We start from the raw sequence: 72,089 nt of genomic DNA, 5'->3' as shown, positions 1-72,089 counted from the left end.
TCGATCGCCTAAAATTTATCCCGGCTATTAAATAAAACCTAAGGAACCATAGCCTCCGCCCCGCTATGACCGTTCCTCCTTGTTTTGCTTTATACGGCCAAAAAACTAGAATTTTGCCCGATTGTCATATTTTTGTGTGCTATAGCCCACGCCTTCCAAGTGGGTCCAGGCCCCCGGACCCCGATCGCCTAAAATTTTTTAGGGCCATCAAATACGACCTAAGGAACCATAGTCACCGCCCCACCATAACCGTTCCTCATTTTTTTGTTTTTTACGGCTAAAAAACTAGAATTTCGTGCAATTGCCATATTTTCTTGAGCTATAGCCCATGCCTTCCGAGTGGGTCCGGACCCTGATCGCCAAAAATTTATCTCGGCCATGAAATACGACCTAAGGAACCATAGTCACCGACCCGCCATGACCGTTCCTCGTTGTTTTGATTTTTACGACAAAAAAACTAAAATTCTGCCCAATTCTCATATTTTCGTGTGCTCTAGCCCACGCCTTTCGATTGGGCCCGGGTTCCCCGAAACCGGATTGCCTAAAATTTATCCAGGCCATCAATACGACCTAAGGACCATAGTCACCGCTCCTCAATGGCCATTCCTCGTTGTTTTGCGTTTTATGGCCAAAAAACTTGAATTCTGCCCGATTCCCATATATTCGTATGCTATAACCCACGCCTTCCGAGTGGGTCCGGCCCCCCGGACCCCGATCACCTAATATTTTTTCGGGCTATCAAATACGACCTAAGGAATCATAGTCACCTCCCTGCTATGTCTATTCCTCATTTTTTGCGTTTTACGGCCAAAAAACTAGAATTCAGCCAGATTCCTATATATTCGTGTGCTATAGCCCACTCCTTCTGTGTGGGTCCATGCCGCCCCGACCCCGATCGCCTAAAATTTATTTGGGCCATCAAATACTACCTAAGGAACCATAGTCACTGCCTCGCCATGACCATTCCTCTTTGTTTTGCTTTTTAAGACCAAAAAACTAGAATTCCGCCCGATTCCCCTATTTTCGTGTGCTCTAGCCCACGCCTTTCGAGTGGGCCCGGGTCCCTCAAAACCGGATTGCCTAAAATATTTAGAGGCCTTCAAATATGACATAAGGAACCATAGTCACCGCCCCGCCATGGCCATTTCTCGTTGTTTTGCGTTTTACGGCCAAAAAACTAGAATTTTGCCCGATTCCCATATTTTCGTGTGCTATAGCCCACGCCTTCCGAGTGGGTCCAGGCCCCCGGACCCCGATCGCCCAAAATTATTCCAGGCCATCAAATACGACCTAAGGAAGCATAGACACCGCCCCGCCATGACAGTTCCTCGCGTTTTTGCGTTTTACGGCAAAAAAACTAGAATTTCGCGCGATTACCATATTTTTGTGAGCTATTGCCCATGCCTTCCAAGTGAGTCCGGACCCCGATCGCCTAAAATTTATTTGGGCCATCAAATACAACATAAGGAACCATAGTCACCGCCCCGCCATCACCGTTCCTCGTTGTTTTGCTTTTTGCGACCAAAAAACTAGAATTCCGCACGATACCCATATTTTTGTGTGCTCTAGCCCACGCCTTCCGAGTGGGCCCAGGTCCCCTGAAATCGGATTGCCTAAAATTTTTCCAAGCCATCAAATACGACCTATGGAACCATATTCACCGCCCCGCCATGGCCGGTTCTCATTGTTTTGCATTTTACGGCCAAAAAACTCGAATTCCGCCTGATTCCCAAATATTCATATGCTATAAGCACGCCTTCTGAGAGGGTTCGGGCCCCCTGGACCCTGAACGCCTAAAATTTTTCCGTGCTATCAAATACGACCTAAGGAACCATAGCCACCGCCCCGCCATGTCCGTTCCTCGTTGTTTTGCTTTATATGGCCAAAAAACTAGAATTTTGCCCGATTGCCATATTTTCGTGTGCCATAACCCACGCCTTCCAAGTGGGTTTGGTCCCGCGAACCCTGATCGCCTAAAATATTCTCAGGTCATCAAATACGACCTAAGGAACCATAGTCAGCACCCCGCCATGACCATTCCTCATTTTTTTTGCTTTTTACGGCCAAAAAACAAGAATTTTGCGCGATTGGCATATTTTCGTGTGCTCTATCCCACGTCTTCCGATTGGGCCCGGACCCCCGAAACCAGATTGCCTAAAATTTATCCAGGCCATCAAATACGACCTAAGGAACCATAGTCACCCCCCCCGCCATGGCCGTTCCTCATTGTTTTTCTTTCAACGACCAAAAAACTAGAATTCCGCTCGATTGCCATATTTTTGTGAGCTATAGCCCATGCCTTCCGGGTGGGTCCGGACCCCCTGGACCCCGATCGCATAAAATTTATCTGGGCCATCAAATACGATCTAAGGAACCATAGTCAGCGCCCCGCCATGACTATTCCTCGTTTGTTTTGATTTTTTCGGCAAAAAAATAAAAATTTTGCGCGATTGCCATATTTTCGCGTGCTCTAGCCCACGCCTTCCGATTGGGCCCGGGTACCCCGAAATCGGATTGCCTAAAATTTATCCAGGCCATCAAATACGACCTAAGGAACCATAGTCACCCCGCCATGGCCGTTCCTCATTGTTTTGCTTTTAACAACCAAAAAACTAGAATTTCGCCCGATTCCCATATTTTCGTGTGCTCTAGCCCTTGTCTTCCGATTGGGCCCGGGTCCCACAAAACCGAATCAGCTAAAATTATTCGGGGACATCAAATACGACCTAAGGAACCATAGTCACCTCCCCTCCATGGCCGTTCCTCGTTCTTTTGCGTTTTAGGCCAAAAAACTAGAATTCCGCCCGATTACCATATATTCGTGTGCTATAGCCCACGCCTTCTGAGTGGGTCCGGGCCACCCGAACCCCGATCGCCTAAATTTTTTTTGGGCTATCAAATACGACCTAAGGAACCATAGCCACCACCCCGTCATGGCCGTTCCTCATTGTTTTGCTTTATACGGCCAAAAAAATAGAATATTGCCCGATTGTCACATTTTCATGTCCTATAGCCCACGCCTTCCAAGTGGGTCCAGTCCCCCGAACCCTGATTGCCTAAAATTTTTCCGGGCCATCAAATACGACCTAAGGAACCATAGTCACCGCCCTCCATGACCATTCCTCGTGTTTTTGCTTTTTACGGCCAAAAAACTAGAATTTCACGCGGTTGCCATATTTTTGTGAGCAATTGCACATGCCTTCCGAGTGAGTCCGGACACCGATCGCCTAAAATTTATTTGGGCCATCAAATACAACGTAAGGAACCATAGTCACCGCCCCGCCATGACCGTTCCTCGTTGTTTTGCTTTTTGCGACCAAAAACTAGAATTCCGCACGATACCCATATTTTTGTGTGCTCTAGCCCACGCCTTCCGAGTGGGCCCAGGTCCCCTGAAACCGAATTGCCTAAAATTTTTTCAAGCCATCAAATACGACCTATGGAACCATATTCACCGCCCCGCCATGGCCGGTCCTCGTTGTTTTGTGTTTTACGGCCAAAAAACTCGAAATCCGCCTGATTCCCAAATATTCGTATGCTATAGGCACGCCTTTTGAGTGGGTCCGGGCCCCCTGGACCCTGAATGCCTAAAATTTTTCCGTGCTATCAAATACGACCTAAGGAACCATAGCCACCACCCCGCCATGTCCGTTCCTCGTTGTTTTGCTTTATACGGCCAAAAAACTAGAATTTTGCCCGATTGCCATATTTTCGTGTGCCATAGCCCACGCCTTCCAAGTGGGTTCGGTCCCCCGGACCCCGATTGCCTAAAATTTTTTCGGGCCATCAAATACGACCTAAGGAACCATAGTCAGCACCCCGCCATGACCATTCCTCATTGTTTTGCTTTTAACGACCAAAAAACTAGAATTCCGCCCGATTCCCATATTTTTGTGTGCTCTAGCCCACGCCTTCCGATTGGGCCCGGGTCCCCCAAAACCGGATTGCCTAAAATTTATCCAGGCCATCAAATACAACCTAAGGAACCATAGTCACCCACCCACCATGGTCGTTCCTCGTTGTTTTGCGTTTTATGGTAAAAAAACTAGAATTCCGCCCGATTACCATATATTCATGTGCTACAGCCCACGCCTTCCGAGTAGGTCCGACCCCCCGGACCCGATCGCCTAATATTTTTTTGGGCTCTCAAATACGACCTAAGGAACCATAGTCACCACCCCGCCATGGCCGTTCCTCGATGTTTTGCATTTTACGGCCAAAAAACACGAATTTACCCTGATTCCTATATATTCGTGTGCTATAGCCCACACCTTTCGAGTCGGTCCAGGTCCGCCGGACCCCGATCGACTAAAATTTATTTGGGCCATCAAATATGACCTAAGAAACCATAGTCACCACCTCGCCATGACCGTTCCTCGTTGTTTTGCTTTTTGCGACAAAAAAACTAGAATTCCGCCCGATTCCCATATTTTCGTGTGCTCTAGCCCACGCCTTCCGAGTGGGCCCGGGTCCCCCGAAACCGAATTGCCTAAAATTTTTCCGGGCCATCAAATATGACCTAAGGAACCATAGTCACCGCTCTGCCATAGCCGTTCCTCGTTGTTTTACATTTATCGGCCAAAAAACTAGAATTCCGCCTGATTCCTATATATTCATGTGCTATAGCCCATGCCTTCCGAGTGGGTACGGGCCCCGAGGGCCCCGATCGACTAACATTTTTCCGAGCCATCAAATACGACCTAATGAACCATAGTCACCGCCCCGCCATGTTCGTTCCTTGTTTTTTGCATTTTACGGCCAAAAAATAAGAATTTCGCCCGATTCCCATATATTCGTGTGCTATAGCCCGCGCCTTCTGAGTGGGTCCGGGCTCCCCCGACCCCGATCGCCTAAAATTTTTCCGGGCAATCAAATATGACCTAAGGAACCATAGCTACCACCTTGCCATTACCGTTCCCCATTGTTTTGCTTTATACGGCCAAAAAACTAGAATTTTTCCCGATTGCCATACTTTCGTGTGCTAATAGCCCACGCCTTCCAAGTGGGTCCGAGCCCCCAGACCCCGATCGCCTAAAAAATTTTCGGGCCATCAAATATTACCTAAAGAACCATAGTCAATGCCCCGCCATGACCGTTCCTCGTTGTTTTGCGTTTTACATCAAAAAAACTAGAATTTCGCTAGATTCCCATATATTCGTCTGCTATAGCCCACGCCTTCTGAGTGGGTCCGAGCCCCCCGGACCCCGATCTCCTAAAATTGATTTGGGCCATCAAATAAGACCTAAGGAACCATAGTCACCGCCCCGCCATAACCGTTCCTCGTTGTTTTTCATTTTATGACTAAAAAACTAGAATTCCATCCGATTACCATTTTTTCGTGTGCTCTAGCCCACGCCTTTCGAGTGGGCCCTGGTCCCTCGAAACCGTATTGCTTAAAATATTTCCAAGCCATCAAATATGACATAAGGAACCATAGTCACCATCCCGCTAAGGCCATTCCTCGTTGTTTTGCGTTTTACGTCCAAAAAATTAGAATTCCGCCTGATTTCCATATATTCGTCTGCTATAGCCCACGCCTTCCGAGTGGGTCCGAGCCCCCCGGACCCCGATCCCCTAAAATTTTTCCGGGCTATCAAATACGACCGAAGGAACCATAGTCACCGCCCCACCACAACCGTTACTTGTTGTTTTGCGTTTTACGGCCAAAAAATTAGAATTCCGCCCGATTCCCATATATTCGTGTGCTATAGCCCACGCCTTCCGAGTGGGTCCGGGCCCCCGGACCTCGATCGCCTAAAATTTATCCGGGAAATTAAATACGACCTAAGGAACCATAGCCAGTGCCCCGCCATGACCGTTCCTCCTTGTTTTGCTTTATACGGCCAACAAACTAGAATTTTGCCCGATTGCCATATTTTCGTGTGCCGCCTTCCAAGAGGGTCCGGGCCCCCGGACCTCGATTGCCTAAAATTTTTCGGGCCATCAAATATGACATAATGAACCATAGTCACTGCCCCTCCATAACCGTTCCTCATTTCTTTGTATTTTACGGCTAAAAAACTTGAATTTTTCGCGATTGCCATATTTTCGTGAGCTATAGCCCATGCCTTTAGAGTGGGTCTGGACCCCGATCGCCAAACATTTATCTGGGCCATCAAATACGACCTAAGGAACCATAGTCACCGCCCCGCCATGACCGTTCCTCGTTGTTTTGCTTTTTACGACAAAAAAACTAGAATTCTGCCCGATTCCCATATTTTGTGTGCTCTAGCCAACGCCTCCCGATTGGGCCCGGGTCCCCTGGACCCTGATTGCCTAAAATTTTTCTGGGCTATCAAATACGACCTAAGGAACCATAGCCACCACCCCGCCATGACCGTTCCTCGTCGTTTTGCTTTATAAGGCCACAAAACTAGAATTTTGCCCGATTGCTACATTTTCGTGTGCTATAGCCCATGCCTTCCAAGTGGGTCCAGGCTTCCGGACCCCGATCGCTTAAAAAAATTTTAGGCCATGTAATATGAAGTAAGAAACCATAGTCACCACCCCGCCATGACCATTCCTCGTTTTTTTGCTTTTTACGGCCAAAAAACTAGAATTTCGCGCGATTGCCATATTTCTGTGTGCTCTAGCCCACGCCTTCCGATTAGGCCCGGGTCCCCCGAAACCGGATTGCCTAAAATTTATCTAGGCCATTAAATATGACCTAAGGAACCATAGTCAACCCCCGGCCATGACCGTTCCTCGTTGATTTGCCTTTTACGACCAAAAAACTAGAATTCCGCCCGATTCCCATATTTTCGTGTGCTCTATCCCACTCCTTCTGATTGGGCCCGGGTCCCCCGAAACCGAATTGCCTAAAATTTTTCCAGGCCATCAAATACGACCTAAGAAACAATAGTCACCACCCCTCCATGGCCGTTCCTCGTTGTTTTTCCTTTTATGGCCAAAAAACTAGAATTCTGCCCGATTCCCATATATTCGTGTGCTATAGCCCACGCCTTCCGAGTGGGTCCGGCCCCCCGGAGCCGATCGCCTAATGTTTTTCCGGGCTCTCAAATACGACCTAAGGAACCATAGTCACCGCCCCGCCATGGCCGTTCCTCGTTATTTTGCATTTTACGGGCAAAAAACAAGAATTCATCCCGATTCCTATATATTCGTGTGCTATAGCCCACTCCTTCCGAGTGGTGATCGACTAAAATTTATTTGGGCCATCAAATACAACCTAAGGAACCGTAGTCACCGCCTCTCCATGACCGTTCCTCGTTGTTTTTGCTTTTTACGAACAAAAAACTAAAATTCCGCCCGATTCCCATATTTTCGTGTTCTCTAGCCCACGCCTTCCGAGTGGGCCCGGTTCCCCCGAAACCGGATTACCTAAAAATTTTCCAGGCCATGAAATACGACCTAAGGAACCATAGTCACTGCCCCGCCATGGCCGTTCCTCGTTGTTTTGCGTTTTACGACCAAAAAACTAGAATTCCGCCCGATTACCATTAATTCGTGTGCTATAGCCCACGCCTTCTGAGTGGGTCTGGGGGATCGCCTAAAATTTTTCTGGGCTATCAAATACGACCTAAGTAACCATAGTCACCGCCCCTCCATGACCATTCCTCGTGTTTTGGCTTTTTACGGCCAAAAACTAGAATTTCGCGCGATTGCCATATTTTTGTGAGCTATAGCCCATGCCTTCCGTGTGGGTCCGGACCCCATGGACCCCGATCGCATAAAATTTATTTGGGCCATCAAATATGACCTAAGGAACCATAGTCACTGCCTCGCCATGACCGTTCCTCATTGTTTTGCTTTTTACGACCAAAAAACTAGAATTCTGCCCGATTCCCCTATTTTCGTGTGCTCTAGCCCACACCTTCCGAGTGGGCCTGGGTCCCCCGAAACCGAATTACATAAAATTTTTCCAGGCCATCAAATACGACCTAAGGAACAATAGTCACCACCCCGCCATGGCCGTTCCTCGTTGTTTTACATTTATCGGCCCGATTCCTATATATTCGTGTGCAATAGCCCACGCCTTCCGAGTAGGTACGGGCCCCACGGGCCGCGATCGCCTAACATTTTTCCGAGCCATCAAATACGACCTAAGGAACCATAGGCACCGCCCCGCCATGTCCGTTTCTTGTTTTTTGTATTTTACGGCCAAAAAACTTGAATACCGCCCGATTCCCAAATATTCGTGTGCTATATAGCCCGCACCTTATGAGTGGGTCCGGGCCCCCGGACCCCCGATCGCCTTAAATTTTTCCGGGCAATCAAATACGACCTAAGGAACCATAGCTACCACCTCGCCATGACCGTTCCTTGTTGTTTTGCTTTATACGACCAAAAAACTAGAATTTTGCCCGATTGCCAAATTTTCGTGTGCTAATAGCCCACGCCTTCCAAGTGGGTCCGGGCCCCCAGACCCCGATCGCCTAAAAATTTTTCGGGCTATCAAATATGACCTAAAGAACCATAGTCAATGCCCCTCCATGACCGTTCCTCGTTGTTTTGCATTTTACGTCCAAAAAACTAGAATTCCGCCAGATTCCCAAATATTCGTAAGATATAGCCCATGCCTTCCGAGTGGGTCCGGCCCCCCGGACCCTGATCGCCTAATATATTTTCAAGCTATCAAATACGACCTAAGGAATCATAATTTCCACCCCGCCACGGCCGTTCCTCGTTGTTTTGCATTTTACGGCCAAAAAACTAGAATTCACCTTGATTCCTCTATATTCGTGTGCTATAGCCCACTCCTTCCGAGTGGGTCCGCGGGCCCCCGGACCCCGATTGCCTAAAATTTATTTGGGCCATCAGATACGACCTAAGGAACCATAGTCACTGCCCCACCATGTCCTTTCCTCGTTGTTTTGCGTTTTACGGCCAAAAAACTTGAATTTTGCCCGATTCCCATATTTTCGTGTGCTATAGCTCACGCCTTCCGAGTGGGTCCGGGCCCCCGGACCCCTATCACCCAAAATTATTCCGGGCCATCAAATATAACCTAAGGAAGCATAGTCACCACCCCGCCATGACAGTTCCTCGCATTTTTACTTTTTACGGCCAAAAAACTAGAATTTCGCGCGATTGCCATATTTTCGTGAGCTATTGCCCATGCCTTCCGAGTGAGTCCAGACCCCAATCGCCTAAATTTTATTTGGGCCATCAAATATGACCTAAGGAACCATAGTCACCGCCCCGACATGACCGTTCCTCATTGTTTTGCTTTTTACGAGCAAAAAACTAGAATTCCGCCCGATACCCATATTTTTCGTGTGCTCTAACCCATGCCTTCCGAGTGGGCCCGGGTCCCCTGAAACCGGATTGCCTAAAATTTTTCTAGGCCATAAAATAGGGCCTATGGAACCATATTCACCGCCCCTCCATGGCCGTTCCTCGTTGTTTTGCGTTTTACGGCCAAAAAACTCGAATTCCGCCTGATTCCTAAATATTCGTGTGCTATAGGCACGCCTCTAAGTGGGTCCGGGCCCCCTGGACCCTGATCGCCTAAAACTTTTCCAGGCTATCAAATACGACTTAAGGAACCATAGCCACTGCCCCGCCATGTCCGTTCCTCGTTGTTTTGCTTTATACGGCCAAAAAACTAGAATTTTGCCCGATTGCCATATTTTCGTGTGCCATAGCCCACGCCTTCCAAGTGGGTTCAGTCCCCCGGACCCCGATCGCCTAAACTTTTTTCCGGGCAATCAAATACGACCTAAGGAACCATAGAAACCACCCTGCCATGACCGTTCCTCGTTGTTTTGCTTTATAAGGCCAAAAAATAGAATTTTGCCCGATTGCCTTATTTTAGTGTGCAAATAGCCCACGCCTTCCAAGTGGGTCCGGGCCCCCAGACCCCGATCGCCTAAAATTTTTTTGGGCCTTCAAATATGACCGAAAGAACCATAGTCACCGCCCCGCCATGACTGTTCCTCGTTGTTTTGCGTTTTACGTCCAAAAAACTAGAATTTTGCCCGATTCCCATATATTCGTGTGCTATAGCCCACTCCTTCCGAGTGGATCTGGGCCCCCCGGACCCTGATCGCCTAAAATTGATTTGGGCCATCAAATACGACCTAAGGAACAATAGTCACCGCCCTACCATAAGCGTTCCTCATTGTTTTTTATTTTACGACCAAAAAACTAGAATTCCGTTCGATTCCCATATTTTCGTGTGCTCTAGCTCACGCCTTTCGAGTGGGCCCGGGTCCCTCGAAACCGGATTGCCTAAAATATTTCCAAGCCATCAAATACGACATAAGGAACCATAGTCACTGCCCCGCTAAGGCCATTCCTCATTGTTTTGCGTTTTACGTCCAACAAATTAGAATTCTGCCCGATTCCCATATATTCGTGTTGTGTAGCCCACACCTTCCTAGTGGGTCCGAGCCCCCCGGACCCCGATCGCCTAAAATTTTTCCGGGCTATAAAATACGATCGAAGGAACCATAGTCACTGCCCCGCCATGACCGTTCCTCGTTGTTTTGTGTTTTACGGCAAAAAAACTAGAATTCTGCCCGATTCCCATATATTCGTGTGATATAACCCACGCCTTCCGAGTGGGTCCGGGCCCCCCGGACCTCGATCGCCTAAAATTTATACAGGCTATTAAATACGACCTAAGGAACCATAGCCACTGCCCCGCCATGACCGTTCCTCCTTATTTTGCTTTATATGGCCAAAAAACTAGAATTTTGCCCGATTGCCATATTTTTGTGTGCTATAGCCCACGCCTTCCAAGATTGTCCGGGACCCCGGACCCCGATCGCCTAAAATTTTTTCAGACCATCAAATACGACATAAGGAACCATAGTCACCGCCCCGCCATAACCGTTCCTCATTTTTTTTTGTTTTTTACGGCTAAAAAACTAGAATTTCGCGCGATTGCCATATTTTCGTGTGCTCTAGGCCACGCCTTCCGATTGGGCCTGGGTCCGCCGAAACCGGATTTCCTAAAATTTATCCAGGCCATCAAATACGACCTAAGGAACCATAGTCACCGCCCCGCCATGACCGTTCCTCGTTGTTTTGTTTTTTACGACAAAAAAACTAGAATTCTTCCCGATTCCCATATTTTCGTGTGCTCTAGGCCACGCCTTCCGATTGGGCCTGGGTCCCCCGAAACCGGATTTCCTAAAATTTATCCAGGCCATCATATACGACCTAAGGACCATAGTAACCGCTCCGCTATGGCCATTCCTCGTTGTTTTGCATTTTATGGCCAAATATCTAGAATTCCGCCCGATTCCCTTTTATTCGTATGCCATAGCCCACGCCTTCCGAGTGGGTCCGGCCCCCTGGACTCTGATTGCCTAATATTTTTCCGGGCTTTCAAATACGACCTAAGGAACCATAGTCACCGCCCCGCCACGGCCGTTCCTCGTTGTTTTGCGTTTTACGGCCAAAAAACTAAAATTCAGCCCGATTCCTATATATTCGTGTGCTCTAGCCCACTCCTTCCGAGTGGGTCCAGGCCCCCTGGACCCCGATCGCCTAAAATTATTTGGGCCATCAAATACGACCTAAGGAACCATAGTCACTACCTCTCCATGACCGTTCCTCCTTGTTTTGCTTTTTACGACCAAAAAACTTGAATTCCGTCCGGTTCCCATATTTTCGTGTAGAGCCCACGTCTTTCGAGTGGGCCCGGGTCCCTCGAAACCGGATTACCTAAAATATTTCCAGGCCTTCAAATACGACCTAAGGAACCATAGTCACCGCCCCGCCATGGCCGTTTTGCGTTTTACAACAAAAAAACTAGAATTCCGCCCGATTCCCATATATTCGTATGCTATAACCCACGCCTTCTGAGTGGGTCCGGGCCCCCCGGACCCCGATCGCCAAAATTTTTTCTAGGCCATCAAATACGACCTAAGGAACTATAGTCACTGCCCCACCATGACCGTTCTTCATTTTTTTTGCTTTTAACGGCCAAAAAACGAGAATTTCGCGCGATTGCCCTATTTTCGTGAGCAATAGCCAATGCCTTCCGGGTGGGTCCGGACCCCGATCCCATAAAATTTATCTAGGCCATCAAATACGACCTAAGGAACAATAGTCACCGCCCCACCATAACCGTTCCTCATTGTTTTTCTTTTTACGACCAAAAATCTAGAATTTCACCCAATTCCCATATTTTCGTGTGTTCTAGCCCACGGCTTCCGAGTGGGCCCGGGTCCTCCGTAAACGGATTGCCTAAAATTTATCTGGGCCATCAAATACGACCTAAGGACCATAGTCACCGCCCCACCATGCCGTTCCTCGTTGTTTGGCGTTTTATGGCCAAAAAACTAGAATTTCACCCGATTCCCATATATTAGTATGCTATAGCCCACGCCTTCCGAGTGGGTCCGGCCCCCCAGACCCCGATCGCCTAATATTTTTCCGGGCTATCAAATACGACCTAAGGAACCATAGTCACCGCCCCGCCATGGTCGTTCCTCGTTGTTTTGCGTTTTACGGCCAAAAAACTAGAATTCAGCCCGATTCCTATATATTCGTGTGCTATAGCCCACTCCTTCCGAGTGGGTCCAGGCCCCCGGACCCCGATCGCCTAAAATATATTTGGGCTATCAAATACGACCTAATGAACCATAGTCGCCACCCGACCATAACCATTCCTCGTTGTGTTTCGTTTTACGACCAAAAAACTAGAATTCCGCCCGATTCCCATATTTTCGTGTGCTCTAGCCCACGCCATCCGAGTGGGCCCGGCCCCCCCAGACCTCGATCGCCTAATATTTTTCTAGGCTATTAAATACGACCTAAGGAACCATAGTTACCACCCCGCCATGGCCGTTCCTCGTTATTTTGCGTTTTACGGCCAAAAAACTAGAATTCAGCCTGATTCCTATATATTCGTGTGCTATAGCCCACTCCTTCCGAGTGGGTCCAGGACCCCAGACCCCAATAGCAAAAAATTTATTTGGGCCAGCCAATACGACCTAAGGAACCATAGTCACCGCCCCGCCATGACCGTTCCTCGTTGTTTTGCTTTTTACGACCAAAAAACAAGAATTCCGCCCGATCCCATATTTTCGTGTGCAGCCCACGCCTTCCGAGTGGGCCCGGGTCCCCCGAAACCGGATTGCCTAAAATTTTTTCAGGCCATCAAATACGACCTAAGGAACCATAGTCACCGCCCCGCCATGGCCGTTCCTCTTTGTTTTGTGTTTCATGGCAAAAGAACTAGAATTCCACCCGATTCCCATATATTCGTGTGCTATAGCCCAGCCTTCCGAGTGGGTCCGGGCCCCCCAAGACCCCGATCGCCTAAAATGTTTCCGGGATATTAAATATGACCTAAGGAACCATAGCCACCGCCCCGCTATGACCGTTCCTCGTTGGTTTTGGTTTTTACGGCCAAAAAACTAGAATTTTGCCCGATTGCCATATTTTCGTGTGTTATAGCCCACGCCTTCCGAATGGGTCCGGGCACCCAGGACCCCGATCGCGTAAAAATATTTTGGGCCATCAATTACGACCTAAGGAATCATAGTCATCGCCCCGCCATAACCATTCCTCATTTTTTTTTGTTTTTTACGACCAAAAAACTAGAATTTCGCGCGATTGCCATATTTTCGTGAGCTATAGCCCATGCCTTCCGAGTGGGTCCGGACACCGATCGCCAAAAATTTATCTAGGCCATCAAATACGACCTAAGGAACCAAAGTCACCGCCCCGCCATGACCGTTCCTCATTGTTTTGCTTTTTACGACCAAAAAACTAGAATTCTGCCCGATCCCATATTTTCGTGTGCTCTAGCCCACGCCTTCCGAGTGGGCCAGGGTCCCCCAAAACTGGATTGTCTAAAATTTATCCAGGCCATCAAATACGACCTAAGGAACCATAGTCACCGACCCACCATGGCCATTCCTCTTTGTTTTGCGTTGTATGGCCAAAAAACTAGAATTCCACCCTATTCCCATATATTCATGTGCTATAGCCCATCCCTTCCGAGTGGGTCCGGCCCCCCCACTGATTGCCTAATATTTTTCTGGGCTATCAAATACGACCTAAGAAACCATAGTCACCGCCCCGCCATGGCCATTCCTCGATGTTTTGCGTTTTACGGCCAAAAAACTAGAATCCAACCTGATTCCTATATATTCGTGTGCTATCCACTCCTTCCGAGTGGGTCCAGGCCCCCCGGACCCCGATCACCAAAAATTTATTTGGTCCATCCAATATGACCTAAGGAACCATTGTCACTACCCCGCCATGACCGTTCCTTGTTGTTTTGCTTTTTACGACCAAAAAACTAGAATTCCGCCCGATCCCATATTTTCGTGTGCTCTAGCCCACGCCCTCCGAGTGGGCCAGGGTCCCCCGAAACCGGATTGCCTAAGATTTTTCCAGGCCATCAAATACGACCTAAGGAACCATAGTCACCACCCCACCATGGCCGTTCCTCGTTGTTTTGCGTTTTGCGACCAAAAAACTAGAATTTCGCCTGATTCCCATATATTCGTATGCTATAGCCCACGCCTTCTGAGTGGGTCCGGACCCCAGGACCCCGATCGCCTAAAATTTTTCTGGGCTATCAAATACGACCTAAGGAACCATAGCCACCGCCTCGCCATGAGCGTTCCTCGTTGTTTTGCCTTATACGGCCAAAAAACTAGAATTTTGCCCGATTGCCACATTTTCGTGTGCTATAGCCCACCTCCGGACCCTGGGACCCCGATCGCCTAAAAATTTTCTGGGCTATCAAGTACAACCTAAGGAACCATAGTCACTGCCCCGCCATGACCGTTCCTCGTTGTTTTGCATTTTACGGCCAAAAAACTAGAATTCCGCCCGATTACCATATATTCGTGTGCTATAGCCCACGCCTTCCGAGTGGGTTCGGGCCCCCCGGGCCTCGATCGCCTAAAATTAATCCAGACTATTAAATACGACCTAAGGAACCATATCCACCGCCCTGCCATGACCGTTCCTCCTTGTTTTGTTTTATACGACCAAAAAACTAGAATTTTGCCCGATTGCCATATTTTCGTGTGCTATAGGGCCACGCCTTCCAAGAGGGTCCGGGCCCCCGGACCCCGATTGCCTAAAATTTTTTTGGGCCATCAAATACGACATAAGGAACCATAGTCACCACCCCGCCATAACCGTTCCTAATTATTTTGTTTTTTACGGCTAAAAAACTAGAATTTCGCGCGATTGCCATATTTTCGTGTGCTATAGCCCATGCCTTCAGAGTGGGTCTGGACCCCGATCGCCAAAGAATTATATGGGCTATCAAATACGACCTAAGGAACCATAGTCACCGCCCCGTTATGACCGTTCCTCGTTGTTTTGCTTTTTACGACAAAAAAACTAGAATTCTGCCCGTTTCCCATATTTTCGTGTGCTCTAGCACACGCCTTCCGATTGGGCCTGGGTCCCCCGAAACCGAATTGCCTAAGGACCATAGTCACCGCCCCTCCATGGCCGTTCCTCGTTGTTTTGCATTTTATGGCCAAAAAACTAGAATTCCGCCCGATTGCCATTTATTCATATGCTATAGCCAACGCCTTCCGAGTGGGTCCGGCTTCCGGACCCTGATTGCCTAATATTTTTTCGGGCTATCAAATACGACCTAAGGAACCATAGTCACCGCCCCGCCATGGTCGTTCCTCGTTGTTTTGCGTTTTATGGCCAAAAAACTAGAATTCAGCCTGATTCCTATATATTCATGTGCTATATCCCACTCCTTCCGAGTAGGTCTAGGCTTCCCCGGACCCCGATCGCCTAAAATTTATTTGGTCCATCAAATACTACCTATGGAACCATAGTCACTTCCCCGCCATGATCGTTCCTCCTTGTTTTGCTTTTTACGAAAAAAAAACTTGAATTTCGCCCGATTCCCATATTTTTGTGTGCTCTAGCCCACGCCTTTCGAGTGGGCCCGGTTCCCTCGAAACCGGATTGCCTAAAATATTTCCAGGCCTTCAAATATGACCTAAGGAACCATAGTCACCGCCCCGCTATGGCCGTTCCTCGTTGTTTTCCTCTTTACGACAAAAAAACTAGATATCCGCCCGATTCCCATATATTCGTGTGCTATAGCCCACGCCTTCTGAGTGGGTCCGGGCCCCCCGGACCTCGATCGCCTAAAATTTATCTGGGCTATTAAATACGACCTAAGGAACCATAGCCAGCGCCCCGCCATGACCGTTCTTCCTTGTTTTGCTTTATACGGCACAAAAATAGAATTTTGCCCGATTACCATATTTTCGTATGCTATAGGCCACGCCTTCCAAGAGGGTCCGGGCCCCCGGACCCCGATCGCCTAAAATTTTTTCAGGCCATCAAATACGACACAAGGAACCATAGTCACCCTCCCCGCCATAACCGTTCCTCATTTTTTTGCTTTTTACGGCTAAAAAACTAGAATTTCGCGCGATTGCCATATTTTCGTGAGCTAAAGCCCACGCCTTCAGAGTGCATCTGGACCCCGATCGCCAAAAATTTATCTGGGCCATCAAATATGACCTAAGGAACCATAGTCACCGCCGCTCCATGACCGTTCCTCGTTGTTTTGCTTTTTACGACAAAAAAACTAGAATTCTGCCCGATTCCCATATTTTCGTGTGCTCTAGCCCACGCCTTCCGATTGGGCCCGGGTCCCCTGAAACCGGATTGCCTAAAATTTATCCAGGCCATCAAATACGACCTAATGACCATAGACACCTCCCCGCCCTGGCCGTTCCTCGTTGTTTTGCTTTTTATGGCCAAAAAACTAGAATTTCGCCCGATTCCCATTTATTCGTATGCTATAGCCCACGCCTTCCGAGTGGGTCCGGGCCCCGGACCCTGATTGCCTAATATTTTTCAAGGCTATCAAATACAACCTAAGGAACCATAGTCACCGCCCCGCCACGGTCGTTCCTTGTTGTTTTGCGTTTTATGGCCAAAAATCTAGAATTCAGCCCGATTCCTATATATTTGTGTGCTATAGCCCACTCCTTCCGAGTAGGTCCAGGCCCCCCCGGACCCCGATCGCCTAAAATTTATTTGGGCCATCAAATACGACCTAAGGAACAATAGTCACTGCCCTTCCATGACCGTTCCTCCTTGTTTTACTTTTTACGACCAAAAAACTTGAATTTCGCCTGATTCCCATATTTTTGTGTGCTCAAGTCCACGCCTTTCGAGTGGGCCCGGTTCCCTCGAAACCGGATTGCCTAAAATATTTCCAGGCCTTCAAATACGACCTAAGAAACCATAGTCACCGCCCCTACATGGCCGTTCCTCTTTGTTTTCCGTTTTACGACAAAAAAACTAGATATCCGCCCGATTCCCATATATTCGTGTTCTATAGCCAACGCCTTCTGAGTGGGTCCGAGCCCCCGGACCCCGATCGCATAAAATTTATCTAGGCCATCAAATAAGACCTAAGGAACCATAGTCACCGCCCCTCCACGACCGTTCCTCGTTGTTTTGCGTTTTACGGCCAAAAAACTAGAATTCCGCCTGATTCCTATATATTCGTGTGCTATAGCCAACGCCTTCCGAGTGGGTCCGGGCCCCCCGGACCTCGATCGCCTAAAATTTATCCGGGCTATTAAATACGACCTAAGGAACCTTACCCACCGCCCCGCCATCACCGTTCCTCCTTGTTTTGCTTTATACGGCACAAAAAATAGAATTTTGCCCGATTGCCATATTTTCGTGTGCTATAGGCCACGCCTTCCAAGAGGGTCCGGACCCCGATCGCCTAAAATTTTTTCGGGACATCAAATACGACACAAGGAACCATAGTCACCGCCCCGCCATAACCGTTCCTCTTTTTTTTTTACGGCTAAAAAACTAGAATTTCGCGCGATTGCCATATTTTCGTGAGCTATAGCCCATGCCTTTAGAGTGGGTCTGGATCCCGATGGCCAAAAATTTATCTGGGCCATCAAATACAACCTAAGGAACCATAGTCACCACCCCGCCATGACCGTTCCTCGTTGTTTTGCTTTTTACGACAAAAAAACTAGAATTCTGCCCGATTCCCATATATTCGTATGCTCTAGCCCACGCCTTCCGATTGGGCCCGGGTCCCCGAAATCGGATTGCCTAAAATTTATCCAGTCCATCAAATACGACCTAATGACCATAGTCACCGCCCCGCCATGGCCGTTCCTCGTTGTTGTGCTTTTTATGGCCAAAAAACTAGAATTCCGCCCGATTCCCATTTATTCGTATGCTATAGCCCACGCCTTCCGAGTGGGTCCGGGCCCCGGACCCTAATTGCCTAATATTTTTCAAGGCTATCAAATACGACCTAAGGAACCAAAGTCACCGCCCCGCCATGGTCGTTCCTCGTTGTTTTGCGTTTTATGGCCAAAAAACTAGAATTCAGCCCGATTCCTATATATTTGTGTGCTATAGCCCACTCCTTCCGAGTAGGTCCTTGTGGGACCGGGCCCCCCGGACCCCGATCGCCTAAAATTTATTTGGGCCATCAAATACGACCTAAGGAACCATAGTCACTGCCCCGCCATGACCGTTCCTCCTTGTTTTGCTTTTTACGACCAAAAAACTTGAATTTCGCCTGATTCCCATATTTTTGTGTGCTCAAGTCCACGCCTTTCGAGTGGGCCCGGTTCCCTCGAACCCGGATTGCCTAAAATATTTCCAGGCCTTCAAATACGACCTAAGGAACCATAGTCACCGCCCGGCCATGGCCGTTCCTCATTGTTTTGCGTTTTACGACAAAAAAACTAGATATCCGCCTGATTCCCATATATTCGTGTGCTATAGCCAACGCCTTCTGAGTGGGTCCGAGCCCCCCGGACCCCGATCTACTAAAATTTTATGGGCTATCAAATACAACCTAAGGAACCATAGTCACCGCCCCGCCATGACCGTTCTTCATTTTTTGCTTTTTACGGCCAAAAAACTAGAATTTCGCGCGATTGCCCTATTTTCGTGAGCAATAGCCCATGCCTTCTGGGTGGGTCCGGACCTTGATCGCATAAAATTTATCTAGGCCATCAAATAAGACCTAAGGAACCATAGTCACCGCCCCGCCATGACCCTTCCTCGTTGTTTTGCGTTTTACGGCCAAAAAACTAGAATTCCGCCCGATTCGCATATATTCGTGTGCTATAGCCCACGCCTTCCGAGTGGGTCCGGGCCCCCCGGACCTCGATCGCCTAAAATTTATCCGGGCTATTAAATACGACCTAAGGAACCATACCCACTGCCCCGCCATCACCGTTCCTCCTTGTTTTACTTTATACGGCACAAAAAATAGAATTTTGCCCGATTGCCATATTTTCGTGTGCTATAGGCCACGCCTTCCAAGAGAGTCCGGGCCCCCGGACCCCGATCGCCTAAAAAATTTTCGAGACATCAAATACGACACAAGGAACCATAGTCACCGCCCCGCCATAACCGTTCCTCTTTTTTTTTACGGCTAAAAAACTAGAATTTCGCGCGATTGCCATATTTTCGTGAGCTATAGCCCATGCCTTTAGAGTGGGTCTGGACCCCGATCGCCAAACATTTATCTGGGCCATCAAATACGACCTAAGGAACCATAGTCACCGCCCCGCCATGACCGTTCCTCGTTGTTTTGCTTTTTACGATAAAAAAAACTAGAATTCTGCCCGATTCCCATATTTTCGTGTGCTCTAGCCCACGCCTTCCGATTGGGCCCGGGTCCCCTGAAACCGGATTGCCTAAAATTTATCCAGGCCATCAAATACGACTTAATGACCATAGTCACCACCCCTCCATGGCCGTTCCTCGTTGTTTTGCATTTTATGGCCAAACAACTAGAATTCCGCCCGATTCCTATTTATTCGTATGTTATATAGCCCACGCCTTCCGAGTGGGTCCGGCCCCCAGACCCTGATTGCCTAATATTTTTCCGGACTATCAAGTACGACCTAAGGAACCATAGTCACCGCCCTGCCACGGTCGTTCCTCGTTGTTTCGCGTTTTATGGCCAAAAAACTAGAATTCAGCCCGATTCCTATATATTTGTGTGCTATAGCCCACTCCTTCCGAGTAGGTCCAGGCCCCCCCGCACCCCGATCGTCTAAAATTTATTTGGGCCATAAAATACGACCTAAGGAACCATAGTCACTGCCCCGCCATAACCGTTCCTCCTTGTTTTGCTTTTTACGACCAAAAAACTTGAATTTCGCCTGATTCCCATATTTTTGTGTGCTCTAGCCCACGCCTTTCGAGTGGGCCCGGTTCCCTCGAAACCGGATTGCCTAAAATATTTCTAGGCCTTCAAATACGACCTAAGGAACCATAGTCACCGCCCCGCCATGGCCGTTCCTCGTTGTTTTGTGTTTTACGACAAAAAAACTAGATATCCGCCCGATTCCCATATATTCGTGTGCTATAGCCCACGCCTTCTGAGTGGGTCCGAGCCCCCCGGACCCCGATCGCCTAAAATTTTTATGGGCCATCAAATACGACCTAAGGAACCATAGTTACCACCCCGCCATGACCGTTCTTCGTTTTTTTTGTTTTTTACGGCCAAAAAACTAGAATTTCACGCGATTGCCCTATTTTCGTGAGCAATAGCCCATGCCTTCTGGGTGGGTCTGGACCCCGATCGCATATAATTTATCTAGGCCATCAAATACGACCTAAGGAACCATAGTCACCCCCCACCATAACTGTTCCTCATTTTTTTTCTTTTTACGACCAAAAAATGAGAATTTCGCCCAATTCCCATATTTTCGTGTGCTCTAGCCCACGCCTTCCGAGTGAGCCCGGGTCCTACGCAACCGGATTGCCTAAAATTTATCTGGGCCATCAAATATGACCTAAGGAACCATAGTCACCGTCCTTCCATGACCTTTCCTCGTTGTTTTGCTCTTTACGACCAAAAAACTAGAATTCTGCCCGATTCCCATATTTTCGTGTGCTCTAGCCCACGCCTTCCGATTGGGCCCGGGTCCCCTTAAACCGGATTTCCTAAAATTTATCCAGGCCATCAAATACGACCTAAGGACCAAATTCACCGCCCCACCATGGCCGTTCCTTGTTGTTTTGCGTTTTATGGCCAAAAATAAGAATTTTGCCCGATTCCCATATATTCGTATGCTATATAGCCCACGCCTTCCGAGTGGGTCCGGCCCCCCGGACCCCGATCGCCTAATATTTTTCCGGGCGATCAAATACGACCTAAGAAACCATAGTCACTACCCCGCCACGGCCGTTCCTCGTTGTTTTGCATTTTACGACCAAAAAACTAGAATTCAACCCGATTCCTATAAATTCGTGTGCTATAGCCCACTCCTTCCGAGTGGGTCTAGGCCCCCCGGACCCCGATCGCCTAAAATATATTTGGGCCAACAAATACGACCTAAGGAACCGTAGTCACCGCCCCACCATAACCGTTCCTCGTTGTGTTTCTTTTTAAGACCAAAAAACTAGAATTCCGTCCGATTCCCATATTTTCGTGTGCTCTAGCCCACGCCTTCCGAGTGGGCCCGGGTCCCTCATAACCGGATTTTCTAAAAAATTTCCAGGCCATCAAATACAATCTAACAAACCATAGTCAGCGCCCCGCCATGGCCGTTCTTCGATGTTTTGCGTTTTACGTCCAAAAAACTAGAATTTCACCTGATTCCCATATATTCGAGTGCTATAGCCCACGCCTTCCGAGTGGGTCCGGGCCCCCGGACCCCGATCGCCTAAAATTTATCCGGGATATTAAATACGTCCTAAGGAACCATAGCCACTACCACGCCAGGACCGTTCCTATTTGTTTTGCTTTATACGGCCAAAAAACAAGAATTTTGCCCGATTGCCATATTTTCGTGTGCTATCACGCTTTCCAACTAGGTCCGGGCCCCCGGACCCTGATCGCCTAAAAATTTTTCGGGCCATCATATACGACCTAAGGAACCATAGTCACCGCCCCGCCATAATCGTTCCTCGTTTTTTTTGTTTTTTATGACCTAAAAACTAGAATTTCGCGCGATTGCCATATTTTCGTGAGCTATAGCCCATGCCTTTCGAGTGGGTCTGGACCCCAATCGCCAAAAATTTATCTAGGCCATAAAATACGACCTAGGGAACCATAGTCACTGCCCCGCCATGACCGTTCCACGTTGTTTTGCTTTTTACGACAAAAAATCTAAAATCCCGCCCGATTACCATATTATCTTGTGCTCTAGCCCATGCCTTCCGATTGGGTCTGGGTCCCCCTAAACTGGATTGCCTAAAATTTATCCAGGCCATCAAATACGACCTAAGGAACCATAGTTACCACCCCACCATGGCCGTTCCTCTATGTTTTGCGTTTTATCTCAAAAAAACTTGAATTCCGCCCGATTCCCATATATTCGTGTGTTGTAACCCACGCCTTCTGAGTGGGTCCGGCCCCCCGGACCTCGATCGCCTAATATTTTTCTAGGCTATTAAATACGACCTAAGGAACCATAGTCACCGCCCCGCCACGGCCATTCCTCGTTGTTTTGCATTTTACTGCCAAAAAACTAGAATTCAGTCCGATTCCTAAATATTCGTGTGCTATAGCCCACTCCTTCCGAGTGGGTCCAGGCCCCCCGGACCCCGATCACCAAAAATTTATTTGGGCCATCCAATACGGCCTAAGGAACCATAGTCACCGCCCCGCCATGACTGTTCTTCATTTTTACCACCAAAAAACTAGAATTCCGCCCGATTCCCATATTTTCGCTTGCTCTAGCCCACGCCTTCCGAGTGGGCCCGGGTCCCCCGAAACCGGATTGCCTAAAATTTTTCCAGGCCATCAAATACGACCTAAGGAACCATAGTCACCGCCCAGCCATGGCCGTTCCTCTTTGTTTTGCATTTTACTGCAAAAAAACTAGAATTCCACCCGATTCCCATATATTGGTGTGCTATAGCCCACGCCTTCCGAGTGGGTCCGGGGGCCCGGACCTCGATCGCCAAAAATTTTTCTGGGCCATCAATTACGACCTAAGGAACTATAGTCACCGCCCCGCCATGACCGTTCTTCATTTTTTTGCTTTTTACAGCCAAAAAACTAGAATATTGCCCGATTGCCATATTTTCGTGTGCTATAGCCCATGCCTTCCGGGTGGGTCCGGGCCCCCGGACCCCGATCGCATAAAATATATCTAGGCCATCAAATACGACCTAAGGAACCATAGTCACCGCCCCAGCATAACCGTTCCTTGTTATTTTTCTTTTTATGACCAATAAACTATAATTCCGCCCAATTCCCATATTTTCGTGTGCTCTAGCCCACGCCTTCCGAGTGGGCCCGAGTCCCCCGTAACCGGATTGCCTAAAATTTATATGGGCCATCAAATACGACCTAAGGAACCATAGTCACTGCCCCTCCATGACCGTTCCTCGTTGTTTTGCTCTTTACGACCAAAAAACTAGAATTCTACCCAATTCCCATATTTTCGTGTGCTCTAACCCACGCCTTCCGATTGGGCCCTCGTCCCCCGAAATCGGATTGCCTAAAATTTATCCAGGCCATCAAATACGACCTAAGGACCATTGTCACCGCCCCGCCATGGCCGTTCCTCGTTGTTTTGCGTTTTATGGCCAAAATCTAGAATTTCGCCTGATTCCCATATATTCGTATGCTATAGCCCACGCCTTCCGAGTGGGTCCGGCCCCTCAGACCCCGATCACCTAATATTTTTTCGGGCTATCAAATACGACCTAAGGAACCATAGTCACCGCCCCGCCACGGCCGTTCCTCGTTGTTTTGCATTTTACGGCCAAAAAATGAAAATTCAGCCTGATTCCTATATATTCGTGTGCTATAGCCCACTCTTTCCAATTGGGTCCAGGCCCCCCGGACCCCGATCGCCTAAAATTTATTTGGGCCATCAAATATGATCTAAGGAACCATAGTCACCACCCCACCATAATCGTTCCTCATTGTGTTTCTTTTTACGACCAAAAAACTAGAATTCTGCCCGATTCGCATATTTGCATGTGCTCTAGCCCATGCCTTCCGAGTGGGCCCGGGTCCCCCGAAACCGGATTGCCTAAAAATTTTCCAGGACATCAAATACGATCTAAGGAACCATATTCACCGCCCCGCCATTGTCGTTCCTCGATATTTTGCGTTTTACGTCCAAAAAACTAGAATTCCACCCGATTCACATATATTCGGGTGTTGTAGCCCACGCCTTCCAAGTGGGTCCGGGCCCCCGGACCCTGATCGCCTAAAATTTATTAGGGATATTAAATACGACCTAAGGAGCCATAGCCACCGCCACGCCACAACCGTTCCTCTTTGTTTTTCTTTATACGGCCAAAAAGCTAGAATTTAGCCCGATTCCTATATATTCGTGTGTTATAGCCCACTCCTTCCGAGTGGGTCCAGGCCCCCTCGGACCCCGATCGCCAAAAATTTATTTGGTCCATCCAATAAGACCTAAGGAACCATAGTCACCGCCCCGCCATGACCCTTCCTCGTTGTTTTGCTTTTTACGACCAATAAACTAGAATTCCGCCCGATCCCATATTTTTGTGTGCTCTAGCCCAGGCCTTTCGAGTGGGCCTGGGTCCCCCGAAATTGGATTGCTTAAAATTTTTCCAGGCCATCAAATACAACCTAAGGAACCATAGTCACCGCCCCGCCATGGCCATTGCTCGTTGTTTTGCGTTTTACGACCAAAAAACTAAAATTCCGCCCGATTCCCATATATATATTCGTGTGCTATAGCCCACGCCTTCTGAGTGGGTCCGGACCCCGATCGCCTAAAATTTTTCTGGGCTATCAAATACGACCTAAGGAACCATAGCCACCGCCTCGCCATGAGCGTTCCTTGTTGTTTTGCTTTATACGGCCAAAAAACTAGAATTTTGCCCGATTGCCATATTTTCGTGTGCAATAGCCCATGTCTTCCAAGTTTCGATCGCCTAAAATATTTTCGGGCCATCAAATACGAACTAAGGAACCATAATCACTGCCCCGTCATGACCGTTCCTCGTTTTTTTTTACGGCCAAGAATCTACAATTTCGCACGATTGCCATATTTTCGTGAGCTATAGCCCATGCCTTACGGGTGGGTCCGGACCCCGATTGCCAAACATTTATCTGGGCCATCAAATACGACCTAAGGAACCATAGTCACTGCCCTTCCATAACCGTTCCTTATTTTTTTGTTTTTTACGGCCAAAAAATTAGAATTTCGCGCGATTGCCACATTTTCGTGAGATATAGCCCATGCCTTCCGAGTGGGTCCGGACCTCGATCGCCAAACATTTATCTGGTCCATCAAATACGACCTAAGGAACCATAGTCACCGCCCCGCCATGACCGTTCCTCGTTGTTTTGCTTTTTACGACCAAAAAACTAGAATTCCGTCTGATTCCCATATTTTTGTGTGTTAGAGACAACGCCTTCCGATTGGGTCCGGGTCCCCCGAAACTAGATTGCCTAAAATTTATCCAGGCCATCAAATATGACTTAAGAAGCCATAGTCACCACCCCACCATGGTCGTTCCTCGTTGTTTTGCGTTTTATGGCCAAAAAACTAGAATTCCGCCCGATTCCCATATATTCGTGTGCTATAGCCCACGCCTTCCGAGTGGGTCCGGCCCCCCGGACCCCGATCGCCTAATATTTTTTTGGGCTATCAAATACGACCTAAGGAACCATAGTCACCGCCCCACCATGGCCGTTCCTCGTTGTTTTGCATTTTACGACCAAAAAACTAGAATACAGCCCGATTCCTATATATTCGTGTTCTATAGCCCACTCCTTCCGAGTGGGTCCAGGCCCCCCGGACCCCGACCGCCTAAAATTTATCTAGGCCATCAAATACGACCTAAGGAACCATAGTCACCACCCCACCATGACTGTTCATCGTTGTTTTGCTTTTTACGACCAAAAGACTAGAATTCCGCCTGATTCCCATATTTTCGTGTGCTAGAGCCAACGCCTTCCGATTGGGCCCGGGTCCCCCAAAACCGGATTGCCTAAAATTTATCCAGGCCATCAAATATGACCTAAGGAACCATAGTCACCACCTCTCCATGGCCGTTCCTCGTTGTTTTACGTTTTACGACCAAAAAACTAGAATTCCACCTGATTCCCATATTTTCGTGTGCTATAGCCCACGCCTTCTGAGTGGGTCCAGCCCCTCCGGACCCCGATTGCCTAAAATTTTTTTGGGCTATCGAATACGACCTATGGAACCACAGCCACCGCCACGCCATGACCGTTCCTCGTTGTTTTGCTTCATATGGCAAAAAAATAGAATTTCGCGCGATTACCATATTTTCATAAGCTATAGCCCATGCCTTACGAGTGGGTCTGGGACCTCCGGACCCCGATCACCAAATATTTATTTGGGCCATCAAATACGACCTAAGGAACCATTGTCACCGCCCCGCCATTGTCGTTCCTCGATGTTTTGCGTTTTACGTCCAAAAAACTAGAATTCCACCCGATTCACATATATTCGAGTGCTATAGCCCACGCCTTTCAAGTGGGTCCGGGCCCCCGGACCCTGATCGCCTAAAATTTATCCGGGATATTAAATACGACCTAAGGAGCCATAGCCACCGCCACGCCACAACCGTTCCTCTTTGTTTTTCTTTATACGGCCAAAAAGCTAGAATTTAGCCCGATTCCTATATATTCGTGTGTTATAGCCCACTCCTTCCGAGTGGGTCCAGGCCCCCCGGACCCCGATCGCCAATAATTTATTTGGGCCATCCAATAAGACATACGGAACCATAGTCACCGCCCCGCCATGACCCTTCCTCTTTGTTTTGCTTTTTATGACCAATAAACCAGAATTCCGCCCGATCCCATATTTTCGTGTGCTCTAGCCCAGGCCTTTCGAATGGTCCTGGGTCCCCCGAAATTAGATTGATTAAAATTTTTCCAGGCCATCAAATACGACCTAAGGAACCATAGTCACCGCCCCGCCATGGCCGTTCCTCGTTGTTTTGCGTTTTACGACCAAAAAACTAAAATTCCGCCCGATTCCCATATATTCGTGTGCTATAACCCACGCCTTCTGAGTGGGTCCGAACCCCCGGACCCCGATCGCCTAAAATTTTTCTGGGCTATCAAATACGACCTAAGAAACCATAGCCACTGCCTCGCCATGAGCGTTCCATGTTGTTTTGCTTTATACGGCCAACAAACTAGAATTTTGCCCGATTGCCATATTTTCGTGTGCAATAGCCCACGTCTTCCAAGTGTCAATCGCCTAAAATATTTTCGGGCCATCAAATACGACCTAAGGAACCATAGTCACTGCCCCGTCATAACCGTTCCTCATTTTTTTGTTTTTTACGGCCAAAAAATTAGAATTTCGCGCGATTGCCACATTTTCGTGAGATATAGCCCATGCCTTCCGAGTGGGTCCGGACCCCGATCGCCAAATATTTATCTGGGCCATCAAATATGACCTAAGGAACCATAGTCACCGCCCCTCCATGACCTTTCCTCGTTGTTTTGCTTTTTACGACCAAAAAACTAGAATTCCGTCCGATTCCCATATTTTTGTGTGCTAGAGACAACGCCTTCCGATTGGGTCCGGGTTCCCTGAAACTAGATTGCCTAAAATTTATCCAGGCCATAAAATACGGCCTAAGAAACCATAGTCACCGCCCCACCATGGTCGTTCCTCATTGTTTTGTGTTTTATGGCCAAAAAACTAGAATTTCGCCCGATTCCCATATATGTGTGTGCTATCACGTCTTCCGAGTGGGTCCGGCCCCCCCGGACCCCGATCACCTAATATTATTTTGGGCTATCAAATATGACCTAAGGAACCATAGTCACCGCCCCGCCAAGGCCGTTCCTCGTTGTTTTGCATTTTACGACCAAAAAACTAGAATACAGCCCGATTCCTATATATTCGTGTTCTATAGCCCACTCCTTCCGAGTGGGTCCAGGCCCCCCGGACCCTGACCGCCTAAAATTTATCTAGGCCATCAAATATGACCTAAGGAACCATAGTCACCACCCCACCATGACCGTTCCTCGTTGTTTTGCTTTTTACGACCAAAAGACTAGAATTCCGCCTGATTCCCATATTTTCGTGTGCTAGAGCCAACGCCTTCCAATTGGGCCCGGGTCCCCCAAAACCGGATTGCCTAAAATTTATCCTGGCCATCAAATATGACCTAAGGAACCATAGTCACCGCCCCTCCATGGCCGTTCCTCGTTGTTTTGCGTTTTACGACCAAAAAACTAGAATTCCACCTGATTCCCATATATTCGTGTGCTATAGCCCACGCCTTCTGAGTGGGTCCAGCCCCTCCGGACCCCGATTGCCTAAAATTGTTTTAGGCTATCGAATACGACCTATGAAACCATAGCCACCGCCACGCCATGACCGTTCCTCGTTGTTTTGCTTCATATGGCCAAAAAATAGAATTTCGCGCGAGTGCCATATTTTCATAAGCTATAGCCCATGCCTTACGAGTGGGTCTGGGACCCCCGGACCCCGATCGCAAAAAATTTATTTGGGCCATCAAATACGACCAAAGGAACCATATTCACTGCCCCGCCATTGTCGTTCCTCGATGTTTTGCGTTTTACGTCCAAAAAAGTAGAATTCCACCCGATTCACATATATTTGAGTGCTATAGCCCACGCCTTCCAAGTGGGTCCGGGCCCCCGGACCCTGATCGCCTAAAATTTATCCGGGATATTAAATACGACCTAAGGAGCCATAGCCACCACCACGCCACAACCGTTCCTCTTTGTTTTTCTTTATACGGCCAAAAAGCTACAATTTAGCCCGATTCCTATATATTCGTGTGTTATAGCCCACTCCTTCCGAGTGGGTCCAGGCCCCCCGGACCCCGATCGCCAAAAATTTATTTGGGCCATCCAATAAGACCTACGGAACCATAGTCACCGCCCCGCCATGACCCTTCCTCTTTGTTTTGCTTTTTACGACCAATAAACTAGAATTCCGCCCGATCCCATATTTTTGTGTGCTCTAGCCCAGGCCTTTCGAGTGGGCCTGGGTCCCCCGAAATTGGATTGCTTAAAATTTTTCCAGGACATCAAATACGACCTAAGGAACCATAGTCACCGCCCTGCCATGGCCATTGCTCGTTGTTTTGCGTTTTACGACCAAAAAACTAAAATTCCGCCCGATTCCCATATATATATTCGTGTGCTATAGCCCACGCCTTCTGAGTGGGTCCGGACCCCCGACCCCGATCACCTAAAATTTTTTTGGGCTATCAAATATAACCTAAGGAACCATAGCCACCGCCTCGCCATGAGCGTTCCTCGTTGTTTTGCTTTATACGGCCAAAAAACTAGAATTTTGCCCGATTGCCATATTTTCGTGTGCAATAGTCCATGTCTTCCAAGTTTCGATCGCCTAAAATATTTTCGGGCCATCAAATACGACCTAAGGAACCATAGTCACTTCCCCGTCATGACCGTTCCTCATTTTTCTTTTATTTTTATGGCCAAGAATCTAGAATTTCGCACGATTGCCATATTTTCGTGAGCTATAGCCCATGCCTTCTGGCTGGGTCTGGACCCCGATCGCCAAAAATTTATCTGGGCCATCAAATACGACCTAAGGAACCATAGTCACCGCCCTGCCATAACCGTTCCTCATTTTTTTGTTTTTTACCGCCAAAAAATTAGAATTTCGCGCGATTGCCACATTTTCTTGAGATATAGCCCATGCCTTCCGAGTGGGTCCGGTCCCCGATCGCCAAACATTTATCTGGGCCATCAAATACGACCTAAGGAACCATATTCACCGCCCCGCCATGACCGTTAATCGTTGTTTTGCTTTTTACGACCAAAAAACTAGAATTCCGTCCGATTCCCATATTTTTGTGTGCTAGAGACAACGCCTTCCAATTGGGTCCGGCTCCCCCGAAACTAGATTGCCTAAAATTTATCCAGGCCATCAAATACGACCTAAGAAACCATAGTCACCGCCTCACCATGGTCGTTCCTCGTTGTTTTGCATTTTATGGCCAAAAAACTAGAATTCCGCCCGATTCGCATATATTCGTGTGCTATAGCCCACGCCTTCCGAGTTGTTCCGGCCCCCCGGACCCCGATCACCTAATATTTTTTTGGGCTATCAAATAAGACCTAAGGAACCATAGTCACCGCCCCGCCATGGCTGTTCCTTGTTGTTTTGCATTTTACGACCAAAAAACTAAAATACAGCCCGATTCCTATATATTCGTGTTCTATACCCCACTCCTTCCGAGTGGGTCCAGGCCCCCCGGACCCCGATTTTCTAAAACTTTTTGGGCTATCAAATACGACCTATGGAACCATAGCCACCGCCACACCATGACTGTTCCTCGTTGTTTTGCTTCATATGGCCAAAAAATAGAATTTCGCGCGATTGCCATATTTTCGTAAGCTATAGCCCATGCCTTACGAGTGGGTCTGGGAGCACCGGACCCCGATCGCCAAAAATTTATTTGGGCCATCAAATACGACCTAAGGAACCATAGTCACCGCCCTGCCATGACCGTTCCTCTTTTTTTTTGCTTTTTACAGCCAAAAAACTAGAATTTCACGCGATTGCCATATTTTCGCGAGCTATAGCCCATGGCTTCCGGGTGGGTCCGGACACCCGGACTCCGATCGCATAAAATTTTTATGGGCCATGAAATACGACCTAGGAAACCATAGTCACCGCCCCGCCATGACCGTTCCTCATTGTTTTGCTTTTTACGACCAAAAAACTAGAATTCCGCCCGATTCCCATATTTTTGTGTGCTCTAGACCATGCCTTCCGAGTGGGCCGGGTCCTCCGAAACCGGATTGCCTAAAATTATTCTAGGCCATCAAATACGACTTAAGGAACAATAGTCACCGCCCCGCCATGGCCGTTCCTCGTTGTTTTACATTTTTCGGCAAAAAAACTATAATTCCACTCGATTCCCATATATTCGTGTGCTATAGCTCACGCCTTCCGAGTGGATCCGTGCCCCACCGACCCTGATCGCCTTAAATTTTACGGGCTATCAAATATGACCTAAAGAACCATAGCCATTGCCCTGCCATGACCGTTCCTCGTTGTTTTGCTTTATACGGCCAAAAATCTAGAATTTTGCCCGATTGCCATATTTTCGAGTGCTATATAGCCCGCGCCTTCCAAGTGGGTCCGGGCCCCCAGACCTCGATCGCTTAACATTTTTCCGAGCCATCAAATATGACCTAAGGAACCATAGTCATCGCCCCACCATATCCGTTCCTTGGTTTTTTGCGTTTTTTGGCCAAAAAACAAGAATTCCGCCCGATTCCCATATATTCGTGTGCTAAACCCCGCGCCTTCTGAGTGGGTCCGGGCTCCCCGGACCCCGATCACCTAAAAATTTTTCGGGCTATCAAATACGACCTAAGGAACCATATCCACCGCCCCTCCATGACCGTTCCTCATTGTTTTGCTTTATACGGCCAAAAAACATGAATTTTGCCCAATTGCCATATTTTCGTGTTCTAATAGCCCACGCCTTCCAAGTGGGTCCGGGCCCCGGACCCCGATCGCCTAAAAAATTTTCGGGCCATCAAATACAACCTAAGGAACCATAGTCACAACCCCGCCATGACCGTTCCTCATTGTTTTTCTTTTTATGACCAAAAAACTAGAATTCCGCCCGATCTCATATTTTCGTGTGCTCTAGCCCACGCCTTCCGAGTGGGCCCGGGTCCCCCGAAACCTAGTTGCCTAAAATTTTTCCAGGCTATCAAATACGACCTAAGGAACCATAGTCAGCGCCCCGCCATGGCCGTTCCTTGTTGTTTTGCGTTTTACGACAAAAAAACTAGAATTTCGCCCGATTCCCATATATTCGTGTGCTATAGCCCACGCCTTCTGAGTGGGTCCGGAACCCAGGACCCCGATCACCTAAAATATTTCTGGGCAATCAAATACGACCTAAAGAACCATAGCCACTGCCCCGCCATGAGCGTTCCTCATTGTTTTGCTTTATACGGCCAAAAAATTAGAATTTTGCCCGATTGCCACATTTTCGTGTGCTATAGCCCTTGTCTTCCAAGTGGGTCTGGGCCCCCGGACACCGGGACCCCGATCACCTAAAACTTTTTCGGGCCATCAAATATGACCTAAGGAACCATAGTCACCGCCCCGCCATGACCATTCCTCATTTTTTTTGCTTTTTACGGCCAAGAAACTTTAATTTCGCGCGATTGCCATATTTTCGTGAGATATAGCCCATGCCTTCCGAGTGGGTCCGGACCCTGATCGCTAATAATTTATCTGGGCCATCAAATATGACCTAAGGAACCATAGTCACCGTCCCGCCATGACCGTTCCTCATTGTTTTGCTTTTTACGACAAAAAAAGTAGAATTCCGCCCGATTCCCATATTTTCGTGTGCTCTAGCCCACGCCTTCTGAGTGGGTCCGGAACCCCGGACCCTGATCACCTAAAATATTTCTGGGCAATCAAATACGACCTAAGGAACCATAGCCACCGCCCCGCCATGAGCGTTCCTCGTTGTTTTGCTTTATATGGCCAAAAAATTAGAATTTTTCCCGATTGCCACATTTTTGTGTGCTATAGCCCACGTCTTCCAAGTGGGTCCGGGCCCTCAGACACCGGGACCCCGATCACCTAAAACTTTTTTGGGCCATCAAATACGAACTAAGGAACCATAGTCACCGCCCCGCCATAACCGTTACTCGTTTTTTTATTTTTTACGGCCAAAACACTAGAATTTCGCGTGATTGCCATATTTTCGTGAGATATAGCCCATGCCTTCCGAGTGGGTCCGGACCCTGATCGCTAATAATTTATCTGGGCCATCAAATATGACCTAAGGAACTATAGTCACCGTCCCTCCATGACCGTTCCTCGTTGTTTTGCTTTTTACGACAAAAAAAGTAGAATTCCGCCCGATTCCCATATTTTCGTGTGCTCTAGCCCACGCCTTCTGAGTGGGTCCGGAACCCCGGACCCCGATCACCTAAAATATTTCTGGGCAATCAAATACGACCTAAGGAACCATAGCCACCGCCCCGCCATGAGCGTTCCTCGTTGTTTTGCTTTATATGGCCAAAAGATTAGAATTTTTCCCGATTGCCACATTTTCGGGTGCTATAGCCCACGTCTTCCAAGTGGGTCCGGGCCATCGGACACCGGGACCCCGATCACCTAAAACTTTTTCGGGCCATCAAATACGACCTAAGGAACCATAGTCACCGCCTCGCTATAAACGTTACTCGTTTTTTTGTTTTTTACGGCCAAAACACTAGAATTTCGCGTGATTGCCATATTTTCGTGAGATATAGCCCACGCCTTCTGAGTGGGTCCAGCCCCTCCGGACCCCGATTTTCTAAAATTTTTTGGGCTATCAAATACGACCTATGGAACCATAGCCACTGCCACACCATGACTGTTCCTCGTTGTTTTGCTTCATATGGCCAAAAAAATAGAATTTCGCGCGATTGCCATATTTTCGTAAGCTATAGCCCATGCCTTACGAGTGGGTCTGGGACCACCGGACCCCGATCGCCAAAAATTTATTTGGGCCATCAAATACGACCTAAGGAACCATAGTCACTGCCCTGCCATGACCGTTCCTCTTTTTTTTGCTTTTTACAGCCAAAAAACTAGAATTTCACGCGATTGCCATATTTTCGTGAGCTATAGCCCATGGCTTCCGGGTGGGTCCGGACCCCCGGACCCCGATCGCATAAAATTTTTATGGGCCATGAAATATGACCTAGGAAACCATAGTCACCGCCCCGCCATGACCGTTCCTCATTGTTTTGCTTTTTACGACAAAAAAACTAGAATTCCGCCCAATTCCCATATTTTTGTGTGCTCTAGACCATGCCTTCCGAGTGGGCCGGGTCCTCCGAAACCGGATTGCCTAAAATTTTTCTAGGCCATCAAATACGACTTAAGGAACAATAGTCACCGCCCCGCCATGGCCGTTCCTCGTTGTTTTACATTTTTCGGCAAAAAAACTATAATTCCACTCGATTCCCATATATTCGTGTGCTATAGCTCACGCCTTCCGAGTGGGTCCGTGCCCCACCGACCCTGATCGCCTTAAATTTTACGGGCTATCAAATATGACCTAAAGAACCATAGTCATCGTCCCGCCATGACCGTTCCTCGTTGTTTTGCTTTATACGGCCAAAAATCTAGAATTTTGCCCGATTGCAATATTTTCGAGTGCTATATAGCCCGCGCCTTCCAAGTGGGTCCGGGCCCCCAGACCTCGATCGCTTAACATTTTTCCGAGCCATCAAATATGACCTAAGGAACCATAGTCATCGCCCCGCCATATCCGTTCCTTGGTTTTTGCATTTTTTGGCCAAAAAACAAGAATTCCGCCCGATTCCCATATATTCGTGTGCTAAACCCCGCGCCTTCTGAGTGGGTCCGGGCTCCCCGGACCCCGATCACCTAAAAATTTTCCGGGCTATCAAATACGACCTAAGGAACCATATCCACCGCCCCTCCATGACCGTTCCTCATTGTTTTGCTTTATACGGCAAAAAAACATGAATTTTGCCCGATTGCCATATTTTCGTGTGCTAATAGCCCACGCCTTCCAAGTGGGTCCGGGCCCCCGGACCCCGATCGCCTAAAAAATTTTCGGGCCATCAAATACGACCTAAGGAACCATAGTCACCACCCCGCCATGACCGTTCCTCATTGTTTTTCTTTTTATGACCAAAAAACTAGAATTCCGCCCGATCTCATATTTTCGTGTGCTCTAGCCCACGCCTTCCGAGTGGGCCCAGGTCCCCCGAAACCTAGTTGTCTAAAATTTTTCCAGGCTATCAAATACGACCTAAGGAACCATAGTCACCGCCCCGCCATGGCCGTTCCTTGTTGTTTTGCGTTTTACGACAAAAAAACTAGAATTTCGCCCGATTCCCATATATTCGTGTGCTATAGCCCACGCCTTCTGAGTGGGTCCGGAACCCAGGACCCCGATCACCTAAAATATTTCTGGGCAATCAAATACGACCTAAAGAACCATAGCCACTGCCCCGCCATGAGCGTTCCTCGTTGTTTTGCTTTATACGGCCAAAAAATTAGAATTTTGCCCGATTGCCACATTTTCGTGTGCTATATCCCTTGTCTTCCAAGTGGGTCCGGGCCCCCGGACACAGGGACCCCGATCACCTAAAACTTTTTCGGGCCATCAAATATGACCTAAGGAACCATAGTCACCGCCCCGCCATGACCTTTCCTCATTTTTTTTTGCTTTTTACGGCCAAGAAACTTTAATTTCGCGCGATTGCCATATTTTCGTGAGATATAGCCCATGCCTTCCGAGTGGGTCCGGACCCTGATCGCTAATAATTTATCTGGGCCATCAAATATGACCTAAGGAACCATAGTCACCGTCCCGCCATGACCGTTCCTCATTGTTTTGCTTTTTACGGCAAAAAAAAGTAGAATTCCGCCCGATTCCCATATTTTCGTGTGCTCTAGCCCACGCCTTCTGAGTGGGTCCGAAACCCCGGACCCTGATCACCTAAAATATTTCTGGGCAATCAAATACGACCTAAGGAACCATAGCCACCGCCCCGCTATGAGCGTTCCTCGTTGTTTTGCTTTATATGGCCAAAAAATTAGAATTTTTCCCGATTGCCACATTTTCGTGTGCTATAGCCCACGTCTTCCAAGTGGGTCCGGGCCCTCAGACACCGGGACCCCGATCACCTAAAACTTTTTTGGGCCATCAAATACGACCTAAGGAACCATAGTCACCGCCCCGCCATAACCGTTACTCGTGTTTTTGTTTTTTACGGCCAAAACACTAGAATTTCGCGTGATTGCCATATTTTCGTGAGATATAGCCCATGCCTTCCGAGTGGGTCCGGACCCTGATCGCTAATAATTTATCTGGGCCATCAAATATGACCTAAGGAACTATAGTCACCGTCCCTCCATGACCGTTCCTCGTTGTTTTGCTTTTTACGACAAAAAAAGTAGAATTCCGCCCGATTCCCATATTTTCGTGTGCTCTAGCCCACGCCTTCTGAGTGGGTCCGGAACCCCGGACCCCGATCACCTAAAATATTTCTGGGCAATCAAATACGACCTAAGGAACCATAGCCACCGCCCCGCCATGAGCGTTCCTCGTTGTTTTGCTTTATATGGCCAAAAGATTAGAATTTTTCCCGATTGCCACATTTTCGGGTGCTATAGCCCACGTCTTCCAAGTGGGTCCGGGCCATCGGACACCGGGACCCCGATCACCTAAAACTTTTTCGGGCCATCAAATACGACCTAAGGAACCATAGTCACCGCCTCGCTATAAACGTTACTCGTTTTTTTGTTTTTTACGGCCAAAACACTAGAATTTCGCGTGATTGCCATATTTTCGTGAGATATAGCCCATGCCTTCCGAGTGGGTCCGGACCCTGATCGCTAATAATTTATCTGGGCCATCAAATACGATCTAAGGAACCATAGTCACCGTCCTGCCATGACCGTTCCTCGTTGTTTTGCTTTTTACGACAAAAAAAGTAGAATTCCGCCCGATTCCCATATTTTTGTGTGCTCTAGCCCACGCCTTTCGAGTGGGTCCGAGCCCCCCGGACCCTGATTGCCTAAAATTTTTCCAGGCTATCAAGTATGACCTAAGGAACCATAACCATCGCCTCGCCATGATCGTTCCTCATTGTTTTGCTTTATACGGCCATAAAACTAGAATTTTGTCCGATTGCCATATTTTCATGAGCTATATAGCCCACGCCTTCCAAGTGGGTCCGGGCCCCCAGACCTCGATCGCCTAACATTTTTCCGAGCCATCAAATACAACCTAAGGAACCATAGTCACTGCCCTGCCATGTTCGTTCCTTGTTTTTTGCCTTTTACGGCAAAAAAACTAGAATTCCGCCCGATTCCCATATATTCGTGTGCTAAAACCCGCGCCTTCTTAGTGGGTCCGGTCCCCCGGACCCCGATCACCTAAAAATTTCCCAGGCTATCAAATACGACCTAAGAAACCATAGTCACTGCCCCACCATAACCGTTACTCATTTTTTTCTTTTACGGCCAAAACACTATAATTTCGCGTGATTGCCATATTTTCGTGAGATATAGCCCATGCCTTCCGAGTGGGTCCGGACCCCGATCGCTAATAATTTATCTGGGCCATCAAATACGACCTAAGGAACCATAGTCACCGTCCCGCCATGACCGTTCCTCATTGTTTTGCTTTTTACGACAAAAAAAGTAGAAATTCGCCCGATTCCCATATTTTTGTGTGCTCTAGCCCACGCCTTCCGATTGGGCCGGGGTCCCCCGGACCCCGATCACCTAAAATATTTTTGGGCAATCAAATACGACCTAAGGAACCATAATCATCGCCCCACCATGGCCGTTCCTCGTTGTTTTGCGTTTTATGGCCAAAAAACTAGAATTCCGCTCGATTCCAATACATTCGTGTGCTATAGCCCACGCCTTCCGAGTGGGTCCGTCCCCCCAAACCCCGATCGCCTAATATTTTTCTGGGCTATCAAAGATGACCTAAGGAACCATAGTCATCGCCCTGCCACGGCCGTTCCTCGTTGTTTTGCGTTTTACGACCAAAAAACTAGAATTCAGCCCGATTCCTATATATTCATGTTCTATAGCCCTTTCCTTCCGAGTGGGTCCAGGCCCTCCGGACCCCGATCGCCTAAAATTTATTTGGGCCATCCAATAAGACCTAAGTAACCATAGTCACCGCCCCTCCATGACCGTTTCTAGTTGTATTGCTTTTTACGACCAAAAAACTAGAATTCCGCCCGATCCCATATTTTTGTGTGCTCTAGCCCACGCCATCCGAGTGGGCCCGTGTCCCCCAAAACCGGATTGCCTAAATTTTTCCCAAGCCATCAAATATGACCTAAGGAACCATAGTCACCGCCCCGCCATGGCCGTTCCTCGTTGTTTAGCGTTTTACGACCAAAAAACTAGAATTCTGCCCAATTCCCATATATTCGTGTGCTATAGCCCACGCCTTCTGAGTGGGTCCAGGCCCCCGGACCCCGATCGGCTAAAATTTGTCTGGGCTATCAAATACGACCTAAGGAACCATAGCCACCGCCCCACCATGACCGTTCCTCGTTGTTTTGCTTTATATGGCCAAAAAACTAGAATTTTGCTCGAATGCCACATTTTCGTGTGCGCCCACGTCTTCCAAGTGGGTCCAGGCCCCCGAACCCCGATCGCCTAAAATTTTTTCAGGCCATCACATACAGCCTAAGGAACCATAGTCACCGTCCCGCCATGAACTTTCCTCGTTGTTTTGATATTTACGACCAAAAAACTAGAATTTCGCCTGATTCCCATATTTTCGTGTGCTCTAGCCCACGCCTTTCGAGTGGGTCCAAGCCCCCCGGACCCTGATTGCCTAAAATTTTTCCGGGCTATCAAGTATGACCCAAGGAACCATAACCATCGCCTCGCCATGACCGTTCCTCGTGGTTTTGCTTTAGACGGCCATAAAACTAGAATTTTGTCCGATTGCCATATTTTCATGAGCTATATAGCCCACGCCTTCCAAGTGGGTCCGGGCCCCCGGACCCCGATCGCCTAACATTTTTCTGAGCCATCAAATACAACCTAAGGAACCATAGTCACTGTCCTGCCATGTTCGTTCCCTGTTTTTTGCCTTTTACGGCCAAAAAACAAGAATTCCGCCCGATTCCCATATATTCGTGTGCTAAAGCCCGCGCCTTCTTAGTGGGTCCGGTCCCCCCGACCCCGATCACCTAAAAATTTCCTAGGCTATCAAATACGACCTAAGGAACCATAGCCACTGCCCCTCCATGACCGTTCCTCGTTGTTTTTCTTTATACGGCCAAAAAACTAGAATTTTGCCCGATTGCCATATTTTCGTGTGCTAATAGCCCACGCCTTCCAAGTGGGTTCGGGACCCCGGACCCCGATCGCCTAAAACTTTTTTGGGCCATTAAATATGACCTAAGGAACCATAGTCACCGCCCCGCCATGACCGTTCCTCGTTGTTTTGCTTACTACGACCAAAAAACTAGAATTTCGCCTGATTCCCATATTTTCGTGTGCTCTAGCCCACGCCTTTCGAGTGGGTCCGAGCCCCCCGGACCCTGATCTCCTAAAATTTTTACGGGCTATAAAATATGACCTAATAAACCATAGTCACCGCCCCGCCATGGCCGTTCCTCGTTGTTTTGCGTATCACGGCCAAAAAGCTAGAATTCCGCCCGATTCCCATATATTCGTGTGCTATAGCCCACTCCTTCCGAGTGGGTCCGGGACCCCCGAACCCCGATCGCCAAAAATTGATTTGGGCCATCAAATATGACCTAAGGAACCATAGTCACCGTCCCACCATAACCGTTCCTCGTTGTTTATCTTTTTACGACCAAAAAACTAGAACTCGGCCCAATTCCCATATTTTTGTGTGCTCTAGCCCATGTCTTCCGAGTGGGCCCGGGTCCCCCGAAACCGGATTGCCTAAAAATTTTTAGGCCACCAAATACGACATAAGGAACCCAAGTGACCACCCTGCCATGGCCGTTCCTCGTTGTTTTGCGTTTTACGGCCAAAAAACTAAACTTTTGCCCGATTCCCATATTTTCGTGTGCTAAAGCCCTCGCCTTTCGAGTGGGTCTGGGCCCCCGAACCCCGATCGCCTAAAATTATTCCGGGCCATAAGATACGACCTAAGGAACCATAGTCATTGCCCCACCATGGCCGTTCCTCTTTCTTTTGCATTTTACGGCCAAAAATCTAGAATTCCGCCCGATTCCCATATATTCGTGTGTTGTAGCCCACGCTTTCCGAGTGGGTACGGTCCCCCCGGACCCCGATCGCCTAAATATTTTTTGGGCTATCAAATACGAACTAAGTAACAATAGCCACCGCCCCACCATGAATGTTCCTCATTGTTTTCGTGTGCTATTGCCCACGCCTTACAAGTGGGTCCGGGCCCCCGGACCCCGATCGCCTAAATTTTTTCCGAGCCAACAAATACAACCTAAGAAACCATAGTCACCACCCTGCCATAGCCGTTCCTCGTTCTTTTACGTTTCACGAGCAAAAAACTAGAATTTCACCGGATTTACATATTTTCGTGTGTTATAGCCCACGCCTAACGAGTGGGTCCGGGCCCCCGGACCTTGATCGCCCAAAATTATTTCGGGCCATCAAATATGACCTAAGGAACCAAAGTCACCGCCCCTCCATGGCCGTTCCTCGTTGTTTTGCATTTTACGAACAAAAAACTAGAATTTTTCCTGATTCCTATATTTTCGTGTGCTAGCCCACTCCTTCCGAGTGGGTCAATCGCCTAAAATTTATTTGGGCCATCAAATACGACCTAAGGAACCATAGTCACCGCCCTGCCATGACCGTTCCTCGTTATTTTGAATTTTACGACGAAATAACTAGAATTCCGCCCGATTCCCATATTTTCGTGTGCTCTAGCCCACGCCTTCCGAGTGGGCCCGGGTCCCCCGAAATCGGATTGCGTAAAAATTTTCCAGGCTATCAAATACGACCTAAGGAACCATAGTCACCTCCCCGCCATGGCCGTACCTCGTTGTTTTGCATTTTACGGACAAAAAACTAGAATTCCACCCAATTCCCATATATTCGTGTGCTATAGCCCACGCCTTCCAAGTGGGTCTGGGCCCACTGACCCCAATCGCCTAAAAAATTTTCGGGCTATCAAATATGACCTAAGGAACCATAGCCATCGCCCTTCCATGACCGTTCCTTGTTGTTTTGCTTTATACAGCCAAAAAACTAGAATTTCGCCCGATTACCATATTTTCGTGTGCGCCCATGCCTTCTAAGAGTGTCCGAGCCCCCGGACCCCAATCGCCTAAAATTTTTCCGAGCCATCCAATACGAACTAAGGAACCATAGGCACCGCCCTGCCATGTACGTTCCTTGTTGTTTTGCGTTTTACGGCCAAAAACTAAAATTTCGCCCGATTCCCATATATTCGTGTGTTGTAGCCCACGCCTTCCGAGTGGGTCCTGGCCCCCAGATCCCGATTGCCTAAAAAAATTTCGGGCTATTAAATACGACCTAAGAAACCATAGCCAGCGCCCCGCCATGACCGTTCCTCCTTGTTTTTCTTTATACGGCCAAATAACTAGAATTTTGCCCGATTGCCATATTTTCGTGTTGTATAGCCCACGCCTTCCAAGTGGGTCCGGTCCCCCGGACCCCGATCGCCTAAAATTTTTCTGGGCTATCAAATACGAACTAAGGAACAATAGCCACTGCTCTTCCATGACCGTTCCTCATTGTTTTGCTTTATACGGCCAAAAAACTAAAATTTCGCCTGATTGCCATATTTTCGTGTGCTATAGCCCACGTCTTCCAAGTGAGTCCGGGCCCACGGACCCCGATCACCTAAAATTTTTCTGAGATATCAAATACGACCTAAGGAACCATAGCCACCACCCCTCCTTGACCGTTCCTCGTTGTTTTGCGTTTTACGGCCAAAAAACTAAAATTTCGCGTGATTCCCACATATTCGTGTGCTATAGCCTACGCCTTCCGAGTGGGTCCGGGTCCCATGGACCCCAATCACCTAAAATATTTCCAGGCTATTAAATATGACCTAAGGAACCATAGCCATCGCCCCGCCATGACCGTTCCTCGTTGTTTTGCTTTATCCGGCCAAAAAATTAGAATTTCGCCCGTTACCATATTTTTGTGTGCTATAGCCCATGCCATCGCCTAAAATTTTTTCGAGCCATCCAATACGACCTAAGGAACCATAGGCACCGCCCCACCATGTCTGTTCCTTGTTTTTTGCATTTTACGGCTAAAAAACTAGAATTCCGCCCGATTCCTATATATTTGTGTGCTATAGCCTACGCCTTCTAAGTGGGTCCGGGCCCCCCAGACCCCGATCGCCTAAAATTTTTCCGAGATATCAAATACGACCTAACTAACCATAACCACCACCCCGCCATGACCGTTCCTCGTTGTTTTGCGTTTTACGGCTAAAAAACTAGAATTCCGCCCGATTTCAATATTTTCGTGTGCTATAGCCCACGCCGTCAAAGTGGTCCCATGACCCCCGGATCCCGATCTCCTAAAATTTTTCGGGCCATCAAATATGACCTAAGAAACCATAGTCACTGCCCCGCCATGATCGTTCCTCATATTTTGCATTTTTTGGCCAAAAAACCAGAATTTCGCCCGATTCCCATATTTTCGTGTGCTATAGACCACGCCTTCCGAGTGGGCCGGGCCCCTGACTCGGATCACCTAAAAATTTTTTGGGCTATCAAATACGAACTAAGTAACAATAGCCACCGCCCCACCATGAATGTTCCTCATTGTTTTCGTGTGCTATTGCCCACGCCTTACAAGTGGGTCCGGGCCCCCGGACCCCGATCGCCTAAATTTTTTCCGAGCCAACAAATACAACCTAAGAAACCATAGTCACCACCCTGCCATAGCCGTTCCTCGTTCTTTTACGTTTCACGAGCAAAAAACTAGAATTTCACCGGATTTACATATTTTCGTGTGTTATAGCCCACGCCTAACGAGTGGGTCCGGGCCCCCGGACCTTGATCGCCCAAAATTATTTCGGGCCATCAAATATGACCTAAGGAACCAAAGTCACCGCCCCTCCATGGCCGTTCCTCGTTGTTTTGCATTTTACGAACAAAAAACTAGAATTTTTCCTGATTCCTATATTTTCGTGTGCTAGCCCACTCCTTCCGAGTGGGTCAATCGCCTAAAATTTATTTGGGCCATCAAATACGACCTAAGGAACCATAGTCACCGCCCTGCCATGACCGTTCCTCGTTATTTTGAATTTTACGACGAAATAACTAGAATTCCGCCCGATTCCCATATTTTCGTGTGCTCTAGCCCACGCCTTCCGAGTGGGCCCGGGTCCCCCGAAATCGGATTGCGTAAAAATTTTCCAGGCTATCAAATACGACCTAAGGAACCATAGTCACCTCCCCGCCATGGCCGTACCTCGTTGTTTTGCATTTTACGGACAAAAAACTAGAATTCCACCCAATTCCCATATATTCGTGTGCTATAGCCCACGCCTTCCAAGTGGGTCTGGGCCCACTGACCCCAATCGCCTAAAAAATTTTCGGGCTATCAAATATGACCTAAGGAACCATAGCCATCGCCCTTCCATGACCGTTCCTTGTTGTTTTGCTTTATACAGCCAAAAAACTAGAATTTCGCCCGATTACCATATTTTCGTGTGCGCCCATGCCTTCTAAGAGTGTCCGAGCCCCCGGACCCCAATCGCCTAAAATTTTTCCGAGCCATCCAATACGAACTAAGGAACCATAGGCACCGCCCTGCCATGTACGTTCCTTGTTGTTTTGCGTTTTACGGCCAAAAACTAAAATTTCGCCCGATTCCCATATATTCGTGTGTTGTAGCCCACGCCTTCCGAGTGGGTCCTGGCCCCCAGATCCCGATTGCCTAAAAAAATTTCGGGCTATTAAATACGACCTAAGAAACCATAGCCAGCGCCCCGCCATGACCGTTCCTCCTTGTTTTTCTTTATACGGCCAAATAACTAGAATTTTGCCCGATTGCCATATTTTCGTGTTGTATAGCCCACGCCTTCCAAGTGGGTCCGGTCCCCCGGACCCCGATCGCCTAAAATTTTTCTGGGCTATCAAATACGAACTAAGGAACAATAGCCACTGCTCTTCCATGACCGTTCCTCATTGTTTTGCTTTATACGGCCAAAAAACTAAAATTTCGCCTGATTGCCATATTTTCGTGTGCTATAGCCCACGTCTTCCAAGTGAGTCCGGGCCCACGGACCCCGATCACCTAAAATTTTTCTGAGATATCAAATACGACCTAAGGAACCATAGCCACCACCCCTCCTTGACCGTTCCTCGTTGTTTTGCGTTTTACGGCCAAAAAACTAAAATTTCGCGTGATTCCCACATATTCGTGTGCTATAGCCTACGCCTTCCGAGTGGGTCCGGGTCCCATGGACCCCAATCACCTAAAATATTTCCAGGCTATTAAATATGACCTAAGGAACCATAGCCATCGCCCCGCCATGACCGTTCCTCGTTGTTTTGCTTTATCCGGCCAAAAAATTAGAATTTCGCCCGTTACCATATTTTTGTGTGCTATAGCCCATGCCATCGCCTAAAATTTTTTCGAGCCATCCAATACGACCTAAGGAACCATAGGCACCGCCCCACCATGTCTGTTCCTTGTTTTTTGCATTTTACGGCTAAAAAACTAGAATTCCGCCCGATTCCTATATATTTGTGTGCTATAGCCTACGCCTTCTAAGTGGGTCCGGGCCCCCCAGACCCCGATCGCCTAAAATTTTTCCGAGATATCAAATACGACCTAACTAACCATAACCACCACCCCGCCATGACCGTTCCTCGTTGTTTTGCGTTTTACGGCTAAAAAACTAGAATTCCGCCCGATTTCAATATTTTCGTGTGCTATAGCCCACGCCGTCAAAGTGGTCCCATGACCCCCGGACCCCGATCTCCTAAAATTTTTCGGGCCATCAAATATGACCTAAGAAACCATAGTCACTGCCCCGCCATGATCGTTCCTCATATTTTGCATTTTTTGGCCAAAAAACCAGAATTTCGCCCGATTCCCATATTTTCGTGTGCTATAGACCACGCCTTCCGAGTGGGCCGGGCCCCTGACTCGGATCACCTAAAAATTTTTTAGGCCATCCAATAAGACCTACGGAACCATACTCACCTCCCCGCCATGATCGTTCCTCATTTTATGCATTTTTCGGCCAAAAAACTAGAATTCTGCCCGATTCCCATATTTTCGTGTGCTATACCCACACCTTCCAAGTGCTCCAGGGAACCCCGGACACCGATCGCTTAAAATTTTTCCGAGTCATAAAATATGACCTAAGAAACCATAGTCACCGCCCTACCATGATTGTTCCTCATATTTTGCATTTTTCGGCCAAAAAACCAGAATTCCGCTCGATTCCCATATTTTCGTGTGCTATAGCCCACGCCTTCCGAGTGGGACGGGCCCCGCGGACTGGGATCGCCTAAATTTTTCCGGGCCATCAAATAGGACCTAAGGAACCATAGCCACTGCCTCGCTGTGATCGTTCCTCATTTTTTGCATTTTTCGGCCAAAAAACTAGAATTCTGCTTGATTCCCATATTTTTGTGTGCTATAGCCCACGCCTTCCAAGTTGTCCCGGGACATCCGGACCCTGATCGCCTAAAGTTTTTTCGGGCCATCAAACACGACCTAAGGAAATATAGTAACCGCCCTGCCATGATCGTTTCTCATTTTTTGCGTTTTTCGGCCAAACAACTAGAATTCCGTGCGATTTCCATATTTTCGTGTGCTATAGCCCACTCCTTCCGAGTGGTCACGGAACCCCTGGACCCCGATCGCCTAAAATATTTCCGGACAATCAAATACGACCTAAGGAACCATAGTCACTGCCCCGCCATGAACCTTCCTAGTTGTTTGCGCTATTCAGCGAAAAAACTAGAATTCTGCCCTATTCCCATAATTTCTTGTGTTATAGCCCACACCTTGCGAGTGGGCCGGGCCCCCCAGACTCGGAACGTCTAAAATTTTTCCGGACCATTAAATATGACCTAAGGAAGCATAGTCACAGCCCCGCCATCATCGTTCCTCACTTTTTGCATTTTTCGGCCAAAAAATTAGAATTCCGCCCGATTCCCATATTTTCATGTGCTATAGCCCACGTCTTCAAAGTGGTCCCAGGACCCCCGGACACCGATCGCTTAAAATTTTTTAGGGTCATAAAATATGACCTAAGAAACCATAGTCACCGCCCCGCCATGATCGTTCCTCATATTTTGCATTTTTCGGCCAAAAAACCAGAATTCCGCTCGATTCCCATATTTTCATGTGCTATAGCCCACGCCTTCCGAGTGGGTCGGGCCCCCTGACTCAGATCACCAAAAAAAATTTCAGGCCATACAATAAGACCTAAGGAACCAAACTCACCTTCCCACCATGATCGTTCCTAATTTTTTGCATTTTTCGGTCAAAACACTAGAATTTTGCCCGATTCCCATATTTTCGTGTGCTATACCCACGCCCTCCAAGTGGTCCAAGGAACCCCGGACCCCGATCGCCTAAAATTTTTCCGGACCATCAAATACGACCTAAGGAACCATAGTCACCGCCCCGCCAAGAACCTTCCTTGTTGTTTCGCTCTTTTCAGCGAAAAAACTAGAATTCCGCCCGATTCCTATATTTTAGTTTGCTATAGCCCACACCTTCCGAGTGGGCCGGGCCCCCCAGACTCGGAACGTCTAGAATTTTTCCGGGCCATTAAATGCAACCTAAGGAAGCACAGTCACCGCCCCGCCATGATCGTTCCTCACTTTTTGCATTTTTCAGCCAAAAAATTAGAATTCTACCTGATTCCCATATTTTCATGTGCTATAGACCTCGCCTTCAAAGTGGTCCCAGGATCCCCGGACCCCGATCGCCTAAAAATTTTCCGGGCCATCAAATATGACCTAAGAAACCATAGTCACCGCCTCGCCATGATCGTTCCTCATATTTTGCATTTTTCGGCCAAAAAACCAGAATTCGGTCCAATTCCCATATTTTCGTGTGCTATAGCCCACGCCTTTCGAATGGGCCGGGCCCCCTGACTCAGATCACCTAAAAAGTTTTCTTGCCATCCAATAAGACCTAAGGAACCATACTCACCTCCCCATCATGATCGTTCCTCTTTTTTGAATTTTTCGGCAAAAAAACTAGAATTCTGCCTGATTCCCATATTTTCGAGTGCTATACCCACGCCTTCCAAGTGGTCCCGGGACCCCCGAACCCCGATCGCTTAAAATTTTTCCGGGCCATCAAACACGATCTAAGGAAATATAGTAACCGCCCTGCCATGATCGTTTTTCATTTTTTGTGTTTTTCGGCCAAACAACTAGAATTCCGCACGATTCCCATTTTTTAGTGTGCTATAGCCCACGCCTTCCGAGTGGTCCCGGGACCACCAGACCCCAATCGCCTAAAATTTTTCCGGACAATCAAATACGACCTAAGGAACCATAGTCACCGCCCCGCCATGAACCGTTCTAGTTGTTTGCGCTTTTCACCGAAAAAACTAGAATTCCGCCCGATTCCCATAGTTTCGTGTGCTATAGCCCACACCTTGTGAGTGCGCCGGGTCCCAAGGACTCGGAATGTCTAAAATTTTTCCGGACTACTAAATACGACCTAAGGAAGCATAGTCACCGCCCGCCATGATCGTTCCTCACTTTTTGCGTTTTTCGGCCAAATAATTAGAATTCCGCCCGATTCCCATATTTTCATGTGCTATAGCCCACGCCTTCAAAGTGGTCCCAGGACCCCCGGACCCCGGTCGCCTAAAATTTTTCCGGGCTATCAAATATAACCTAAGAAATCATAGTCACCGCTCCGCCATGATCGTTTCTCATATTTTGCATTTTTCGGCCAAAAAACCAGAATTCCGCCCGGTTCCCATTTTTTCGTACGCCTTCCGAGTGGGCCGGGCCCCCTGACTTAGATCACCTAAATTTTTTTCTTGCCATCCAATAAGACCTAAGGAATTATACTCACCTCCCCGCCATGATCGTTCCTCATTTTTTGCAATTTACGGCCAAAAAACTAGAATTCTGCCTGATTCCCATATTTTCGTGTGCTATACTCACGCCTTCCAAGTGGTCCCGGGACCCCCGGACCCCGATCGTTTAAAGTTTTTTCGGGCCATCAAACACGACCTTAGGAAATAGAGTAACCGCCCCGCCATGATCGTTCCTCATTTTTTGTCTTTTCGGCCAAACAACTAGTATTCCACGCGATTCTCATATTTTAGTGTGTTATAGCCCACGCCTTCCGAGTGGTCCCGGGACCCCCGGACCCCGATCGCCAAAATTTTTTCCGGACAATCAAATACGACCTAAGGAACCATAGTTACCGCCCCGCCATGAACCTTCCTAGTTGTTTGCGCTTTTCAGCGAAAACACTAGAATTCCGCCCGATTCCCATAGTTTCGTGTACTATAGCCCACACCTTCCGAGTGGGCCGGGCCCCCCGGACTCGGAACGTCTAAAATTTTTCCGGACCATTAAATACGACCTAAGGAAGCATAGTCACCGCCCCGCCATGATCTTTCCTAACTTTTTGCATTTTTTGGCCAAACAATTAGAATTCCGCCCGATTCCCATATTTTCATTTGCTATAGCCCACACCTTCAAAAGTGGTCCCAGGAACCCCGGACCCCGATCGCCTAAAAATTTTTTGGGCCATCAAATATGACCTAAGAAACCATAGTCACCGCCCCGCCATGATCGTTTCTCATATTTTGCGTTTTTCAGCTAATAAACCAGAATTCCGCCCGATTCCTATATTTTTGTGTGCTATAGCCCACACCTTCCGAGTGGGCCGGGCCCCCTGACTCGGATCACCTAAAATTTTTACAAGCCATCCAATAAGACCTAAGGAACCATAGTCACCTCCCCGCCATGATCATTCCTAATTGTTTGCATTTTTCGGCCAAAAAACTAGAATTCTGCCCGATTCCCATATTTTCGTGTGCTATACCCATGCCTTCCAAGTGGTCCAGGGATCCCCAGACCCCGATCGCCTAAAATTTCTCCGGGCCATCAAATACGACCTAAGGAAGCATCGTAACTGCCCCGCCATGATCGTTACTCATTGTTTGCATTTTTGGGCCAAAAAACTAGAATTCCGGCCGATTACCATATTTTTGTGTGCTATAGCCTACGCCTTCCAAGTGGTCCCGGGACCTCCGGACCCCGATCGCCTAAAGTTTTTTCGGGCCAAAAACATGACCTAAGGAAATATAGTAACCGCCCCGCCATGATCGTTCCTCATTTTTTGCGTTTTTCGGCCAAACAACTAGAATTCCGCCCGATTCCCATATTTTCATGTGCTATAGCCCATGCCTTCAAAGTGGTCCCGGGACCCCCGTACCCCGATCGCCTAAATTTTTTCTGGGCCATCAAATATGACCTGTTAAACCATAGTCACCGCCCCGCCATGATTGTTCCCCGAATTTTTCATTTTTTGGCCAAAAAACAAAAATTCCATTGGATTCCCATATTTTCGTGTGCTATAGCCCACGCCTTCCGAGTGGGCCGGGCCCTTGACTCAGATCACCTAAAAAACTTTCTGGCCATCCAATAAGACCTAAGGAACCATACTCACCTCCCCGCCATGATCGTTCCTCATTTTTTGCATTTTCCGCCAAAAAACTAGAATTCTGCCCGATTCCCATATTTTCGTGTGCAATACCCACGCCTTCCCAGTGGTCCCGGGAACCTCGGACCCCGATCGCCTAAAAATTTTCCGAGTGATCAAATACGACCTATGAAAGCATAGTCACTGCCCCGCCATGATCGTTTCTCATTGTTTGCATTTTTGGGCCAAAAAACTAGAATTCCGCCCGATTACCATATTTTTGTGTGCTATTGCCCACGCCTTCCGAGTGGGACGGGCCCCCGGACTCGAATCGCTTAAATTTTTCCGGGACATCAAATAGGACCTAAGGAACCATAGCCACTGCCTCGCCATGATCGTTCCACATTTTTTGAATTTTTCGGCCAAAAAACGTGAATTCCGCCCGATTTCCATATTTTTGTGTTCTATAGCCCACGCCTTCCAAGTGGTCCCGGAACCCCCGGACCCCGATCACCTAAGGTTTTTTCGGGCCATCAAACACGACCTAAGGAAATATAGTAACCGCCCTGCCATGATCGTTCCTCAGGTTTTGCATTTTTCGGCCAAACAACTAGAATTCCGCGCGATTCCCATATTTTCGTGTGCTATAGCCCACGCCTTCCGAGTGGTCCCGGGAGCCCCGGAACGCGATCACCTAAAATTTTTCCGGACCATCAAATACGACCTAAGGAACCATAGTCACCTCCCCGCCATGATTGTTCCTAATATTTTGCGTTTTTCAGCCAAACAACTAGAATTCTGCGGGATTCCCATATTTTCGTGTGCTATAGCTCACGCCTTTTGAGTGGTCCCGGGACCCCCAGACCCCGATCGCCTAAAATTTTTCCGAACCATTAAATACGACCTAAGGAACCATAGTCACCGCCCCGCCATGAACCTTCCTAGTTGTTTGCGCTTTTCAGCGAAAAAACTAGAATTCCGCCCGATTTCCATATTTTCGTGTGCTATAGCCCACGCCTTCCGAGTGGGCCGGGACCCTGACTCGGATTACCTAAAGAAAATTTCAGGCCATACAATAATATCTAAGGAACCATACTCACCTCCCCGCCATGATCGTTCCTAATTTTTTGCATTTTTCAGCCAAAAAACTAGAATTCTGCCCGATTCTCATATTTTCGTGTGCTATACCCATGCCTTCCAAGTGGTCCAGGGAACCCCAGACCCCGATCGCCTAAAATTTTTCCGGGCAATCAAATATGACCTAAGGAATCATAGTCACTGCCCCGCCATGATCGTTCCTCATTGTTTGCATTTTTGGGCCAAAAAACTAGAATTCCGGCCGATTACCATAATTATGTTTGCTATTGCCCACGCCTTCCGAGTGGGACGGGCCCCCCAGACTCGGATCGCCTAAATTTTTTCGGGGCATCAAATAGGACCTAAGGAACCATAGCCACTGCCTCGCCATGATCGTTTCTCATTTTTTGCATTTTTCGGCCAAAAAACTAGAATTCCGCCGGATTTCTATATTTTTGTGTGCTACAACCCACGCCTTCCAAGTGGTTCCGGGACCTCCGGACCCCGATCGCCTAAAGTTTTTCCGGGCCATCAAACATGACCTAAGGAAATATAGTAACCACCCCGCCATAATCGTTCCTCATTTTTTGCGTTTTTCGGCCAAACAACTAGAATTTCGCGCGATTCCCATATTTTCGTGTGCTATAGCCCACGCCTTCCGAGTGGTCCCGGGACCCCCGGACCCCGATCGCCTAAAATTTATCCGGACCATCAAATACGACCTAAGGAACCATAGTCACCGCCCCGCTATGAACCTTCCTAGTTGTTTGCGCTTTTCAGCGAAAAAACTAGAATTCCGCCCGACTCCCATATTTACGTGTGCTATAGCCCACACCTTGCGAGTGGGCCGGGCCCCCCGGACTCGGAACGTGTAAAATTATTCCGGGCCATTACATACGACCTAAGGAAGCTTAGCCACCGCCCCGCCATGATCGTTCCTCACTTTTTGTGTTATTCGGCCACAAAATTAGAATTCTGCCCGATTCCCATATTTTCGTGTGCTATACCAACGCCTTCCAAGTGGTCCCGGGAACCCCGGACCCCGATCGCCTAAAAATTTTCCGCACCATAAAATATGACCTAAGGAAGCATAGTCACTGCCCCGCCATGATCGTTCCTCATTGTTTGCATTTTTTGGCCAGAAAACTAGAATTCCGCCCGATTACCGTATTTTTGTGTGCTATTGCCCACGCCTTTCGAGTGGGACGCCCCCCCGGACACGGATCGCTTAAATTTTTCCGGGCCATCAAATAGGACCTAAGGAACCATAGCTACTGCCTCGCCATGATCGTTCCTCATTTTTTGAATTTTTCGGCCAAAAAACTAGAATTTTGCCTGATTTCCATATTTTTGTGTGCTATAGCCCACGCCTTCCAAGTGGTCCCGGAACCCCCGGACCCCGATCGCCTAAAGTTTTTCTGGGCCATCAAACACGACCTAAGGAAATATAGTAACCGCCCCGCCATGATCGTTCCTCAGTTTTTGCATTTTTCGGCCAAACAACTAGAATTCCGCGCGATTTCTATATTTTCGTGCGCTATAGCCCACGCCTTCCGAGTGGTCCCGGGAGCCCCGGACCTCGATCGCTAAAATTTTTCCGGACTATCAAATACGACTTAAGGAACCATAGTCACCGCCCCGCCATGAAACTTCCTAGTTGTTTGCACTTTTCAGCGAAAAAACTAGAATTCCGCCTGATTCCCATATTTTCGTGTGCTATAGCCAAAACCTTGCGAGTGGGCCGGGCCCCACGGACTCGGAACGTCTAAAAATTTTCCGGGCCATTAAATACGACCTAAGGAAGTATATTCACCACCCCGCCATGATCATTCCTCACTTCTTGCGTTTTTCGGCCAAAAAATTAGAATTCTGCCCGCTTCCCCTCTTTTCATGTGCTATAGCCCACGCCTTCAAAGTGGTCCTGGGCCCCCCGAACCCCGATCGCCTAAATTTTTTTCAGGCTATCAAATATGACCTAATAAACCATAGTCACCGCCCCGCCATGATCGTTCCTCATATTTTCCATTTTTCGGCCAAAAAACCAGAATTCCGTCCGATTCCCATATTTTCGTGTGCTATAGCCCACGCCTTCCGAGTGGGTCGGGCCCCGTGACTCAGATCACGTAAATATATTTTTGGCCATCCAATAAGACCTAAGGAATCATACTCACCTCCCCGCCATGATCGTTCCTCATTTTTTGCATTTTTCGCCAAAAAACTAGAATTCTCCCCGATTCCCATATTTTCGTGTGCTATACCCACGCCTTCCAAGTGGTCCCGGGAACCCCGGACCCCGATCGCCTAAAATTTTTCCGAGTCATCAATTACGACCTAAGGAAGTATAGTTACCACCCCGCCATGATCGTTCCTCACTTTTTGCGTTTTTCGGCCAAAAAATTATAATTCTGCCCGCTTCCCCTATTTTCATGTGCTATCACGCCTTCAAAGTGGTCCCGGGCCCCCCGAACCTCGATCGCCTAAATTTTTTTCAGGCTATCAAATATGACCTAATAAACCATAGTCACCGCCCCGCTATGATCGTTCCTCATATTTTTCGTTTTTCGGCCAAAAAACCAGAATTCCGTCCGATTCCCATATTTTCGTGTGCTATATCCCACGCCTTCCGAGTGGGCCGGGCCCCCTGACTCAGATCACCTAAATATATTTTTGGCCATCCAATAAGACCTAAGGAACTATACTCACTTCCCCGCCATGATCGTTCCTCATTTTATTGCATTTTTCGGCCAAAAAACTAGAATTCTGCCCAATTCCCATATTTTCGTGTGCTATACCCACGCTTTCCAAGTGGTCCCGGGAACCCCAGACCCCGATCGCCTAAAAATTTTCCGCACCATAAAATATGACCTAAGGAAGCATAGTCACTGCCCCTCCATGATCATTCCTCATTGTTTGCTTTTTTGGGCCAAAAAACTAGAATTCCGCCCGATTACCATATATTTGTGTGCTATTGCCCACGCCTTCCGAGTGGGACGGTCCCCCCGGACTCGGATCACCTAAATTTTTCCGGGCCATCAAATAGGACCTAAAGAACCACAGCCACTGCCTCTCCATGATCGTTCCTCATTTTTTGCATTTTTCGGCCAAAAAACTAGAATTCCCCCCGATTTCTATATTTTTGTGTGCTATAGCCCACGCCTTCCAAGTGGTCCCGGGACCCCCGGACCCCGATCGCCTAAAATTTTTCCGGGCCATCAAATACGACCTAAGGAACCATAGTAACCGCCCCGCCATGATCGTTCCTCATTTTTTGCATTTTTGGGCCAAAAAACTAGAATTCCGCCCAATTACCATATTTTTGTGTGCTATTGCCCACGCCTTCCGAGTGGGACGGGCCCCCCGGACTCGGATCGCCTAAATTTTTCCGGGCCATCAAATAGGACCTAAGGAACCATAGACACTGCCTCACCATGATCGTTCCTCATTTTTTGCATTTTTCAGCCAAAAAACTAGAATTCCGCCCGATTTCCATATTTTTGTGTGCTATAGCCCACGCCTTCCAAGTGGTCCCGGGACCCCGGATCCCGATCGCCTAAAGTTTTTTTGGGCCATCAAACACGACCTAAGGAAATATAGTAACCGCCCCGCCATGATTGTTCCTCATTGTTTACGTTTTTCGGCCAAACAACTAGAATTCTGTGTGATTCCCATATTTTCGTGTGCTATAGCCCACGCCTTCCGAGTGGTCCTAGGACCCCCGGACCCCGATCGCCTAAAATTTTTCCGGACCATAAAATATGACCTATGGAACCATAGTCACCGCCCCGCCATGAACCTTCCTAGTAGTTTGCGCTTTTCAGCGAAAAAACTAGAATTCCTCCTGATTCCCATATTTTCGTGTGCTATAGCCCACTCCTTGCGAGTGGGCCGGGGCCCCCCGGACACGGAACGTCTAAACCTTTTTCGGGCCATTAAATACGCCCTAAGGAAGCATAGTCATCGCCCTGCCATGAACCTTCCTAGTTGTTAGCGCTTTTCAGCGAAAAAACTAGAATTCCGCCCGATTCCCATATTTTCGTGTGCTATAGCCCACACCTTGCGAATGGGCCGGGCCCCCCGGACTCGGAACTTCTAAAATTTTTCCGGGCCATTAAATACGACCTAAGGAAGCATAGTCACCGCCCTCCATGATCGTTCCTCACTTTTTGCATTTTTCGGCCAAAAAATTAGAATTCTGCCCGATTCCCATATTTTCATGTGATATAGCCCACGCCTTCGAAGTAGTCCCGGGACCCCCAGACCCCGATCGCCTAAAAAATTTTCGGGCTTTAAAATATGACCTAATAAACCATAGTCACCGCCCCGCCATGATCGTTCCTCATATTTTCCATTTTTCAGCCGAAAAACTAGTATTCCGCCCGATTCCCATATTTTTGTGTGCTATAGCTCATGCCTTCCGAGTGGGCCGGGCCCCCTGACTCAGATCACCTAAATTTTTTTCTGGGCATCCAATAAGACTTATGGAACCATACTCACCTCCCCGCCATGATCGTTCCTCATTTTTTGCATTTTTTGGTCAAAAAACTAGAATTCTGCCCGATTCCCATATTTTCGTGTGCTATACCCACGCCTTCCAAGTGGTCCCGGGAACCCCGGACCCCGATCGCCTAAAATTTCTCCGGGCCATCAAATACGACCTAAGGAAGCATCGTAACTGCCCCGACATGATCGTTACTCATTGTTTGCATTTCTGGGCCAAAAAGCTAGAATTCCGGCCGATTACCATATATTTGTGTGCTATAGCCTACGCCTTCCAAGTGGTCCCGGGACCTCCGGACCCCGATCGCCTAAAGTTTTTCCGGGCCATCAAATACGACCTAAGGAAGCATAGTCACTGCCCCGCCATGATCGTTCCTCATTGTTTGCATTTTTGGGCCAAAAAACTAGAATTTCGCCCGATTACCATATTTTTGTGTGCTATTGCCCACGCCTTCCGAGTGGGACGGGGCCCCCGGACTCGGATCGCCTAAAAGTTTTTCGGGCCATCAAATAGGACCTAAGGAACCATAGTCACCGCCTCGCCATGATCGTTCCTCATATTTTGCATTTTTCGGCAAAAAATCTAGAATTCCGCCCGATCGCCTAAATTTTTCCGGGCTATCAAATAGGACCTAAGGAACCATAGCCACTGCTCGCCATGATCGTTCCTCATGTTTTGCATTTTTGGCCAAAAAATTAAAATTCTGCCCGATTTCCATATTTTTGTGTGCTATAGCTCACGCCTTCCAAGTGGTCCCGGGACACCCCAACCCCGATCGCCTAAAGTTTTTCCGGGCCAACAAACACGACCTAAGGAAATATAGTAACCGCCCCGCCATGATCGTTCCTCATTTTTTGCATTTTTCGGCCAAACAGCTAGAATTCCGCGCGAATCCCATATTTTCGTTTGCTATAGCCCACGCCTTCCGAGTGGTCCCAGGACCCCCTGACCCAGATCGCCTAACATTTTTCCGGACCATCAAATATGACCTAAGGAACCATAGTCACCGCCCCGCCATGAACCTTCCTAGTTGTTTGCGCTTTTCAGCGAAAAAACTAGAATTTCGCACGATTCCCATATTTTCGTGTGCTATAGACCACACCTTGCGAGTGGGCCGGGCCCCCCGGACACGGAACATCTAAAACTTTTTCGGGCCATTAAATACGACCTAAGGAAGCATAGTCACCACCCCGCCATGATCGTTCCTCAGTTTTTGCGTTTTTCGGCCAAACAATTAGAATTTCGCCCGATTCCCATATTTTCATGTGTTATATCCCACGCCTTCAAAGTGGTCCCAAAACCCCCGGACCGCGATCGCCTAAAATTTTTCCGGGCCATCAAATATGACCTAAGAAACCATAGTCACCGCTCCGCCATGATCGTTCCTCATATTTTGCATTTTTAGGCCAAAAAACCAGAATTCCACCCGATTCCCATATTTTTGTGTGCTATAGCCCACTCCTTCTGAGTGGGCCGGGCCCCCTGACTCGGATAACCTAAAAAATTTTGGGCCATCCAATAAGACCCAAGGAACCTTACTCACCTCCCTGCCATGATCGTTCCTCATTTTTTGCATTTTTCGGCCAAAAAACTAGAATTCTGCCTGATTCTCATATTTTCGTGTGCTATACCCACGCCTTCCGAGTGGTCCCGGGAACCCCGGACCCCGATCGCCAAAAATTTTTCCGGGCCATCAAATACGACCTAAGGAAGCATAGTCACTGCCCCGCCATGATCTTTCCTCATTGTTTGCATTTTCTGGCCAAAAAACTAGAATTCCGCCCGATTACCATATTTTTATGTGCTATTGCCCACGCCTTCCGAGTGGGACGGGGCCACCGGACTCGGATCGCCTAAAAATTTTTCGGGCCATCAAATAGGACCTAAGGAACCATAGTCACCGCCTCACCATGATCGTTCCTCATATTTTGCATTTTTCGGCAAAAAATCTAGAATTCCGCCCGATTCCCATATTTTTGTGTTCTAGTCTTCCAAGTGCTCCCGGAACCCCCGGACCCCGGATCGCTTAAACTTTTTCCGTGCCATCAAATAGGACCTAAGGAACCATAATCACTGCCCCGCCATGATCGTTCCTCATATTTTTCATTTTACGGCCAATAAATTAGAATAACGCCTGATTCCCATATTTTCGTGTGTTATAGCCCGCACCTTCCAATTGGTCCCGGGACCCCTGGACCCCATATCGCCTAATATTTTTTTGGGCCATCAAATACGACCTAAGGAACAATAGTCACCACCCCGCCATGATTGTTCCTCATTTTTTGCATTTTTCGGCCAAAAAACTAGAATTCCATCCGATTCCCATATTTATGTGTGCTATTGCCCACGCCTTCCGAGTGGGCCGGGGCTCCCGGACACGTATCGCCTAAAAAATTTTTGGGTCGTCAAATACGACCTAAGGAACCATATTCACCGCCCCGCTATGATCGTTCCTCATTTTTTGCTTTTTTCGGATAAAAAACTAGAATTCCACCCGATTCCCATATTTTCGTGTGCTATAGCCCACGCCTTCCTAGTGGTCCCGGGACCTCCGGACCCCGATCGCCTAAAATATTTCCGGGCCATCAAATACGACCCAAGGAACCATAGTAACCACCTCGGCATGACCGTTCGACATTTTTTGCGTTTTTTGGCCAAAAAACAAGAATTCCACGTGATTCCCATATTTTCATGTGCTATAGCCCACGCCTTCCGAATGGGCTGGGCACCCCAGACTCGGATCGCCTAAAACTTTTCCGGGCCATTAAATATGACCTAAGGAATCATAGTCACTGCCTCTCCATGATAGTTCCACACATATTGTATTTTTCAGCGAAAAAACTAGAATTTCGCCCGATTCCCATATTTTCGTGTGCTATAGCCCACTCCTTGCGAGTGGGCCGGGCCCCCCGGACACGGAACGTCTAAAAATTTTCCGGGCCATTAAATACGACCTAAGGAAGCATAGTCACCGCCCCGCCATGATTCAGTTTTTGCGTTTTTTAGCCAAAAAATTAGAATTCCGCCCGATTCCCATATTTTCATATGTTATATCCCACGCCTTCAAAGTGGTCCCAAAACCCCCGGACCCCGATCGCCTAAAATTTTTCCAGGCCATCAAATATTACCTAAGAAACCATAGTCACCGCCCCGCCATGATCGTTCCTCATATTTTGTATTTTTCGGCCAAAAAACCAGAATTTCACCCGATTCCCATATTTTCGTGTGCTATAGCCCACCCCTTCTGAGTGGGCCGGGCCCCCTAACTCGGATAACCTAAAAAAATTTCGGGCCATCCAATAAGATCGAAGGAACCATACTCACCTCCCTGCCATGATCGTTCCTCATTTTTTGCATTTTTCGGCCAAAAAACTAGAATTCTGCCCGATTCCCATATTTTCGTGTGCTATACCCACGCCTTCAAAGTGGTCCCAGGACCCCCGGACCCCGATCGCCTAAAATTTTTCCGGGCCATGAAATAATACCTAAGGAACCATAGGCACCTCCCCTCCATGATCGTTCCTCATTTTTTGCATTTTTCGGCTAAAAAACTAGAATTCCTCCCGATTCCCATATTTTCGTGTGCTATAGCCCACAACTTCCGAGTGGCCCGGTCGCCCTGGACTCAGAACGTCTATAATGTTTCCGGGCCATTAAATACGACCTAAGGAACCATAGTTACCTCCCCGCCATGATCGTTCCTCACTTTTTGCATTTTTCGGCCAAAAAACTAGAATTCCGCCCAATTCCCATATTTTCATATGCTACAGCCCACGCCTTCCGAGTGGACCGGGCCCCCCGGACTCGGATCACCTAAAGTTATTTCGGGCCATCAAATAAGACCTAAGTAACAATAGTCACCTCCCCGCCATGATCGTTCCTCTTTTTTTGCATTTTTCGGCCAAAAGACTAGAATTTCGCCCGATTCCCATACTTGTGTGTGCTATAATAGCCCACGCCTTCCCAATGGGTAGGGCCCCCCGGATCCGGATCGCCTAAATTTTTTTCGAGACATTAAATATGACCTAAGGAATCATAGTCACTGCCCCTCCATGACCTTTCCTCATTTTTTGAATTTTACGACAAAAAAACTAGAATTCCGCCTGATTCCCATATTTTCGTGTGCTATAGCCCATGCCTTCCAAGTGGACCCGGGACTCCCGGACCCCAATCGCCTAAAAAGTTTCCGGCCCATCAAATACGACCTAAGGAACCAGAGTCACCGCCCCGCCATGATCGTTCCTCATTTTTTGCATTTCACTAAAAAAACTAGAATTCCGCCTGATTCCCATATTTTCGTGTGCTATAGCCCACGCCTTCCAAGTGGGCCGAGCCCCCGGAATCGGATCACCTAATATTTTTCCGGGCCATCAAATACGACCTAAATAACCATAGTCCCCACCCTGCCATGAGCATTCCTCATTTTTTGCATTTTTCGACTAAAAACCTAGAATTCCGTCTGATTCCCATATTTTCGTGTGATATAGCCCACACCTTCCGAGTGGGCCGGGCCCCCTGGACTTGGATCACCTAAAAAAATTTCGGGCCAACAAATAAGGACTAAGGAACCATAGTTACCTTCCCGCCATGATCGTTCCTCATTTTTTGCAATTTTCGGCCAAAAAACTAGAATTTCACCCGATTCCCATATTTTCGTGTGCTATCCTAAGCTTTCCAAGTGGTCCCGGGAACCCCGGATCCCGATCGCCTAAAATATTTTTGGGCCATCAAATATGACCTAAGGAAGCATAGTCACTGCCCCGCCATGATCGTTCCTCTTTTTTTCGTTTTGCGACCAAAAAACTAGAATTCCGTCCGATTCCCACATTTTTGAGTGCTATAGCCCACACCTTCTGAGTGGCCCGGTCTCCCTGGACTCGGAATGTCTATAATTATTCCGGGCCATTAAATACGACCTAAGGAAGCATAGTTACCTCCCCGCCATGATCGTTCCTCACTTTTTGCGTTTTTCGGCCAAAAAACTAGAATTCCGCCCAATTCTCATATTTTCGTATGCTATAGCCCACGCCTTCCGAGGGGGCCGGGCCCCCGGACTCGGATCACCTAAAGTTATTTCGGGCCATCAAATAAGACCTAAGTAACCATAGTCACCTCCCCGCCATGATCGTTCCTCTTTTTTTGCATTTTTCAGCCAAAAGACTAGAATTCCACCCCGATTCCCATATTTGCGTGTGCTATAATAGCCCATGCCTTCCCAGTGGGTAGGGCCCCTCGGAGCCGGATCGCCTAAATTATTTTCGAGACATCAAATACGACCTAAGGAACCATAGTCACTGCCCCTCCATGACCTTTCCTCATGTTTTGCATTTTACGACAAAAAAACTAGAATTCCGCCTGATTCCCATATTTTCGTGTGCTATAGCCCATGCCTTCCAAGTGGACCCGGGACTCCCGGACCCCAATCGCCTAAAAAGTTTCCGGCCCATCAAATACGACCTAAGGAACCAGAGTCACCGCCCCGCCATGATCGTTCCTCATTTTTTGCATTTCACTAAAAAAACTAGAATTCCGCCTGATTCCCATATTTTCGTGTGCTATAGCCCACGCCTTCCAAGTGGGCCGGGCCCCCGGAATCGGATCACCTAATATTTTTTCGGGCCATAAAATACGTCCTAAATAACCATAGTCCCGACCCTGCCATGAGCGTTCCTCATTTTTTGCATTTTTCGACTAAAAACCTAGAATTCCGTCCGATTCCCATATTTTCGTGTGCTATAGCCCACGCCTTCCGAGTGGGCCGGGCCCCCTAGACTTGGATCACCTAAAAAATTTTCGGGCCATCAAATAAGGACTAAGGAACCATAGTTACCTTCCCGCCATGATCATTCCTCATTTTTTGCAATTTTCGGCCAAAAAACTAGAATTCCACCCGATTCCCATATTTTCGTGTGCTATCCTAAGCTTTCCAAGTGGTCCCGGGAACCCCGGATCCCGATCGCCTAAAATTTTTTTGGGCCATCAAATATGACCTAAGGAAGCATAGTCACTGCCCCGCCAAGATCGTTCCTCTTTTTTTCGTTTTGCGACCAAAAAACTAGAATTCCGTCCGATTCCCACATTTTCGAGTGCTATAGCCCACACCTTCCGAGTGGCCCGGTCCCCCTGGACTCGGAACGTCTATAATTATTCCGGGCCATTAAATACGACCTAAGGAAGCATAGTTACCTCCCCGCCATGATCGTTCCTCACTTTTTGCATTTTTCGGCCAAAAAACTAGAATTCCGCCCAATTCCCATATTTTCGTATGCTATAGCCCACGCCTTTTGAGTGGGCCGGGCCCCCGGACTCGGATCACCTAAAGTTATTTCGGGCCATCAAATAAGACCTAAGTAACCATAGTCACCTCCCCGCCATGATCGTTCCTCTTTTTTTGCATTTTTCAGCCAAAAGACTAGAATTCCACCCCGATTCCCATATTTGCGTGTGCTATAATAGCCCATGCCTTCCCAGTGGGTAGGGCCCCTCGGAGCCGGATCGCCTTAATTATTTTCGAGACATCAAATACGACCTAAGGAACCATAGTCACTGCCCCTCCATGACCTTTCCTCATGTTTTGCATTTTACGACAAAAAAACTAGAATTCTGCCTGATTCCCATATTTTCGTGTGCTATAGCCCATGCCTTCCAAGTGGACCCGGGACTCCCGGACCCCAATCGCCTAAAAATTTTCTGGCCCATCATATACGACCTAAGGAACCAGAGTCACCGCCCCACCATGATTGTTCCTCATTTTTTGCATTTTACTAAAAAAAACTAGAATTTTGCCTGATTCCCATATTTTCGTGTGCTATCACGTCTTCCAAGTGGGCCGGGCCCCCGGAATCGGATCACCTAATATTTTTCCGGGCCATCAAATACAACCTAAAGAACCATAGTCCCCACCCTGCCATGAGCGTTCCTCATTTTTTGCATTTTTCGACTAAAATCCTAGAATTCCGTCTGATTCCCATATTTTCGTGTGCTATAGCCCACGCCTTCCGAGTGGGCCGGGCCCCCTGGACTTGGATCACCTAAAAAATTTCCAGGCCATCAAATAAGGACTAAGGAACCATAGTTACCTTCCCACCTTGATCGTTCCTCATTTTTAGCAATTTCGGCCAAAAATCTAGAATTCCACCCGATTCCCATATTTTCGTGTGCTATCCTACGCTTACCAAGTGGTCCCGGGAACCCCGGATCCCGATCACCTAAAAATTTTTTGGGCCATCAAATACGACCTAAGAAAGCATAGTCACTGCCCCGCCATGATCGTTCCTCTTTTTTTTGTTTTGCGGCCAAAAAACTAGAATTCCGTCCGATTCCCACATTATCGAGTGCTATAGCCCACACCTTCCGAGTGGCCCGGTCCCCCTGGACTCGGAACATCTATAATTATCACGGGCCATTAAATACGACCTAAGGAAGCATAGTTACCTCCCCGCCATGATCGTTCCTCACTTTTTGCATTTTCGGCCAAAAAATTAGAATTCCGCCCAATTTCCATATTTTCGTATGCTATAGCCCACGCCTTCCGAGTGGGCCGGGCCCCCAGCACTCGGATCACCTAAAGTTATTTCGGGCCATCAAATAAGACCTAAGTAACCATAGTCACCTCCCCGCCATGATCGTTCCTCTTTTTTTGCATTTTTCGGACAAAAGACTAGAATTCCGCGTGATTTCCATATTTGCGTGTGCTATAATAGCCCACGCCTTCCCAATGGGTAGGGCCCCCCAGAGCCGGATCGCCTAAATTTTTTTCGAGACATCAAATACGACCTAAGGAACCATAGTCACTGCCCCTCCATGACCTATCCTCATTTTTTGCATTATACGACAAAAAAACTAGAATTCCGCCTGATTCCCATATTTTCGTGTGCTATAGCCCATGCCTTCCAAGTGGACCCGGGACTCCCGGACCCCAATCGCCTAAAAAGTTTCCGGCCCATCAAATACGACCTAAGGAACCAGAGTCACCGCCCCGCCATGATCGTTCCTCATTTTTTGCATTTCACTAAAAAAACTAGAATTCCGCCTGATTCCCATATTTTCGTGTGCTATAGCCCACGCCTTCCAAGTGGGCCGGGCCCCCGGAATCGGATCACCTAATATTTTTTCGGGCCATCAAATTCGACTAAAAACCTAGAATTCCGTCCGATTCCCATATTTTCGTGTGCTATAGCCCACGCCTTCCGAGTGGGCCGGGCCCCCTGGACTTGGATCACCTACAAAATTTTTGGGCCATCAAATAAAGACTAAGGAACCATAGTTACCTTCCCGCCATGATCGTTCCTCATTTTTTGCAATTTTCGGCCAAAAAACTAGAATTCCACCCGATTCCCATATTTTCGTGTGCTATCCTACGCTTTCCAAGTGGTCCCGGGAACCCCGGATCCCGATCGCCTAAAATTTTTTTGGGCCATCAAATATGACCTAAGGAAGCATTGTCACTGCCCCGCCATGATCGTTCCTCTTTTTTTTTGTTTTGCGGCCAAAAAACTAGAATTTCGCCCGATTAACATATTTTTGTGTGCTATTGACCACGCCTTCCGAGTGGGCTGGTACTCGGATCGCCTAAATTTTTTTTGGGCCATCAAATAGGACCTAAGGAACCATAGCCACTGCCTCGCCATGATCGTTCCTCATTTTTTGCATTTTTCGGCCAAAAAACTAGAATTGCGCATGATTCCCATATTTTTGTGTGCTATAGCCCACGCCTTCCAAGTGGTCCCGGGACCCCCGGACCCTGATCGCCTAAAATTTTTCCGTTCTATCAAACACGACCTAAGGAACCATAGTCACCGCCCCGCCATGAACGTTCCTAGTTTTTTGCATTTTTCGGCCAAAAAACTAGAATTACGAGCGATTCCCATATTTTCGTATGTTATAGCCCACGCCTTCCAAGTGGTCCCGGGACCCCCGGACCCCGATCGCCTAAAATTTTTCCGGACCATCAAATACGACCTAAGGAACCGTAGTCACTGCCCTACCATGAACGTTCCTAGTTGTTTGCGTTTTTCAGCAAAAAACTAGAATTCCGCTCGATTCCCATATTTTCGTGTGCTATAGCCCACACCTTCCGAGTGGGCCGGGCCCCCCGGACTCGGAACGTCTAAAATTTTTTCGGGCCATTAAATATGACCTAAGGAAGCATAGTCACCGCCCCGCCATGATCGTTCCTCACTTTTTGCATTTTTCGGCAAAAAAATTAGAATTTCGCTCGATTCCCATATTTTCGTGTGCTATAGCCCTCGCCTTCAAAGTGGTCCTGGGACCCCCGGACCCCGATCGCCTAAAAATTTTCCGGGCTATCAAATATGACTTAAGAAACCATAGTCACCGCCCCGCCATGATCGTTCCTCATTCGTTGCATTTTTCGACCAAAAACATAGAATTCCGCCCGATTCACATATTTGCGTGTGCTATAGCCCACGCCTTCCGAGTGGGCCGGGGCCCCTAGACTCGGATTACCTAAAAAAAATTCAGGCCATCAAATAAGACCTAAGGAACCATAATCACCTTCCCACCATGATCGTTCCTTATTTTTTGCATTTTTCGACCAAAAGACTAGAATTCCGCCCGATTCCCATATTTTCGTGTGCTATACCTATGCCTTCCAAGTGGCCCCGGGAACCCCAGACCCGGATCGCCTAAAAAATTTTCGGGCCATCAAATACGACCTAAGGAAATATAGTCACTGCCCCGCCATGATTGTTCCTCTTATTTTCATTTTGCGGCCAAAAAACTAGAATTCCGCCTGATTAACATATTTTTGTGTGCTATTGCCCACGCCTTCCGAGTGGGCCGGGCCCCCGGACTAGGATCTCCAAAAAAAATTTCGGGCCATCAAATAGGACCTAAGGAACCATAGTCACTGCCTCGCCATGATCGTTCCTCATTTTTTGCATTTTTCGGCCAAAAACTAGAATTCCGCCTGATTCTCATATTTTTATGTGCTATACGCCTTCCAAGTGATCCCGAGACCTCCGGACCCCGATCGCCTAAAAATTTTCCGTTCCATCAAACACAACCTAAGGAACCATAGTCACCGCCCTACCATGAACGTTCTTAGTTTTTTGCATTTTTCGGCAAAAAAACTATAATTCCGCACGATTCCCATATTTTCGTGTGCTATAGCCCACGCCTTCAAAGTGGTCGTGGGACCCCCGGACCCCGATCGCCTAAAATTTTTCCGAGCTATCAAATATGACCTAAGAAACCATAGTCACCGCCCCGCCATGATCGTTCCTCAAATTTTGCATTATTTGGCCAAAAAACTAGAATTCCGCCCGATTCCCATATTTTCGTGTGCTATAGCCCACGCCTTCCAAGTGGGCTGGGTTCCCCGGAGCCGGATCGCCTAAATTTTTTCCGGGCCATCAAATACGAACTAAGAAACAATAGTAAATGCCCCGCCATGACCTTTCCTCATTTTTTGCATTTTACTAAAAAAACAAGAATTCCGCCTGATTCCCATATTTTCGTGCGCTATAGCCCACCCCTTCCAAGTGGGTCGGGCCCCCTGACTCGGATCGCCTAAAATTTTTCCGGGCCATCAAATACGACCTAAAGAACCATAGTCACCACCCCGCTATGAGCGTTCCTCATGTTTTGCATTTTTCGACCAAAAACATAGAATTCTGCCCGATTACCATATTTGCGTGTGCTATAGCCCACGCCTTCCGAGTGGGCCGGGCCCCCTGGACTCGGATCACCTAAAGTTATTTCGGGCCATCAAATAAGACCTAAGGAACCATATTCACCTCCCCGCCATGATCGTTCCTCATTTTTTGCATTTTTCGGCCAAAAGACTAGAATTCCGCACGATTCCCATATTTTCGTGTGCTATACCTACGCCTTCCAATTGGTCCCGGGAACCCCGGACCCCGATCGCCTAAAATTTTTCCGGGCCATCAAATATGACCTAAGGAAGCATAGTCACTGCCCCACCATGATCGTTCCTCTTTTTCTCTTTTGCGGCCAAAAAACTAGAATTCCGCCCGATTATCATATTTTTGTGTGCTATTACCCGCGCCTTCCGAGTGGGCCGGGTCCCCGGACTAAGATCGCCTAATTTTTTTTCGAGCCATCAAATAGGACCTAAGAAACCATAGTCACTGCCTCTCCATGATCGTTCCACATTTTTTGCATTTTTCGGCCAAAAAACTAGATTTTCGCCTGATTCTCATAGTTTTGTGTGCTATAGCCCACGCCTTCCAAGTGGTCCCGGGATCCCCGGACCCTGATCGCCTAAAGTTTTTCCGTTCCATCAAACACGACCTAAGGAACCATAGTCACCTCCCCTCCATGAACGTTCCTAGTTTTTTGCATTTTTCGGCCAAAAAACTAGAATTCCGCGCGATTCCCATATTTTCGTGTTCTATAGCCCACGCCTTCAAAGTGGTCCTGGGACCCCCGGACCCCGATCGCCTAAAATTATTTCGGGCTATCAAATATGACCTAAGAAACCATAGTCACCGCCCTGCCATGATCGTTCCTTAAATTTTGCATTTTTTGGCCAAAACACTAGAATTCCGCCCGATTCCCATATTTTCGTGTGCTATAGCCCACGCCTTCCGAGTGGGCTGGGTCCCCCGGAGCCGGATCGCCTAAATTTTTTTCGGGCCTTAAAATACGACCTAAGCAACCATAGTCAACGCCCCGCCATGACCTTTCCTCAGTTTTTGCATTTTACTAAAAAAAACTAGAATTCCGCCTAATTCCCATATTTTTGTGTGCTATAACCCACCCCTTCCAAGTGGGTCGGGGCCCCTGACTCGGATCGCCTAAACTTTTTCCGGGACATCAAATACGACCTAAAGAACCATAGTCACCACCCTGCTATGAGCGTTCCTCATTTTTTGCGTTTTTCGACCAAAAACATAGAATTCCGCCTGATTCCCATATTTGCGTGTGCTATAGCCCACGCCTTCCGAGTGGACCGCGCCCCCTGGACTTGGATTACCTAAAAATATTTTGGGCCATCAAATAAGACCTAACGAACCATAGTCCCCTTCCCGCCATGATCGTTCCTCATTTTTTGCATTTTTTGGCCAAAAAACTAGAATTCCGCCTGATTCTCATATTTTTGTGTGCTATAGCCCACGCCTTCCAAGTGGTCCCGGGACCCCCGGACCCCAATCGCCTAAAATTTTTCCATTCCATCAAACACGACCTAAGGAACCATAGTCACTGCCCCGCCATGAACGTTCCTAGTTTTTTGCATTTTTCGGCCAAAAATTTCGAATTCCGCACGATTCCCATATTTTCGTGTGCTATAGCCCACGCCTTCCGAGTGGTCCCGGGACCCCCCGGACCCCGATCACTTAAAATTTTTCCGGACCATCAAATACGACCTAAGGAATCGTCGTCACCGCCATGCCATGAACGTTCCTAGTTGTTTGCGTTTTTCAGCGAAAAAACTAGATTTCCGCCAGAATCCCATATTTTCTTGTGCTATAGCCCACACATTCCGAGTGGGCCGGGCCCCCGGACTCGGAACGTCTAAAAATTTTCCAGGCCATTAAATACGACCTAAGGAAGCATAGTCACCGCCCCGCCATGATCGTTCCTCAAATTTTGCATTTTTTGTCCAAATATCTAGTATTCCGCCCGATTCCCATATTTTCGTGTGCTATAGCCCATGCCTTTCGAGTGGGCTGGGTCCCCTGGACTCGGATCACCTAAATTTTTTTCGGGGCATCAAATAACATTTATGGAACCATAGTCACCTCCCCGCCATGATCGTTCCTCACTTTTTGCATTTTTCGGCCAACAAACTAGAATTCCGCCCGATTTCCATAGTTTCGTATGCTATAATTGCCCACGCCTTCCCATTAGGTAGGGCCCCCCGGAGCCGGATCGCCAAAAATTTTTCCGGACCATCAAATATGACCTAAGGAACCATAGTCACGCCTCACCATGAACGTTCTTAGTTGTTTGTGTTTTTCAACGAAAAAACTAGAATTCCATCCGATTCCTATATTTTCGTGTGCTATAGCCCACACCTTCCGAGTGGGCCGGGCTCCCTGGACTCGGAATGTCTAAATATTTTTTGGGCCATTAAATACGAGTAAAGGAACCATAGTCACCACCCAGCCATGATCGTTCCTCACATTTTGCATTTTTCGGCCAAAAAATTAGAATTCCGTCCGATTCCCATATTTTCGTGTGCCCCACGCCTTCAACGTGGTCCCGGGACCCCTAGACCCCGATCGCCTAAAATATTTTCGGGCCATCAAATACGACCTAAGGAAGCATAGTCACTGCCCCGCCATAATCGTTCCCCTTTTTTTCCTTTTGCGGCCAAAAAATTAGAATTTCGCCCGATTACCATATTTTAGTGTGCTATTGCCCACCCCTTCCGAGTGGACCGGGCCACCGGAGTCGGATCGCCTAAATTTTTTTCGGGCCATCAAATAAGACCTAAGGAACCATAGTCACCTCCCCGCCATGATCGTCCCTCATTTTTTGCATTTTTCGGCCAAAAAACTAGAATTCCGCCAGATTCCCATATTTTCGTGTGCTATAATAGCCCACGCCTTCCCAATGGGTAGGGCCCCCCGCAGCCGGATCACCTAAATTTCTTTCGGGCCATAAAATACGACCTAAGGAACTATAGTCACCGCCCCGCCATGACCTTTCCTCATTTTTTGCATTTTACGGCCAAAAAACTAGAATTCCGCCCGATTCCCATATTTTCGTGTGCTAGCCCACGCCTTCCAAGTGGACCCGGGACTCCCGTACCCCGATCGCCCAAAATTTTTTCAGCCCATCAAATACGACCTAAGGAACTAGAGTCACCGCCCTGCCATGATCGTTCCTCATTTTTTGCATTTTACTACAAAAAACAAGAATTCCGCATGATTCCCATATTTTCGTGTGCTATAGCCCACGCCTTCCAAGTGGGCCAGGCCCTCCGGACATGGATCGCCTAAATATTTTTCGGGCCATCAAATATGAATTAAAGAACCATAGTCACTGCCCTGACATGACCGTTCCTCGTTTTTTTGTGTTTAACGCAAAAAACCTAGAATTCCGCTCGATTCTCATATTTTTGTATGCTGGCCACGCCTTCCAAGTGGTCCAGGGACCCCCAGACCCCGATCGCCTAAAATTTTTCCGGGCCATCAAATACGACCTAAAGAATCATAAACACCGCCCTGCAATGATCGGTCTTCATCATTTGCATTTTACGGCCAAAAAACTAGAATTCCGCGCGATTCCCATATTTTCGTGTGCTATTACCCACGCCTTCCGAGTGGGCAGGGCCTCCTGGACTCGGATCGCCTAAAATTTTTCCGGGCCATCAAATCCGACCTAAGGAATCATAGTCACCGCCCCGCCATGATCGTTCCTCATGTTTTGCATTTTTCAGCCAAAAAACTAGAATTCCGCCCGATTCCCATATTTTCGTGTGTTATAGCCCACGCCTTCCAAGTGGTCCCGGGACCTCCGGAACCCGATCGCCTAAAGTTTTTCCAGGCTATCAAATACGACCCAAGTAACCATAGTAACCGCCCCTCCATGATCGTTCCTAATTTTTTGCATTTTTCGGCCAAAAAACAAAAATTCCGCATGATTCCCATATTTTCGTGTGCTATAGCCCACGCCTTTCGAGTGGGCCGGGCCCCCCGGAATCGGATTGCCTAAAACTTTTTCGGGCCAATAAATACAATCTAAGGAACCGTTGTCACCGCCCCGCCATGATCGTTCCTCACTTATTGCATTTTGCGGCCAAAAAACTAGAATTCCGTCTGATTCCCATATTTTCGTGTGCAATAGCCCACGCCTTTCAAGTCGTCCCTGGATCCCAGGACCCCGATCGCCTAAAAATTTTTCGGGCCATCAAATACGATCTAAGGAACCATAGTCACCGCCCCACCATGATCGTTCCTCATTTTTTGCATTTTTCGGCATAAAAACTAGAATTCCGCGCGATTCTCATATATTCGTGTGCTATAGCCCACCCCTTCCAAGTGGGGCGGGCCCCCGGACTCGGATCGCCTAAAATTTTTCCGGGCCATCAAATACGACCTAAACAACCATAGTCACCACCCCACCATGAGCGTTCCTAATTTTTTGCGTTTTTCGACCAAAAATATAGAATTCTGCCCGATTCCCATATTTGCGTTGCCTATATTGGGCCGGGCCTCCTGGACTCGGATTACCTAAAAAAAATTCGGGCCATCAAATAAGACCTAAGGAACCATAGTCACCTTCCCGCCATGATCATTCCTCATTTTTTGCATTTTTCAGCAAAAAGACTAGAATTCCGTTTGATTCCCATATTTTCGTGTGCTATACATACGCCTTCCAAGTGGTCCCGGGAACCCCGATCGCCTAAAATATTTTCGGGCCATCAAATACGACCTAAGGAAGCATAGTCACTGCCCCGCCATGATCGTTCCCCTTTTTTTCCTTTTGCGGCCAAAAAATTAGAATTTCGCCCGATTACCATATTTTTGTGTGCTATTGCCCACCCCTTCCGAGTGGGCCGGGCCCCCGGACTCGGATCGCCTAAATTTTTTTCGGGCCATCAAATAGGACCTAAGGAACCATAGTCACTGCCTCGCCATGATCGTTCCTCATTTTTTGAATTTTTTGGCCAAAAAACTAGAATTCCTCCTGATTCTCATATTTTTGTGTGCTGCCTTCCAAGTGGTCCCGGGACCCCCGGACCCCGATCGCCTAAAATTTTTCTGTTCCATCAAACATGACCTAAGGAACCATAGTCACCGCCCCGCCATTATCGTTGCTAATATTTTGCATTTTTCGGCCAAAAAACTAGAATTCCGCGCGATTCCCATATTTTCGTGTGCTATAGCCCACGCCTTCCGAGTGGTCCCGGGACCCCCGGACCCCGATCGCTTAAAATTTTTCCGGACCATCAAATATGACCTAAGGAACCGTAGTCACTGCCATTCCATCAACGTTCCTAGTTGTTTGCATTTTTAGCGAAAAAACTAGATTTCCGCCAGATTCCCATATTTTCGTGTTCTATAGCCCACACCTTCCGAGTGGGCCGGGCCCCCGGACTCGGAACGTCTAAAAATTTTCCAGGCCATTAAATACGACCTAAGGAAGCATAGTCACCGCCCCGCCATGATCGTTCCTCAAATTTTGCATTTTTTGTCCAAATATCTAGTATTCCGCCCGATTACCATATTTTCGTGTGCTATAGCCCACGCCTTCCGAGTGGGCTGGGTCCCCCGGACTCGGATCACCTAAATTTTTTTCGTGCCATCAAATAACATCTATGGCATTTTTCGGCCAAAAAACTAGAATTTCGCCCGATTTCCATAGTTTCGTATGCTATAATTTCTCACGCCTTCCCAATGGGTAGGGCCCCCTGGAGCCGGATCGCCTGAAATTTTTCCGGACCATCAAATATGACCTAAGGAACCATAGTAACGCCCAGCCATGAACGTTCCTAGTTGTGTGCGCTTTTCAGCGAAAAAACTAGAATTCCGTCTGATTCCTATATTTTCGTGTGCTATAGCCCACACCTTCTTAGTGGGCCGGGGCCCTATGGACTCGGAACGTCTAAAAAGATTTTGGGCCATTAAATACGAGTAAAGGAACCATAGTCACCGCCCCGCCATGATCGTTCCTCACATTTTGCGTTTTTCGGCCAAAAAATTAGAATTCCGTCCGATTCCCATATTTTCGTGTGCTATAGCCCACGCCTTCAATGTGGTCCCGGGACCCCTGGACCCCGATCGCCTAAAATTTTTTCGGGCCATCAAATATGACCTAAGAAACCATAGTCACCGCCCCGCCATGATCGTTCCTCATATTTTGCATTTTTCTTACCAAAAAACTAGAATTCCTCCCGATTTTTTTCTGGCCATCAAATAAGACCTAAGGAACCATAGTCACCTCCCCGCCATGATCGTTCCTCATTTTTTGCATTTTTCGGCCAAAAAACTAGAATTCCGCCAGATTCCCATATTTTCGTGTGCTATAATAGCCCATGCCTTCCCAATGGGTAGGGCCCCCCGAAGTCGGATCGCCTAAATTTTTTTCGGGCCATCAAATACGACCTAAGGAACCATAGTCACCGCCCCGCCATGACCTTTCCTCATTTTTTGCATTATACGGCCAAAAAACTAGAATTCTGCCTGATTCCCATATTTTCGGGTGCTAGCCCACGCCTTCCAAGTGGCCCTGGGACTCCCGTACCCCGATAGCCCAAAAATTTTTCGGCCCATCAAATACGACCTAAGGAACCAGAGTCACCGCCCTGCCATGATCGTTCCTCATTTTTTGCATTTTACTACAAAAAACTAGAATTCCGCATGATTCCCATATTTTCGTGTGCTATAGCCCACGCCTTCCAAGTGGGCCGGGCCCCCTGACTTGGATCACCTAAAAATTTTTCGGGCCATCAAATACGAATTAAAGAACCATAGTCACCGCCCTGATATGAACGTTCCTCGTTTTTTTGCGTTTAACGCAAAAAACCTAGAATTCCGCCCGCTTCTCATATTTTT

Source organism: Nicotiana tabacum, chromosome 17, assembly GCF_000715075.1.
Source record: "Nicotiana tabacum cultivar K326 chromosome 17, ASM71507v2, whole genome shotgun sequence".
NCBI lineage: Eukaryota > Viridiplantae > Streptophyta > Magnoliopsida > Solanales > Solanaceae > Nicotiana > Nicotiana tabacum.
This window is presented reverse-complemented; position numbering follows the sequence as displayed.